This window comes from Limanda limanda, chromosome 21 (genome assembly GCF_963576545.1).
Source record: "Limanda limanda chromosome 21, fLimLim1.1, whole genome shotgun sequence".
NCBI classification, from domain to species: Eukaryota; Metazoa; Chordata; class Actinopteri; order Pleuronectiformes; family Pleuronectidae; genus Limanda; species Limanda limanda.
The window spans coordinates 13736994-13797941 of record NC_083656.1 but is presented as its reverse complement, the minus strand read 5'-3'; the positions used below and the strand labels follow the sequence as shown (position 1 = coordinate 13797941).

The 60948-nt window shown below is 44.3% G+C and overlaps 1 protein-coding gene across 1 annotated transcript; it reads right to left on the bottom strand.

Annotated features, from left to right (window-relative positions):
• Positions 1-1096: 1096 nt before the first annotated feature.
• On the bottom strand, positions 1097-52284 carry fam20cb (FAM20C golgi associated secretory pathway kinase b). The gene is made up of 11 exons (XM_061094586.1): positions 51051-52284; positions 50628-50803; positions 46928-47006; positions 9995-10087; positions 6469-6584; positions 5236-5416; positions 4540-4649; positions 4279-4360; positions 4028-4087; positions 3669-3819; positions 1097-2719 (listed from the first exon to the last, which is right to left on the bottom strand). The coding sequence occupies exons 1-11, from the start codon at positions 51569-51571 to the stop codon at positions 2603-2605; spliced, it is 1686 nt and encodes a 561-aa protein (XP_060950569.1). The 5' UTR covers positions 51572-52284; the 3' UTR covers positions 1097-2602.
• Between the last annotated feature and the right edge of the window lie 8664 nt (positions 52285-60948).

The following is a 60948-nucleotide window of genomic DNA, read 5'->3' as shown; positions in this document are numbered from 1 at the left end:
GATGCTTTACATCTAATGACTCCTCAAAAAAGATACATAAAGACTGGTAAAACAAAGAGGAAGGGAAATGATGAGAACATTGATCAAAACACCAGTTTACCGAATAGAACCTCGTCCTGTTCTGTCAACCCTCTGTAACCTGATCCTGCGGTTCAACCTAAATAATTCCTGTTTACATTCAGTGTCTTAATATGTTTCCTCGGATGTTCAGAAAGCTGATATGAAGGAAATAATTATAATAAATAGTCTTGTTATGATTAATTTAAACATGGTGGAGATATTATTCCCTTTTTTGTTTGTTAGTTACACAATAACTGCTGGAAAGATTAGGATGAAACTTGGTGGAAGGATGTGGGTCAGTGAATGAAATTCTGGCGTTGATCTGGATCAGGGCCAGATCCTCGAATTTCAATGTCAGATAAACTAATTGTGCCATTAGCGCTGTTTATCTCTATCCTGCTCTTGAAAGGCGCTATAACTATTCAAGCTATTATTATTTAACATATGTAAATCCCTGAAAGGTGTGTGAGCTGTGATCACTGGGAGCTTGTAACAGACTGGATTCCATTCGACTGGAGGAGAAGTTGAGCAGTTGAATGAAGGAGGAAGCTCAGGTCACCAGACGAGGTCAAACAGGGTCAAATATGAACTTAACTGGATAGGTTTACAGACAATTACAGATTAAAATAAATCTCAAATATCACATTGGCTTCTGGTTGTAAGATGTTGAAATCAATGGCCGTTATCATCTCTTAAATAACCTTAAAACATACACCACACACTCATGTAATTCTCCTGCTGAAGAAAACATAAGAGACACTATGATATTATGCTCATTTTTGTTTTATTGCACTTTTAACCATGATGCAAAGAAATGAACAATAAAATCCACAGAAACGATGAGTGTGATGAAAAGAAAAAGCAGATCATCTAAAGGTTCCCCCACACACACACACAAGTCCATACACGCTCACCTGACACAGGACGATGGAAACTTAGACTGTAGAATAAAACCCTCATGGAGACAGTTGAAGTCAGCACACACACACAGACACACACAGACACACAGACACACACACACACACACACACACACACACACACACACACACACACACACACACACACACACACAGAGATATACATGTAGACCTCAGGGTCTTATCTCGTACCTGGGAGAAGCTCGAACCTTTTCCACTGTGAAACCAGACATTCAAGTATTTCTATCATTGCACAGGCACTAGATTTTTCCTAATCTATATATTAACTTTCAGCTGAATCACTGAGGCCAACAGTTCGGCCGTCCGCTGTTGGCGATGAATGAAATTTACATCCTGAAAAATAATCTCTCCACAACAGTAACATCTGGACATCAAATATATTACAAAGAAAACAAAAATATAAAACTTTTCGGGTCACATTTGGCTCGTGGTACCAGAAACGTAACCTCCTGTCAGTTGAATGGAAAGAAATAGAAACAGAAAAGAACAGTAGTTTGGATTAAATGTTGTAAACAGAGGCACAGACTCGCTCTTCTGAATCCTTCTCATGGTGACTGGAAAACAATTTGAAATCAGGTTTGATATTTGGAAACGGGTTGAAATATGGAGAGGGGTCATTTTACTGACAGGCACAGACCTGGTCGCTACTTTTGCACATGCTCAGTTTGCCCTCTACTGGACAAATGAAGAAGTACACCTCTCTGATGTCAATTCAACAGCTCTTATTAACAGAAAACCCTCAAACAATAAATATGGATTTTTAATAAATACTCTCTCAAGGACATTTATGGGCAAAATTAATCAAATCCAGGAGTAAACCTGCACTCCAATCAAATATTTCCTTCTCCAATACCAATGGTAGGAGCTGAAACAGCTCAGCAGAAATAGAATATAAAAAAAAAAACAAAAAAAAAACCGCAACGCAATAAAACATTCTGCAGCGAAAATCAAAACGTCCTTTTGATAATTAAGACAACAGGAAGTTGACCTCCTCCTCCTCCTCCTCCATGAACTGAAACACTCGAAACACCGACGATACTTAGAAACACATGACTCAGCTTGTGTTGAGGGGGGGGGAGGGGTCAGGAGGTTCTGCACAAGTCCCTCAGAATTCACTGAATTCAAACGAAGGGTCCCGGACAAGACAGAGAGAAGGCGTCTCGTGGGAGACTGGTTTGGTAATGCTGCGGTGGGTCAGTGGGTGCGGGGGTCTGCCGTGGTGCGGTGATGCTCTCCTACACTACAGTCAGGGTTTGGACACTTTAAGGAGTCTGGGTGATGTGGAATGGTTTCTGTTCCGTGCGGAGCCCAGACTCTCCGCTTGCGTTCTTCACCTGCGTCTCGAGCTTGGTTCGTCAAAGTCCAAGTCCTTTCCAGCAGGCCTCTACTTCCACGCAGCGTCTTTTTTTTTGTTGATCTCAGGCAGGTGGGCTTCCTCTGTCAGTTCAGCACAAACCGAGCCCTCTGAGGAATTCAGCACAGATGGAGCTCATCCGTGTAGCAGGAAGCTAGTTCAGTTTCAAAACAAAGACTGGATCTGCTGCGTCCAGCCTCCTATCTCCAAGTAGTCAGTTCCATCCAGGGCGCCTCACCCCCGGACAGCTACCTCCGCCGCGGGCCAGCGTGAACGTGGTCTTTCCCCCTGTCCCCCTGGAGGTCGTCCTCCATCACGTAGCTGTAGCCCTCCTTCTCGATGCACTCTGACAGCACATTCAGCACCTGGTGACACGAGACAAGTCATTTTTTTATTGTTTTGTCCCCATTAGAGGTCAAACAGGCTCCTGGCACTTAACGGCCTCTTTAAAAGACACACACCGAGTGGCAAATTCAATGAGACGATTTATGCCGCTCTCTTGTCTGCACAGTGAGCAGCCGTTAAGTTCAGAGTGGAAACCGCTAGTTCAGCTCTGTCCACAGCGGAGAAAGAGTCACGTACCGGCACCTTTGGAGCTCATTTATTATCACATTATGTCATGTTTGTTAACTTTGTTGTGAAAGAGTCAGTTTGTTGTTTTTGGAGGTTTTGGTTGGTAAATTCTGTCACTTCTGGCTAGCTGTTTCCCCCTGTTTGCAGTGTTTGTGCTGAGCTTAGTTAAAAAAGGCTAAGCATATTCCCTAGTATGTAGAACAATTCCTTTAAAGTTCATCTAACAATCATTACGTCTGGAATTTTCACCCGTCTGTTGTTTGTCAGCAAGATTACAGAAAGTGAGAGAAGGGATTTCCACAACACTTGGTAGAAGGATACCGTATTGTTAAAGGAAGAAGTCATTACATTTTGGAGCAGATCTAGATTTTTAATCACTTTCTTTACTTTTTTGACATTTTCTCTGATTTCCCAGGGGATGATTCATGCACTTTGGGCCTCGTGGAGGTATGAGCTCTTCTGAGCGCCAATCTAGTTTGTTTGCCAACCTTTTTCTTGATTTCCTGATTAACTGATTGATTGTTTGGTCTTAAAATAAAATAAATACGTGAAACATGTCAAAAACTATTTCCCAGAAGTCTTCTTTAGAGACTCTTTTTTGTAGTTCTTAAAAAAAAAGTAGATTAAGTTACTGTAAATCAATTAATCAGTGGACTCATTATTTCAGCTCTAATTTATTGATCAAAATAATAAAAAAAAACATTGTACAGGCACATCACAGAAGGAGTATGACGCACTGACCTGGCGTATTCGCCGGTCCATGGCCTCCAGATGCGGCCGGATGAGGATGGGACTGAGCCGGTCCCTCACCAGGGATTCTGCCATGAGCGTGGACAGCTTGTATTCTTCCTTAGCCAGCAGCTGCAGACGCAAGTGGGTCGACTTCCTGACCCTGCAGAAAGAGAGAGAGCAGCCGCCCGGGACGGCAGAGTCAGTGCTGCCTCATGCATGGCTTTATAGGCTCGGTAAAACTGATCATGTGCATACAACATATCACAAATCCTGCTTTTATTTTACTCTGGGGGGGAGGTAAAACAATTCACATTGAGCTCTCTCTTTTTTTCTCCTGTATGCTGCCACACTCCCTCAGAGGGCCTCACCTGCAGCACTGGGTCAACGGCACCAGGATGGAAATCTCATCGTGGGAGTGCTTCCCAAAGCTGGAATTAAAAATAGAAACATTTTATGTAACGTATAAAATCACACTAATGATTTGTTTCTGTCTATGAAAAGGAATAATAGAACCTTTATTATTGAAATAAGTGAAAATAAACTAAAGCTAAACGTAGAAGTAGAAGCAGGAAAGCTGCAGAGCTCTTAAGGACAAATCACATGACAGTTTGGGACGTACCCTCGCCCGTTGTCCAGATGGATGATGAAAGTCTCATTTCCAAACTTTTCAAATGTCTCATAATGGTGGCGGTCCATGTTTCCTGTATTAGAATATAGGTAAAACAACAAAGTGTGTTAATGTGTGAGTAATGTGGCTACTTATATGTTACGTTCTGCATATATTTACATATATATATATATACATATATACATTTTTCAGCACTAGAGGAAATTCACAGTTTGGATCTGTAGTTAAACCACCTAAGAAGTGCTGACTCACCCATGAGGAAGTCAAAGATGGTCATGTCCATGATGTCCAGCAGCCGCGTCCCGCTGTCGTACGGTGGCGTCTGTTTGACCTCCTCGCAGTAATCTGGGTCCACCTCCCACCTGAAGAAACAAACACAAACAAACACAATGTTAAGTGTTAACATTTTACATTTACAAGAATTCCAAGTGCTTTCTTGCATGAAAAGATGTGCAGTCTGTGTTCCTGTATTTTGATGTCAGTCCGCTTTATAATATACAGGAAAAAATTTGCCAAAATTTAAATAAATAAATTCAATAAACGCCTCAATAAAATATAAATATCCAAATAAATAATAAATACTTAAATAAATAAAGGCTGAAATAAATAATGAATACATACAAAATAAACAGCGCTGTAATGATAAATCTTTATGTTTCTACGTGTTTTTATTTATTTAGGTATTTATACAATTATTTCTTTATTTTCTTTCTTTCTTATTAATTCCTTTATCTCTTTATTTATTTATTTACATTTTTTAGCACTTTCAGCCCCTGGATATTGAAACCCAGAACTCTTGCTCAGCTCACTCCAATCAATCAATCTTGAGTTATTGCCGCCGGTAATCGTCAGTGAGTGTAATAAATACCCTCCGGTGCCACAGGACTCCGCTGCGCCTGCTTCTATTGAGTGTCAGTAAACGTCTAAAGTGCAGGGCGGATCTCTTACTCTGCCTTCTTGCGTTTGTGGTAGGAGCGTCTCCACGGGTTCCTCCAGGTCTTGCGTTTGGCGAGGGCCAGGTCCGGGAGGAAGGCCGCCAGGGATCCCTCGATCTGGTCCGGCTTCCCGCACAGAGCGTGCTCGGTGGAGCAGTAGTACGAACACTCTCCGTAGAAACACACGTTGTTGGCTGAGAACCGAAGAGGAAACACACAGCGACACCCTTTGAATCAAATCTGTTATTCTACTGAGAGTTAAACATTCAAAATGGGACTACTCTCTTTCTGTCCCCGAGGGATTTATGCTGAACACCCGCTTTGAACACGATTCAAACCCCCGGGGGACATTCAGGGACTTGCATTAATTGCTGAAATTGTCTGTAATTTGAATCCTCTGAGAATTCTCCCCGTGTATAATATGCAAGGTAAAAAGTTGCATCCCTAATTAACTGTAGCACTCTGGTGCAAGCTAAAGACCCCTGATAATACTAATCCCATGCAAATGGATATCCCGGGAACTCAGGGCCCTGAAGAAGCTCTGCTCGACATAATGAGCAGGAAACCATTATTTTTGCTGGACTGTAGTGTCTGCAAGAAACAAAAAAGACTGAGCTGAGATCATTTTATTATTGTTTAAGATCATCACAGTGTGGAGTGTGGCTCTATCTATTTCTTGTAAATGCCCATAGAGTCCAAAAACATAGAGCTGATGCGTGCTGCAACAAAACTCTGTCGTCAAGGACCTTAAAAGTTTCCTCCTCAAATACTAAATGAAAAACTTTGAAAAGGTACTTCAAACATAGTACACAGACATAACCATAGATAAGAATATAACCACAGTCAAAGACTAGTGTGCCCTCTAACTATCTAACAAGCACAGGCAGCATATTATAGTATTTAACAAATTGGAAACCAGCGCTGACTGCAAATAACATAAATATCGAGCTGTAATTTAACTATGAAAGGAAAGCAAACGTATATTTACAGTTGTTTTGCAAGTGTTTCAGAATCAGAATCAGAATTCTTTTATTTGCCAGGTATGTTTGCACATATAGGAAATTGACTTGGTGTCGTTGGTGCACTGAACATAAAAACAACAATATAAGAAATAGAATAATATAAAATAAAATAGAATAAAGTTTCCCACTGTTTTGTGTCACACATAATTAAAAGGTTGTATAACTGATTTGAATTAGTGCTTTTTTATCCGCACTGTGGGTTTGTCTCTGAAAGCCATCATTACCTGGCGAGATGAAGAAGGTCCTCCAGAGTTTCTTGTCCCGCGTGACGTCTCTGATCTCCTTGGTCATGTTCATCAGCCTGCCGGCCACAGGGGGCACACGGCGGAAGTCCAGGATCCTGCAGGACGGAGACAAACACTGAGGGGTTACCTTCAATGCCAATTTGATGCCAATTGCACAATTGCTGCAATTGGCATCAAACCTCCCCTCCTCTGTGGAGTCTCAGCTAAATATGAACTAATCAGAAATGATAACACGTCTTTTTGTTCAGTGTGACTTACACCTTCACAGGCGATCAATATCTCTGTTATCACAAATAAATATAGACCGCAGCAGCTCGAGGAACTCCCACGACACACAGAGAACTTCTCTCTTCTCCTCATACATATATACAGTAGATCACACCACTACAACAACCTGTGCTGACACTCTGGTGTCTCCTCTCAGTCTAACAGGGCAGACTGCCTCCCACTCTCAGTCTGGAATCTGTCAGAGGTTTGAAAGGAGTTTATCTCGTTGTGGGCACTGCTGAGTTTCTCTCTGTAATATTGTAAGGGCTCGACCTGAACAATCTGTGAAGTGCTTTGAGACGATGTGTGTTGTGAGTTGGACTGATGTAAATAAAACTACAAGAAACAGAATGGAATACATGTATAGAAAAGTACTTAAACTTCCAGAATGTCCGTGGAAATCTTTTTGTGATACATTTGTGGTCAGTATCAAAGTAACTCCCCTGAGTACAATTCAAACCGGATTTTCTAAGAGCTGACTAGGCTTTCTGTTAATGATGAAATGAGTCAGTCAGTGAGGTTTGCCTCAAATGTGACATTAGTAACATAATCACAGTATATCTAAAAATATCAGGATAATTAAGCATCTGTTTTTTTTAATCATTGGCTCTAACCCTGAGTGTTGTTTTGTTTCATGTATCTTCTTTAAAGTAAAAATAGTTTTTTAATGTTCTGAACAACAGCTACAAGGATAATTCCTTCGATAATGTTTGAAAACTAAATTTCACCCGAGATGGAAGTCCCTGTCGCTGACAGCAGGGGGCACTGTGACACAAGTAATGACATGCTGGCATAAGCTCCCAGTGGTTTGTATTCGGCTGTGATTTTACACCAGACACATTTTTAACTTCCACACAGGTTCCTGCTTTAAGTTCCTTCCTGGTATAAAGTTTCGTTGGGAATTTATATCTATGTTCTACTTCTGGAGCATATTGTCATATTGTGTTTGAGTTATTTGAATATTTATGTGCATGGAGATGGAGGGAGGGAAAAGAGGTGAAGAAAAGTAATGAAAGATAGCGTGGCTGTCATCCTGTGTGCGTGCCACATGCCTATTTTATGCATGTGTAGCCCCCTGTCGTCAATCCCGTGCAGCTACAACTCCAGCTCGGCCTCTTAAAAAATTGATGCCCCTGACAACACCTAATGGCCAGGGCCCGAGAGCAGAGAGACACAGGAAGAGAGGCTGAGATTAAAGATGGAGGCGGGGGGAGTGAGAAGTGAGAGAGCAAGACGTGGGGAAAAACAAGGTGGGGAAAGGGAGAAATGGTGGAAAAGAGGAGCCCATTAATCCAGAGCCCGGGGTACAAATGATCCCATCGAGTATGGTGGCGACGGGCGAAGTGAGACAGACGCACAGAGTCGTGTGTCTTTCTTCCTAGCTGTCAAACAGATAGAAGGACGGAGGATGGAGCAGCGTCGGGCCTGCTGCCGTATAAAGGAAGTCTTTAATAAACCTTATTCCCACACTGGCCGTTATAAACTTGTGTTTCATTCATGGTGGGACAGAGAGGCCGGCTAAGACTGAGCATCAAACCCTGTGAAAAGTGTATTAGACCCCAGTGGGTGTCTTGAATTTGGAGCGATATGATTTACTATTTTAAGGTGATACTGTGCCTTGTATTGTCTGTACATTTGCTGGCTACCTAATGCAGCCGAGTGCACTTCCCATTCGAATCTAATCATTTAATTAATGAAGCCTAAAGCTGTGCAGCCTGTATAATAAAAGACAGTGTGTCTCTATGGGTATTTGTGCACACGTCTGTGCGAGTGCTGCTTTTAAAAGAGCCTGTGTGTGTCTGTGGGCCCCCTGGGAGGCAGTGCAGCCTCAGCCTCTGCACCAGCAGCTCTGGAGCCAGGCTCTAATTTAGAACAGACAAAATAAGGGGGGAAAAAATAAAGCGCTGCTTTTGGCAAACCCTGCCTGGCTTATATTTAGAATGGGCACAGGGCCTTTCATGCCTTTGGTTTCCTCCTCTTCGCCTTAACCCACACATATGCCTGGAGTGTGTGAGCGCGTTTTCATGTGTGTGTGTGTGTGTACAGAGGAGGACCAGATGTGTAGCAGACTGGTGTATAGAAAGCTGCTGCTAATGCAATTGCTGGTGAACTGTGTCATTTTGCCTCAAGCGAGAGCAGATTCAACATCCCTATCCTCTGTTGGCCCTTTGTGTGTGTGTGTGTGTGTGTGTGTGTGTGTGTGTGTGTGTGTGTGTGTGTGTGTGTGTGTGTGTGTGTGTGTGTGTGTGTGACCTCAGTATCATCTTGGGTCACCGGCATTCACTACAACACAACCCGTCTGCTCACAATTACACAGAGCCACGCTGGCGTCACCTTGACTTTAACAGCGCCGCCGCCGCCGCTGAGACTCATTGCTTTCTGTCGTCGATCACGGAGCCTCACGAGCTTTTCTCTTTCCATTAAGGTCTCTCCAGCAGGCAGGCGGGCGGACAGGCCCCGGCCGTAAAGGGTTAGCCTCGCAAAGGCAGTGAAGTCAGAGAGGGTGGCGGTTAGCAAAGCACGGAGGCTGCAGCAGTCATTGTTCAGTCAGATGCAAGCTGCGGGAGGGAGGCATTTATTCTCTCTGACTCACGGCCTCGCAGCCTCTACTGTACCGGACCCGACTCACAGTGCTCGCTGCGTTTTGAAAGAGAGACGAGCTTCTGAGGGAGGGCCGCGGAGGAGAGGAGACGAGAATCCACAAGTAAGCGCGGAGAAAAATCTAAAGCACTCCGACGGCGTTCATGCAGAGAAGAGAAATGGGTCTGCTCTCAGTCGTGCCTGCACACACATACTGGATCAGTGTTACTACAATGGAGGGGACACATATCATAAAGCTTTACTGTCGCACACAGGTACCGAGCTGTGGCTCTGCAGCTCTGCTCAACTCCCCAGGGCCCGTGCCCCCCTACCACCCCCCTAGGAGGTTAATGAGCTGACACAGAGAGAAGCACATTTGCAATCAGAGAGGAACAGAAACCTGCAGGAGACCGGCCCTCCAGGATGGAGGGAGAAGAATTATTTGATTATTACATCTATTTTTTTTTATTAATAATTGGATTATTTAATTTTTTACATTAAGGACTAGTTCATTAATGTAAAATGATTCTACATTGTTTGACTATTTAACAGCAATTGCTCTTTTTGTTAAGTTTACCTTAATTTAGGTTCTTGTGCCAAACCCCTATCATTAACACAGACACACCCATATCCACTGAACAGGCTTATTTTCACCTACTTGTCCAGATGGAAGGCAGCGATCTCAGCGTTGTGTCTCTCAAAGTCAGAGAAGTAGAAGAAGTCTGGCGGCGTCTCCTGCTCCCGGGTCTGCCTGCGTGAGCAACAAAAGGAAAAAAAAAAAGGCTTAGAGGTTTGATATAACTGCAGCGCAAAGCCGACAGTCAGCAGTATGCTAAAGGAACAGTGTTAACCTCACAGCGCGACATGAGAACATAGAGCAGCTCCCACCCTTTATCCTCCTCATGGATTGATGTTCCAATTATATCCTCAATTGAATGATAAGGCTTTGGAACATCAGGAAACAGCAGAAAACCCAAAGCGATGTCTTCAAATTACATGTATTTGTCAGACTAGCAGTCCAAAAGCCAAATATATTCAAGAAATAAAGTAAAACCAGAGGGAAAAAAAATAGTTTATTCGTCAGTTTTGCTTTAAATATGAACTCAATATCAAAGGTGGCATAATTTTCTTTGAATAAACCAGTAATTGACCAATCATTTTATAATAAACTGATTTATTTGAGGTGTGTGGGTCTTAATTTCCAGCAACGCTTGGAGCAACAGATCTCACACTAACAAGAATTCATTACCTCCGCCAAAGAGGTTATGTTCTCACCCCCTGTCTGTCTGTGTGTTTGTTTGTTTGTTTGTAAGCAGGATTTCACTGAAACTACTGGACGGATTACCACCAAACTTGACAGAAGGATTGCAGCACGTGTCAGTAGAGAACCCATTACATTTTGGTGCACGTCAGGATAAGAGAGCCAATGTAAGAAATGTTGTGAGATACAGTGTTTTCCAACCGCTTCCCAGGGAGTAAATCATTGATCTTGACGAAACAAATCATCCATTTGTTGGCATTTGATACAGCTTGATTCAATTTATAGGACTGTTGGTCCTTGGTGGAGGAATTCTAGTTATTCCTGTATATAAAATAGAAAATCTGTATTGTCCACTTATAACAGAGCAGAGAAGGCACCTGACAGAGACAGTTCAAACTCCCACGAGTGTAAAAAATACAATAAACACAATAAAACAAGCCTGAAATAGCAAACTAGAATATACACAGCTCACAATATACACATTGACATTGGCACAACGTGAGATCTTCACATTTCCAGTGTCACTCAAACAGCAGCCGGGCTCTACACCTGCGTACCTGATACTGCCAACAGCATTCGTGAGCAATAACCGAGACCCGATAAGGTGAAGTGTCCTTGCCTCACAGGGAAAAAAGCCCTCGACTGAGCTGTTTTGTGGGACAACAAAGACAGAGAGGGGGACGAGTCAAGGTCAAAGACCTCCTCCTGAAGCGTCCACTCCTGTTCTCGATCTGTACCTATTTCTGTCCGGCTCTGATCCCACCCTCCCCTCCCACCCCACCCCAACCCAAAAAACTGCTTTTCTCACACATTCTGCCTTAAAGCTCTTACTGGAGGGAAAAGAGGCTCTTAAAGGCTTAAATTCCAGAGCTGGTGGAACACGGGCCAGGATGGTGCAGCGCAGACAGGGCGGCTGGGGTAAGAAAAAAAGAGAGAAAAGGCAAAGTCAAAAGAAGTGGAGGTGAAAAGACGCCCTGAATAGGTGCCGGGTATTTAAAATATGTAAATGTCTTTGAAGGGGACAAGAGAAGCAGAGCGGTCCATCATCAGCTGGCAATCGTTCTCCAGAGGAGCTGCATATTTGTAGTCATTCTTCCTTTTATCCACACTGGCTCCTTTGCTTCTTTTTTTTTATTGACAACAGTAAATACTTTCCAGGAAGGCAGTGTGTAATGATTTGGACCGCAGCCTCTGCCATTTCTGTTACAGCGAGGGAGGATGAGAAGAATGGAAACTATCTTGGCAACTTCTCCGTCTCTCCTCCTCTCTCTCTCTCTCTCTCTCTCTCTCTCTCTCTCTCTCTCTCTATTCCCTCCGGATGCCTCTCACTGTTTATTTCACTCAAAGTCCTCTATCTCACCTCCTCTGCTTCTCCCTCTTCCCTCATGCAGAACTGTTTTCTCTGCTTTTCTTCCGTGCATCCACGGCCTTAATACTTTATATCTGTCTGCCTCACTCCTTTTCTCTTTCTTTCTTTCTCTCTCTCTCTCTCTCGCTCCTTTCCATCCTCCGATCCCTTCCTCAGCTGGCTGGCTGATTGCGCCTCCACAGCTGTGTGGCTGACATTTGCACCAGTCATTAACTAACCCAACACGGAGCCCAGAAACACACTCATCCACTGAAAACTCCTCAATTTCCTCCTCTCCTTATCACTCGCATTGTGTCTTTGGCTGAATCTCGCTGTGTGACAGACAGCCGCTTACTGTACAAATGGGGAGAGCCGTTTGACTAAAGTAAGCAGAAAAGTACGATAAGGGTGATAAATTGTGGATTCAAATAGTTTTGAATATTGAATTGAGCAGGGGTGGACCCAGGGGGCGGGGCCAGGGGGGCACTGGGCCCAGCTGAAGTCTGATTGGCCCCTGAAGTGCCCCTGTCCTGTCAGTAGTGTGTTTTTTTTGTATAAAACAGTCACTATATAATACTAGTATTAGCAAAAGTATTATAATACTATCATATTAGAAAAAGTGAGTAAATAAGAAGTGAAAAGTGATTAAATATATATTGTTTTTTATTATTATCATTGTTTTTCTTATGTGTGGTGTATTTATTGTGTTTTTATGTTTCTATGTTCATTGTATGCACCAATAACCAGAGCAAATTCCAGGTAGGTGTAAACCTACTTGGCAATAAGTACCTTCTGATTCTGATTCTGATTCTAACAATTCTATTTTATGAAATACAGATTGGGATTGAAAACTGAATAAAAAAAAATATGGCTTTCCTCAAATCTATAGAGCTAACAGTAAACAAGGAGTGACTTAAATGTTCACCTTAATGACCCTGATTTACAGAAATCCTATATACGTTATCAGCTCATTAGAAAGGTTCTTAGCTCCAATTTTCTCCGCCGACAACCATGATCAACATCAAAATTGAACACAAACTGTACGTGAGGGTAACCTCGTCCTATTTTTATGTTCCCCTTTTACCCGCTCTCTCTCCCCCTGGCCCCGGCTCATCCCTCACTCCTCCCGAGCGGCCGTGACGTCTCTCTGCCAGCAAAGGCCGAGCGCTGTCTGCTGATTGTATCGCGGCTCCTCTCCTGGACGTAGCCTTGCTTCAGGGACGCGGGTCCCGCTCCACTTCAAGGAAAAATGACGCTGACCTTGAAAGCGGAGAGCTGTGTCTATTTACACCAACAGGACAATATCGTTGAGTGCGGAATATGAAGTGACTACAACTGTTTTATTGATGGGGACATTTGTGCAAAGTCAGGGCCTGAATTTATTTACCGCCAAATGTGGGAATAATTAGTCTTGGATGGATGAATCATTGGTGTATCAGTAAGGCCGTAAAACTTTTGGAAGTAAAGTGAGTGTGAGGTGAAGGATTTAAGTGAAGTTCACGGATAATTCACTAAAACAACTTATTTAGGCAGAGCTTTTTTCTGCGGTACAAATCTCATTTTCCCATTTACAGACATTCTTTCAACTTATATATGCAGCGCTTAATCTATTATTCACCTTTCCTTACTGTTGGTACAGTTGTCTTTGGGAATTTAGGTCTCAGTATCTTGCACAAGGACACTTCAGAATACAGACTTGAGGTGCTAGGGATCGAACCACCGAATTTCTGGTTCGTGGACGACCCTCTCTACCTCCTAACGGGGTGAACAGACAACCAATGGAGAACTCGTGTTAAGTGAAGGTGTCTTAGTCACTGAGCTTAAGAGGTGCTGGTTAACAGATTTCATTGTTTATTCATTCATCCTTGGGGCAGAGCAAAGCTAACAGTTTCCCCCTGTCTCCAGTGTTTATGCTAAGCTACGGTAGTTGCCTGCGAGCTATAGCTTCATGATTAGACTGAGACTAAGACTGAGAGTGGTATCAATCTTCTCATTTAACTCCCAGCAAGGGAGTGAATAAGTGTGTTTCGCAAAATGTCTATTTATACCATAAGATTATAGTGCTTCGCTATATGCATATATCTATAAATAATTGTGTTAAAACCTGCAGGATACTGTAAAAGATAAACGCCATCAAGCAAATACTGTAAGTTCTTTTATTAAATCAAGAGTTAGGATGTTCTTATGAAACCCATCCTTGGACATCTGGATTCCAGCACTTTCTGAGATAATATTTAACATTAAAATAAAGATAATCTTTTCTCAGGAGGAGAAAACTGCCGAGACAAATTGTCTGATATTGGAGTCTTTCAGTATTTCGTGACCACACTGACCTTACAGGAGCGTAGTCATGGAGATTCCTTGAAGGATAAGTACGAGCAAACACTGGTGCAATGATTGACGGCCATTCAGCCTTATAGAAATCCACAAGCATACTTCACGCAGTCCTGCTACCTCGCTGTCTCCATATGGGGAAAACAGCACAATACACTGCTTTGTCTGCGTTTCGATCCCAAAGCTCTGATATGATCCAAAAAACACGTCTCAGGGAAAAGTGTTTGGTCTTCATGTTTTGTGTCTTTAAGTTACAGTCATATAAGTGGTTTGAGAGAGAGGTTCCTGTGCGTGTGGGCCCGGTCGAGACGTGGCTGCACCGATGCTCTCCTCTCAATGAATGCCAGCCAGGAAGCAGGAAGCCCGGATAATTACCATGATCCACATCCAATTGAAATGTCAATAAAGTTATTTAGAGCATGGCATGACGCCCCCCCTCCCACGTCCTGTCCGGGGACGGAGGACAAGTGGAAGAAAGGGAAGTGAGGGAGGAGAGGAGAGGAGAGGAGAGGAAGGGAGATCAATGTGACAAAGGTGCTGCTGTTGAACAGGGAGAATAACCAGAGACAAACTACGGTCAATGTCTATTAGTGTTCTTTGAACTAACAAACACGCGGCTGTTAGAGACGTTACGTAACAGCGTGTCCGAGGCCTCCAACAGCAGCACCTGTGTCCAGGCAAATCAGAGCATGTTCCCATGAAGGAAACCATTAGAGGCGTGTTGTTTAACAAGGAAGCTGCTCCATCGACGAGAGGTTTATTTACATACATAAATGCAAAAACCACACGGCCTCTTGAATGTTTGAGTAGACAGTGTGCACTAAGATCAGAGGAAACAGAGAGGAGGGCAGAGAGAGACGTTGGTTGCTCCAGAGCTCACTCCTTCTTTTCGCTTTGGACTGCCTGGTCGAGCTTAACTTTTAAAATATTTACAAATCCACAGCGGATTTATGCTGAATGATAAGTAGAGATCACGCGGCAAGCTGCCAGGAGGAGCACACGGTTCCTCTGCTCCTCTGTGAGGAACAGGAGAACTGACAAAAGTTGTTTCCCGCGACTAAGGAGAGAAACTGTATATTTTTTAAGGCGCTTCGGTGGCGCCACCGTGGCCTTCTGACATCAGATCCTTTATCATCGGCTGCAGGTGAGATGTGCTGGGCCGAGCGCGCCCACAGTGACCCTGGCCCCCCCGCTGTAAACAGATAGTTTACACTGGGTGGGCCAGACAGTTTGTTGGCTCGGCTCCCTGCTCCAAAGGGGCCCCAGCAGCCACCGGGGCAGCAGAGGTCTCGAGCAGCAAACACACAGCAGTGTGAGAATATAAAGGTGAATTAGAGCAGTGCATCTGGAAAAATCTACCTGTGCAAACCGCCACACAGCTGACCTCTGCATCAGCAGCGGGAGAGAGGGAGGGAGACAGGAGGGAAAACAACATAAGAGGCATTTCCTCTTGCCCTGGTATTGACATCAGATCGATGTTGTTTTTTTTGCCTCGAGCTGCAAAAACTATACAAAACTCTTTTCAGATTTATGTTTGTTCAAAAAGATTCTGGTGACTTTCTCGCATTCAGTGATCGGCTGCAATGGAAACGCACACTCCCACGCAGCAGCAAGAGTTCAGCACAGTGAAGGCGAAACAGCGTTATATCTCTCGTCCCTTCGGCATTCAAAATCATCACAGACCGACCAGGATGGTGAAACATGTAAATGTTTGCAGCGTGCACTTTGCCGATACACTTGCAGGATTTCTGGGTAAATTCTGACATTTCACAGTGAGAGGAGAGCTGCTTTTTTCCACATAGTTGAGAGACATGCAAGGGTGAGATTTTAAGAAGAGAGCTCCAAATTGAAGCCGCAGAGACTAAAACATTACGAGTTTAAGTTGCTTTTAAACCTTCAAACATGCTGGGTCCTACTTCCCCCATAATGCAGTTGGTTAGCATATTTTATTAGAGTTCCACTGCCTGGTAAATGCCTGCAAACTCCTTGCCCCAGTTTTGTGACTTTATTTTTCTATAATTTAGTCTTCAAGCCCAAACTTTTGTTTTCACAGATTTAAATAGGCTCTCTCCCAAGTCACAGAAAATAATAATTGTATTAATAGAATGAGAAGCACTCCTATGAAGAGTGAACGGCATGAACACCTTTACCTCTCTTTTCTTCCCATAATTAAAGCTACTAACAAAATAATGTATATGGCATAGTGTCTCGTTAAATGTGTTAGCTGTGGCTGATGTATATTTAACAAAATTGTAAACATGAGCAAGATGTCTTTTCGCTTTGCATCTTTGTATCTAAAATCTCTCCTCCTGCCTCATCCTGCCTGAGATATAGAAAATCCTTCCAGCATTTCTGGGAGCTCACACCACAAATCCTTGTTTCCCTTTTGTAAGACAGCAATGTTGCATCTCAGTGACTACAAGTCATTCATTATGAAGACAGCGCCACATTATGCACAAAGCATTTAACTGTGACTTCCTTCCACACAAATGAATCCCGAGTACAGTGTGGGTTTGATTTACTCTCGCTTGGCATGTTTTTCACTCTCCAACCTGCTCTCGCTTGAATGGCGCCCGCTCACGGCTCTTGTAGCCTCGCTCCGCAATTCTGTTTCGTTTGAATTATGGAAACGAAACATCGTCAAAATGTTGTTGCCTTTGACTTTATAATAAGAGGGACTATCTAATCCGACGTGATGGTTAACAACCCGGGTGTCCCCGTGCCACGGAGCATCTGGGCGTAGCGAGGGAGAGGATGTTTAATGTAGTTTCAAAGTCAAACTGCCAATCGATCACCGCGAGCCTATAACTATGGTCGTAGGCCACGGAGCGGGGGGGTGGGGAAGCAGAGCAGAGCGGAGGAGTAAAAAAGATATGCTGTAAAATATAAAAGGACAAGGGCATCTTCCAGCCCCAGCGGGTTCCCACCAAAGGGCTGACTCCACACACTTGTCACACATCATCTGTCAAACCCATGGGCACGGCAAAGCGCGTGTACGCTCACACACACACACACACACACAGACACACAAACCCATAGTACCAAATTGTACTGTACACGCACACGTACACACACGCACAGAGAACAGCTTGAAAGAGATTTTTAAACGTCCTCTAACTAGAAGGTCGGCGGTTCGATCCCTGTCTTCCCCATCCGCATGCCGAAGTGTCCTTGGGCAAGATACTAAACCGCAAATTGCCCCTCATTGAAAAAAGTGCTTCCTGTATGAATGTGTGTGTATAAAAAAACTAACAACTGTACTGTAAAGCGCCTTGAGCGGGGGTCAAGACTGGGAAAGCGCTATATAAATCCAGACCATTTACCACAAACCTCAAGAGGGGGCTGCTGAGCTGCGGTGAAGCAGGTGAGCCTTAAATGCATGAGAGCGTATGATAGCGATTCCCACCTAGGGGTCAAATTGGAAAGAAATCCCCCCCCCCATCACCGCCACAGGGAGACTGGGGATGAGCGGAGGCGGTGCATTGTTTTATCTCAAGCATAACGTGTGTGAAGGTCGACCTTTGGAGCGATGACATTTGATAAATCGAGGGAAAAAAAGGCCGTTCACAAGCATATGAGAGCGAGCGTACCTGCACGTTTGCACCTGACAACGCGTGTTAGCGTTTACTGGTCGTTCGCTGTCATCTCCTGCACGCGATGAGGATCTGGCACGCAAATGGCAATGCGTGAGAGGGTATTTTGTAACTGTATAAGCAGGTGTGTATTGAGATGACATTTTGAGTGTGTGTGAAAGGATATGAAGAATATTTGTTTATTACAGGGGAGAATTTGCCTATTAAGGAGGTTTCTCCCCGACCACAAACAAATTAAAAGACAATATGAAAACCTGTCATATAAATGTAAATAAAAATGGTTTTCTTTAATAATTTAAAGGCTCAGTTATAGACTGTATATAAATATGACCGATGCGTCCCCACTTCCTACCACTATCCAGAAATGAAGCCAAAATATTTAGACCCAGAGTCTGCGCAGCAGCGATCAAGGGATGGAGCCAGAGCAAGGTATACATGAACTCGACCAATCGTGAGTCAGTCTCAGCTGCCAATCATATCATTTCACCCCATTTTTGTATTAAATATCTATTTAAAACAAACTTAGTGGAAAAAATGAGCACTTAGACATACATCAGCATCATTTCCCCAAGAATACATTCAATCCATGGTGGAGCCAGGGCTGCACATACACACAAATTGCTCTCATGCACACAGGATTCTGAGTAACAGGTACACCGACCAAAGAGTGAAAGACAAGATCTTGTGTGAAAGAGAGAACTGCAACCATGAGGTCTTACTGTCTGCATGGACAGTAAAAACTTCTACTTCTGCATCTGCCGCTATAGCTACATATTTAATAAGAAATACAGTATGATAAGGACTACCTAAAATGACAGAAACCATCTTAGAAAACCAAAGAAAAGCCTGAAGATTTTTAAACAAAAACAGACAAACATAAAACAGAGTCCAAATCAAAAAAAATATCAGCATAGGCTTTCAAAAGCCCCATCAGGTCAAACTGTAATTGTGTGCAGGCATAATGAGTCAGGTAGTAAAAATTTCACTCAGGATTTTTAACTAGCTCACCACAAACACCCAGAGGCTGTCGAAGTAACCTTCACACTGTGATCCAGGTGTGTGTGTGTGTGTGTGTGTGTGTCGTCACGCTGCGTGTGGCTTGGGTTGTGTGAGTTGCAGTTTCTAAGTGGGATGGCTGTCATAGTTCCCCAGGCACTGGCAGTGCTCGTCCTCCTCCTCTTTTTACTCCCCTAACTCTTCAGATCCTAGGCCTGACATACAGAGAGACAGCTGTTTCCTCCCAGCAAAGCTCTCTCTCTCTCTCTCTCTCTCTCTCTCTCTCTCTCTCTCTCTCTAACTCACACACACACACACACAACAGGGAGAGACAGATCATGATGAACACAGAATAAAAAGGAGAAAGCCACAAAGCTGCAAACATAGTCCACACACGAGGAGACACAGATACACGATGGCAAGTGATGAAAGTATGAGCTGGAAAGTAGAGTAAAACACACGCACACAGATGGTCACACACACACAGACACACACACCACACACAATGCAAGACCCATTTAACAGCCTGATTCTAATCTACATGAAAAACGACATGTACGTTCATGTTATGTTCATGTTATACGCTGCTTCCCTCTGAGACCAATTCATAAACACAACCATGATTCACATACATCACAATGTGTATGAATAAAAACAATGTCAATATAATGAATTATGCATCAGAGAAGATTTTTCTTTCCACTTCATCCTTTTTTAAGTCCAGCCTCTGTGTCCTCGGGGCCAGCACCATGTAAATGTGTCCGTCCTGAATAAATAGCCAATGCCTTTGGAACACAGCAGACAATTTTATTTATTCTATCTGGAGCCACTTCAAAGAGGCCTGTGCTTAAGCAAAGAAAAGTCCTAAATGAAAATCACTGAGCAAAACACAGCTATTAGAGCGTGTGGCAATACCCCATGACGAGTGTGAGCTGTTACAGGAGGAGGAGGAGGGAGACGCTGGAAGAGGGATGTTCTAGATTATCACTGAGAGGGTTTGAGATGATGGCAAGAGACAAGGGACCGAAAGGTGAAATGTGTGGACAATTAGTTTAAGTCAGAAAGGATTTGCATTGTCGTTTTCTTTGTGTTAATCCCGGAGAGGCAGGATTGTGTAAATACACACACACACACGCGATAAGGCAGAGTGCACAGTAACATCCCAGCAGCTACAATGCCCAATCCTCTTCCTCTCCTCTTGCCTGAGCTGTTGTCATGTCATCCTGTAAATGTCCTGTGCAGATAAACAGGCCGTAAAGATGAAGCCGTCATCTGAACATAATCTGAGACAGATATACTGCCGCCTCTGACAGCCAGTTCGATCCTCTTATCTCTGAACGGGATGCCTCTTTCCAACAGTACATGTTCTGATACCGCACCACCTCCCATCTCAGCACCTCTATCTTCCTCACTGTCTCAATAAGTCTTTCTTTATTAGAGAAAAAAACTGCCCTTCCTAACTCTGTCTGTCGCTCCCTCTTTCCAACTCTCTCTACATCCGGATCTCCCGCTCAAAAAAAGTCATTCAAGGCTTGAATTTTCTTTTTTCCCCCCAATATGTTTCTTTTGAATTTGAATAGACCAGAAAACAAGCAGTGAGTCATCCTTCCAGTGCTGGGAAATATGTCTTGGAAATATCCAATCATTTCTTGTTTAGTTCCAAAGGCATCAAAGCCGGCAAGAATTCAGGGAGGGCTCCAAGTTAATTAAATTGCCTTTGATTAAAAGCTGAGTTTGGGAACGCAATTAAGCATTGCAAAACGCCTAATGCCGTTTCTTCCGTCTTGGACTGGAAAGGATGGACAGAACGAGGAGAGGATAGACGGACGGATGGATGGAGCCTTCAGAGTCGAGTGCGAAGCGGCAAAAATCGATGGAAGAAAGGTTTAAGGAGGGGATGAAAGAAATACATAAATGCAATTCATGCAAATAGATGGATAGATGAAAACCTCTCTGCTTAGCAATTCAAATATTTCCGAGTTTCCCACGAGGAAGGGAAATCCAATTTCCATGCAGCAAACCAGGAAATAAAACATGAAGTCACGATAAAAACATGCAGAAGATTGAACCTAAATCTCGTCGGCCAACAGAAGCGTAAACATGCATAGTTGAATTCCCATATAACTGTTTTCTAATCTCCATTTCTAAAGAAGAGGTGGATTACACATGTGTGCGTCTCGCTGAGTGGGAAGAGGAGATGATGAATTTTACCATACAGCATAAAAGAGGACGCTTAATCTGCAGAATTCATTCAGCTTTCAAACGGACGACATCAGTGAAGCGGTGCCACCGTCGGTCGGCTCACACGAGCTGCCTCACAGTGTTAGATGCACGGCCATGTTCTGACCAAATAATCGCATTACATGTATGCAACACAACTTCATGCTTTGGTTTGATCGTGGAGGTTTTGCCCATAGGCTGTACATAGAGATGGACGACACATGTCACCACTATGCAGAAATGAAGCCAGAATAAACCTTATACAAACAATGCCATATTGGGGATTTGGTGCCAGAGTCTACACAGTCCCGATAGGTGAATAGTAGAAAGGTCCTGCTGATTTACACACTGTCCAAAATTATGTGTCAACCCCATTTTGTAGCATTAAATAACTAATTAGAACCAAACTTACCTGAAAAACAATTCAATGTGATAAGAACTACATGAAAGAGTGTACAACCTTTATTATACGCGTATTATATATATTTTTTGTTCCATGTCCCATTCACTTTGGAGGTGGTGGCATTATTGACCTATACTGCAGTGAGCCAACAGGTGGCGATGAAGATGTTTATTCTTTTTGCTACATACGTAAGGTTTTGCCAAGGAGGTGCATGTAATAACACTGAAAATAAGTTTAACCACCAATTTCTATTTAGTTAACAGTAACTACTTAGTTTAAAGTAGTTTAAAAACAAAATCAAATTTCACTATTGTATCTTAATGCAAAAAACACAAATGTTGTGAGCCCTTCTGTTTATCAAAACAGTGCTAGCAGCTATGCAACAAATGATGTTAAGGATAATGTTTCATCGTTTTTTTCAATAACACCGATAATGAAACGTTTTACAGTGTGGATTAAACTGGACTAAACAGACTAAGGTATCGAGCTTTGCATTGAGCTTGAAATAAAATTGAAATATCACGAGACTGTAATCACACAAAGTCATCTTGATGTGATTCATTGTATTTTTCAGCAATTTGTGACAATAAACACAATCAAACCATAGAATTAAAGCTGCGATGATAACTAATGCAGATGAAGAAATGCAGTAAGTAATGCTTTGCTTTGGTTGAACAAACATTTGCTCTGAGGCAGAATGGGGGAGAGAACGTAGCTCCAATATTATCATGAAGCCCCACTGGCTCGACGACTGCTAGCCATTTGTGATCAGAGTTATTTATTTGCCAGTCGGCCTTGGCAGCTCGTGATCTGTGGTTTTGGCTCTGCCTCTTTGGGTTCAAGTCAAGCACTGAGATTATATCTGCTGCCCTCTGTCTCTGATTGCTGTCAGAGTGACTTTGAGTCCGACCTGCTGCGGCAACATACATGTCCCACACTCCACCATCCAGCAGGGACACACAATAAACAATCAGCCATTTAAGACAGACACCAAATGCATCATCATATTCAATTATCCATGTCCGCGATTGCTCCATATTCGACTTCATTGGAATCAATTCAAGTGTCATTTCATAAAAATAGCCTCCATTCACAATGAGAATCTCGACTGGATGATTAGGGGACAGGCTCGCCGGAGACTGATTGCTGTGGCCTTTTCAGAGCTATTCTTGCTCTGCTGAGTGTGTGCCTTCCACTCAACATTGATCTATCGACCCACAGTCCAGTAAAACCTCGCTCGGACCAAAAGGTGAATCTCATTTCTGAACACACACACACACACACACAGTCACACACACAACCCGAACGCACACTCAGGACCAACCGAGCTTACACACACAAACACAGAGACACAGACTAACAAGCATGTTGATTTTTGATGACAAGATTGATGTAGCCTCTCTGAATTCTCCTTGCATCAACAATAGCCAGCCACTCTTTCTCTCCATTGTGTGTGTGCGTGTGTGTGTGTGTCTGCGGTCGTGCCCCACTGAGCAGCCTTTGTAGGCCTTTGTGACACCATTGCAATCACTGCAGTATAATTGGAATTGAGCAGCTCCTCCATGTAACTGCGGCTCCGTAGGTGGGGTTAGAAAAACGATTGCTATTGTTGGCTATAATGAGATGCAGGTGGATGCCTGGGGGTCAAAGGTTAGCTGTGGAAGGCAATAACCCATTCATCAAAAAATACATGCAGGCCATAGTCTGGTCCACTGCAAAAAAAAACATTTTCTATCCTTATATGCAAAATGTAAAATATGACTGACTACAAGATGTTTATGATCTTTGATGCTTGACATCTGATTAAAGGGTTCTTCTAAATGATTCCTTTCAAATACATGTATCATGACATAGCTGAGCATTTTTTGGGATGAATAATTAAAGACGGATTCCCATTGCTGTGGGAAGTGTAATCCTAAGAGGGGAGGAATTTGTCTCTTAAGTTTCTGAGCGTGTGTAATTGGCCTTTTCTTGCTCAACACTCAACTGCAATTTTCCCCATCGCCTGTGAGCTCAGTCACCTCCACTGAGCTTTCCTCTCCAGCGTGCAGCCACAAGAGCTTACAGCCCCGGCCTTCATGTAACTACATCCAGGGCTGTTCTTTTACAGCACCGTCATGGCCGCTCGTTCTCTTGCTTTTTTGTCTGTTTCACCTTCTCTTTTGCTCTCTCTCTCTCTCTCTCTCTCGTCCTCTCTCATTCCCCAAGGCAGTCAAGTGTGCGGAGGGAAGCCTGCTTTTACAGCTCTGTATTTACAGTGCAGACGTGTCAGGTCCTCACTGGATGTTTTTCTCATTCAGTCCATGCAGCCCACGATTCAGATGCAAATTAATATTCAAACCTTCACAGGATCATGATCCTTCATTAGCTGGATATTGTGCAAAAACGTTCAAAGTTCACTTCAGTGCAGTTTGGCTGCAATCAGACAAACTGTGTGTAAATGCTACATCTGAGACGATGTCGGTTTTTCACAAAATGTTTTAATTCTGTTTTACTGCATTTATATTCGTTCATTTTAAACTAAAATCCATCTCTTTTCTTTTTTTTATCAAGCAAAACTAAATCTTTCAGATGACTCATCTTGGAATCAGGGACGTGTGCACAACTTTATTCAATGCAATTTGACTTTGAGGGACAGGATGACCCCACCTATTCCAATATACCCAACATCATGGGTCAGAGGTGTATATTTGGATCTCTGTCGGCGAAAGACCTTTATTAAAAAAAGTTGTCCTATTACTAATGTGGCTGAGGTCTAATATATTCATTTCTCTTCTGACCTTCCTCCCCGGATCTGACAAAGCGGTTGGTGGAGGCCAAGTCCTCGACAGCTCGGTTTTCAGGTAATTTGCTGAACTCACTGAAGTTTTGTGACTAACCAGTTTCCTTTGGCATAACTGGCACTCGGATTTTAGGGCTTCCTCTCCTCAATTATACTCCAGACACTTGACTTTTATGAAATCTTGCTAGCCTTGTTGAAACTTGTGAGCCTGTCGTGTGGTCATATTTGAAAGTTGCAACCAGCATTACCACAGACCAAGCCAAACAGCCCATTAAGAACTCAATTACCTTGGCAACAGTCAAAGCAGAAGCATTTCCTCCATCCCTATCTGCATGTTTAATTTTCATTTCTTTCACATTACAGCAAAGGACACAGTGTCTTCATCTACCACAGTTTGGATAGAATTGGATGGGTGAAAATATGATACAAAATAAATAAGAAATTAAATGATTCTGCAATTATTAAAAGGCCAAAACAAATTAATCACTTGACTTCCCCAGCAAAGAGGACAAACATTTGTTGATTCATAAACATCAGACTTGGTTTATTAAAATAAACCTTATATTTTCGGGGGAAGATGTGAGGATCTTTTTAAACATTTTTTGCCAGATATCTATAATGAATATAACAACTAGTTATAATAGACATGTGCTGTGTTAATGTAAAATGTAATATACAGTGTTAACACAGGGGTGAATAGGAGAAGCTCTCCAATTTAAATACACCAGAACATAAAATCAAACTCCAACCAAGTGGCCTTTCTTTCTCCTGACTGAACAACAATTACTGCTAATTATCAGCTGCTCCACTCTCCTCAGCTTCTGCCCTCAGCTCTCAGATCACGTAGCGCACTTCCATCCGCTCACCTCTCGGGCCATTCTGCTCCGCCTCTATCTCCCTCACCCTCTCCCTCCGAGCCTTCGTCTGCCTGTTACCAAAACAGCACAGGAGGATGCCCGTGTGTTGCCGGGCCTGATGGGACGGCGTGAGTCCTGTGTGCTTTTTCATTATACATGCCCGCCCACCGCCTTGTCACGGTTTCCCTTCTTTCTCCCCTCAATCCCTCCATCCGCCCTTTTGCTCCCGTAGCGTGCAGTGGATTCATTAGACGGTATTACAGACAAGGCACATCTTACATCCTGATGGACCAGATGCAGAGGGGAGAGAGGTGAGAGTGGGAGGGGAGGAATGATGAGAGGAATTCATGGAGAGGAGGAGGAACAGAGCAGGGAGGAGTAAACACAAACAGGACTCATGAGAGATGACAGGGGAAAAGTGTGCTCTTAAAAATACACTTCCTTCATACTCTGCAACAAGACGGGTGCGATGAAGCAGTTTGTTTTGTTGTAACACGAGTCGTGTCCTGAGTTCTTTGTAGTGAACTGGCCGGAAATCAGCCTTCTCCTTTCGCTCTAAGATTCGATTCATCATTCAAACCTTCACTGCATCTTTACTGTTTATACAAAGTGACCAGGCGTCGCTCACATAAACCACCGAACCTCAGGAGAGGAGAGGAGTGAAGGCTGGGCCGGGGATGATGAGCAAGTCAGAAAATCTTGATGCCAGATACTGTCCAGCCCAGATTATCTCTCTCTGTTAGACACAGCTTAATGGTACAAACACACAGTGCAGACAGACATGGGCCATATTAATCTTCCTTTGAGAGGCCCACTCACACACACACACACGCACAAAAGCACAGACACACATATTCCCCGAGGCAGCAGAGACGAGTCAGTGTGATTAAGTGTGTCACCGAGCGTGCGTGTGCTATTGCATTTGCATACGTGTCACTAGGTTTGCTCAATTATGTGTCTGCAAATGCATTTTACTGACAAAAACAAACACAAGATGCCACGTCGTGCCATTTTGTGGCATCAAACACGGGCGCGTGAAAGCCCCGGAAAAAAGACACGGGCCTTTCCTAAGCTCATCAAGCTGCTCTCAGAGCTGATAGACCGCAGCTTACTGTACCAGCAGCAGCCGCCGCTATAGAAGCTGCACTGGCGAGAACAAAGACAGGGGCCCTGTGGAACACCACACAGGCCAGCGCCGTCCAAACCCCACAAGAGCCTCTCCATCGCGCCGCTCATTGTGTCGCCGACTTATCGGGGCCGTTCCTGAATAGGATGCGCTAATAGAATTATGAGCAGGGCATGAAAGGAGCAGAGAATGGCAGCGATGTTTCTGTCAAGAGCCGATTCACTTCCAGAGGAGCACGGCAGTCGCCCGGACATATGTTGTAGGCATTGTGCAGCCTCCCGGTCAATAGGGCCAAGGCTGACACTGAATGAACTGCCAGGCACGGGGGGGGTAAGAGCAACCACAGGAGTCACATCCACATCTGTGATTAGGGAGCAGGCAAGAGTGAGAAAGGGAGAGACGGAGGGAGATGTCTGTATCCAGTTTGACGCTGAGTGAGCAGGTGGAAAAGTGGAGTTTCAAATCATTTACACACACAAAAGCTACCAGCATTGAGACACACACACACACACACACACACACACACACAAACACACACACACACACACACACACACACACACAAACAGGTCTCTTTGATGTGTGTGTTCCACCAGAAGAACGTCTGAGGCTGAGCAGTCAGGAAACAGCTGGACAGGGTCGATCAGCACTGGTGCACAGCAGCAGAAAGCCTCACACTGGTTTGCTTTAATAGTTTATAATGCACTGGTGTCCTGTCTCCCTTTATTAACTCTGTCATTAAGTTATTAAAATGATTTAAAATGCATTCACAGAGCGTTTATCGCTTGAGGAGCATTGGTTTCTTAAATGTGCTTCAGTTCAGAGCAGTCAAATTAAAATATGGTCCCACGTGCAAAGCAGTTGCTTGAATGTTATTGTGTCTTTTGAGTGTGTCAAATAAGAATTCACAAACACACTTCCTCACAAAATGACGACTGGTTAAGAAATGACACTCCACAGGAAAGAGTCTGGTCGCAGCAGGTGTGCTGAGTCCAGTTTCCTCCCTGCAAAGTGCGAGTTTGCTGCTGTTTAGAAGACAGCTTTGTGTTTTGCTCTTGACTTTCCATTCATCAACCCCCCCCGTGCTGGGAAGACTTCCTGCATGTGTGGGCAAATAAGGCAAATCCCAGCATCTCAATTGAGAGAGGACAGTGGGTTCTTCCCTACTGAAGCCATTATTTGTGACTGATACGACAGGTATTTTTTCACATCAAATTTCATCGTATTTTATCTACAAAATGGACGGAGCAAAGCCATTTGAATTTAAATTTAGTTTGAATCTAATAGTAGACTACCACGCTGCTATTTTATGACTCTCAGGTTCACAGACAAATAACTCCACTGGGCACAGACTCCTGCTCTGAACTGGGAGGAGAACATGTCGGCACATGATCCGTTTTTTTATGACAAACCACTGTGCTTGGGGACATGCATATGGCAAATTGGAAATGTAATTATCCAAACATTTCAAGGAGCCAGAGCCTTGATAAAGGCAGAGCTAATCTCATTGGCTGAGATTAGCATCGGTGGGCAGAGCTGCTGCACCACAGCTGTCGAGCTGATAAATTACATCCTGAACCGAAACCAAGAAAAAACAATAATCAAAGAAATTTAAAAAATGTTAATGGGTTTACATCAGAGCATTGCATGGTAGTTGTGAAGGCGATGTTCTTCACAATTATCAGAGTCAAGGAGGTTATGTTTTTGCCCCATCCGTACGTTTGTTTGTTTATTGGTTGGTCTGTGTTTGTAAACAGGATTACGCAAAAAAAAAAAAAAAAAAAAAAAACGTATTTCCACAAAACTTAGTATAAGGAAGGGAAGTTTGCAAGGAAATAATCCATGACATTTTGGCACGGATTTGGACAAAGGGGCGGAGCTAGGAATTACTTTCACTTTCTTCAACATCACAAGATTTTTGACATTATCATCACCAATTTCCCTGTGAAAACGCATAAAACGAAAAATGCCTACCACAATATTGTAGAGCTCATGGTGACATTGGTGTCCTGTTTTGTCCGGTTGAAATAAAAAAACAATACTCAATATACTATCAGATAAAGCTTAAAACAAGCAAATTGGAAAACCTGTAAAGTTGCTAGTTTGGTTCACATAGCCTTATGAGCTGGCCTTAGAAAACCTACTTTTTACTTTTTACAATCCTCTCTCTTAACGAACAGTCAAATATTTGATTTCTACAAGGCATTATGGAGACAGCAGACACATGAGTTCAGAAGAAACATGTCTTGTCTCGTCCATTAAATTCATATGCACACAGGTATGCCATGGAAACTCCTTCAAAACCGGGCACACACTTTCACAAAAACAAACTGCTGTCCAGGCTCAACACAATGTGAGCATTCATTTTACTCCACATCCAGTTCCTCCAGCTTTTAAAGCAAGTTGTACCACTGGCCGTCACACCTACGTGAGCCTTTACGTCAATATGGAGTTTCACGCGATACATCTCCACTGCTCCACACAGCAGACGACACTAACAACCTCCAGCAAACAGCAGCCCAGCGAGACATCTGACTTAGACGGCAGATCAAGGACAGAGATGAGAGCCAAGATTGTGTAATCTCCACAGCAAATAATCATTATCCAGACATACGGATGAGAGTTCTGTGCTTGGAGGTATGCAGTGACTGAATATTAGATCTCCCCGGAGCCTTTGTCTGTGTGTGTGTGTGTGTGTGCTCCAAGTGGCACAGGAAGTATGACCTGGCTGCATGTAGATGCCATCAGATTGCCTCTGATTGAGGCTGAAGTCATCCCTCTCCTCTTCTTGTGTTTCATGTCGGCTACATTAGTGACAGGAGAGTAATCAAAGCCGCCATTAATGCCCGGCCATTTCCTCTGCCCTTGTCATGCGGGCCCACGGGGCAGGGCCACGCTAAAGTACAGAGTGGAGGGGGCTAAAACCACCCAGCTAATGGATTCTCCTCATTTCCTGTGGCTTTGGACTTGAAAGAGAGTTAAAAAAAATTGCAAAGATGCCGGTGAGGGTGAGAGTACTGATTTGTAAAGAGAGATAATATGGAGACAAAAAAGTTGCTATCTTTTAATCAGCATAAGCTGGAGTTGGAAATGATTAATGCAGCAGATCGGGCCATCTCAGATCATGGCTGACTGGTTTTTGAATGTGGCAGCCTGAGTTAAGAACCACAGAGGTTGTAATGTGGGGCTGCTAAATAATTAAATCTTCTCTCGACACGTTTCTCTCACGGATGGATGGTAAATGTACAGCACCACAGGTAAAACTCACTTTCTCGTTTTTATCGCAACAAATTACTAACTAAACTCAAACGTACCCGCAAAAATAAACAGTTGAACAACATCAGTATGTTAAGAACTAACAAACGACAACAAAATATTATATATTTTTTCAGCTTTTCAAGATTGGGGTTTGGCCCTTGTCCCATCTTCTAACATGGAGGAGGTGGACTTTCTGACCTTTACTGAAACCAGCCACTAGATGGCGATCAAGATGCTTTCGCTTTACTTTTGAGGAGCCATCATGTCGTCCATCTTTCCCTATAGTCTCTAGAGGTCTTCCTATACAGTAGGTTCAGTCCCCATCCCCCATCCAGTGTGGTGGAAATTCATTACTATATAATATTGTCTGCTCTGTATCAAGAAAAACAGAACTAAATCAGTCATCAAAAGCTTTCCCTGTGACAACGTGTCTAAACCCACAATGGTAACATCTTGTAGCCTCTTATCCTCCCAGATAGTTTGTTGTGTGTTACCTCTAAACCAAACCAGGCCCTGAGCATCTTTATACTCTGCTAAGTTAATTGTATTCTGGCTGTAGCTTGAGATTTATGACAGAGTTGGGGAAGAGTTGGGTGGCCTGGATGTTGGGCGCATGAGTCGAACCACAAAGGCGTCAATCCCCATGTGGTTCGTCTCATGTTCTTCCCCTCCTGTCTTTCCCGACACATCCTGTCTGTCTGCACTGTTCTGATATAGATATTCGTGTCTAGAGACCTGATGATTATATTTCCCAAATGAACAATTCCTATTCTTACAGAAACTGTTGTATTGTGCTAAAATAAAACATCCCCAAAATACAAAGTCATGCATTTTTTTTTATGATATAGTCACTAACCTGATTAGGGGAAGCATACTATGTCAAACAAGTGGGGATATGTCATTAGGAGGAAAGAGCTTGTTACCCCTCATATTCACCTGTAGTGCCTCGCCTCATTCACAATGTCTGACAATGAGAACGGAGCGGAGCTGAATTAGACACGAGAAGATAAACCATTCATACCATTCGTATAACACCCCATTAAATCCAGTAGAAGTGTCCCATTCTGCCAGGCAGCGCTTCATCCGTCCGCCCACTCTGTCGCTCTCTGTCTGTCTGTCTCTCTCTCTCTCTCTCTCTCTCTCTCTGCGTCACACGGCTCACTACAAAACACCCAAGGTGCTTTTTTTTTTTCAATCCTGTGGCTGCTGTGCACAATTTCATTTAACTGGGCCTCAACTTGAGAGCTACTTTAATCGGCTCTAACTTAAAATTACCCCTCACCACTGCACATAAAGCCTGTGTCTTGTCTCTGAGCATGGGCTTGCGAACTATGAGAGAAATTAGCAATGTAACCCCCCCCCCCTAAATTCTTTCATGTCTGGATTGAAATTTATTGCTGAGACAATTAGTATAATTATGCTGTTTGCCGCCTGGCTTAGAAGGCAGTTGCATGCCACTGAAACAGGACCCAACTTGTGTGCTTCTGTGTGACTTCAGTCTAGACTCACATGTTGTTGCAAATGATGAAACACAGAGATTGTGGGTAAAATGGGCCCCGGATGGGATTTGGCAACGTGGTGACCGGCCAGCATGGATGATTCATGACACTCAAATCTCCGCGGATTACAGTTCACGGCTCACAGCTAAAGTAATACACACGTGACGAAGAGCAAAGGCGAGGAGTGGTACAGGAGGTTTGTCTACTGGTGCTGCTGGAAGGAAACCAGTGAGTGGCAGCGGATGAGCACTCGCTCTATAGCTGCTTCCACACACGCACTGAACTCGGGATATTCTCCTGTAATTATCCAGAGGGATCTGTATGTGAGAACGCAAATGTCCGAGTCAGTTGCTCTGGACTTTCTCTGGAGTTTTTCTGAACATGTGAGAATACAGCAGGATAATATCTGGATAATTCACTGTGCGTGAGGGGGCGTGTAAATTACAGTTTATACACTTGACTGATATACTGAATACAAATATCTCTGAATGAAAAAGAGGTGTCACACACATAGATGCTGCCGAAGATATCAAATTGGAGAGACACCGAGATTCAAGAGTTTTTGACAAACGTGTGGAAGGCAAAGGAGTTCATGTCTAAAAACTGCTCATGTCAGACCAGTAACTGATTAGAGTCAAACAAGTGGGTTAGAGGAGAGAGAGGGTAAGAGACAGAGAAAATAATAAAAACCGTGCGGTGAAAAGACCAAAAAGGAATCAGCACAGACACAAATCGAGTGATTTCAGGACACTTTTATGAAAAGCAGCAGAAGAGAGAAAGGGGAGGACGAACACCAAGGTCTAGTGAGCTGTGAGTGACGGCAGCCACGGCCTGTGGCGTCCTGAAATCCCAGGGCAGAGTCTGGCAAATTGGTGGGTGGGGTACATGGTGGCTGTTGATAAGCAGATAGAAAATAAGGCTGTGTGCCTATAAATACACTATAAATACACACGTGGAAACCCTGTAGCCATGGGGCGCAGCGGGACTGAGGTAAAGCTCCACACTGGAAACCCAGTGAAAAAGAGGCCGATGGGTGGATAGCGGTAGAAAGAGGAAAAGAGGAACAAACTTTGAGGTGGCCAGGAAAAATTTAAAAGCAAAACATTCACCAGCACACGTGATCAGATATCAGTAACAGAATGAGTCACTTCTGTTACATAAGAGCAGTAAATGAAGGTAAAGGGTGTATCTTTCCCCTCCAACCTCAGAGGAGCCATCTTCTTTTTTTTATTGCACCACCATTATAACCTCACAAATATAGGTGGAGGCCAAATGGATGGACGCTGCTGGAAAGTACAATACAAAGCTGACCTTGTTAAGCTTTTATGTGGCCTGTCTGAGCGGCTTTATGAGCAGGGAAAAACAAGTTTTGCGAGAAGAGGAACAATAAATGACAGATTCAGATTTTCCAGGGATGTGAGGGAAGAAAGAGAGTCACAGGAGAGGAGCGGAGAGGAGAGGAGAGGAGAGGAGAGGAGAGGAGAGGAGAGGAGAGGAGAGGAGAGGAGAGGAGAGGAGAGGAGAGGAGAGGAGAGGAGAGGAGAGGAGAGGAGAGGAGAGGAGAGGAGAGGAGAGGAGAGGAGAGGAGAGGAGAGGAGAGGAGAGGAGGGACAGTGGGTTGCACAGCGAGCCTGCATCTCTCGGCTGAATTCCTCATATCATATCCGGAGAAAATGAGAAGATGAGGGTCTTGTAAGGAGCGAGTGAGTGCAGCGCTCTCCTCTCGCTTTCTATTCTCACAAGACCCAGAGACTGAGATGTGTGGCTTTGGGTAAGACGGGGTAAGATGGTGAAAAGGAGTGACGAAGGGTAGAGAAAAGGGACAGAGGGAAACAGGAAATGGCCAACGGAGGGTTACAAAGGAGGTGAGCAAGGAAATAAAACAGAAGGGAGAAAGATGAAGAATGAGGGGGAGAAGAAAGGAGAGATACAAGGTGCTGATAAAAGGAGCTGAGGTGGGATACTTTATATGGGCTCATACTCGCAGATTTATCCTACCAAAGATATGGAAGCGCTAATTAGCCTGTGAACATGGAAATTCTATTAGTGAGGGATCTATTCACTATCAGTAAGGTCAGGAGGAGTAATTACACTGATCAAATGCCTAATCAAGTAGGGCTAGGTGAAAAATTATAGCAAATATTTCACATGAATTTCACATGAATCATTATTTTAAGTTTAAAGCCTGATTCTTGCCAGGGGAAGGTTCTGGTTATAAACTCTTCTTTAAGAGCTGAGAGTGACAAAAACAACAAAACATTGTACAAATCAATTATGTGTGTTTCCTCCTCACACAATGCATGAGGAATAAATCCCATTATTTGACCTTTTTTAAAATTGATATTGATAAAAAATTATGTTGTGATTATTATTGACCTTGCTGTATTGCCAAGTCCTATAAGCTAGGGCTGGTAACTTAATTTGGATTGAATGTTTATTACAATCCTTCTAGGGGCCACACACACGTTTTTTTTTCTTTGTATTGATGGCGATCACATGCAGTAAAATGTCTTTGCCGAGAAACTGCAAGTAAAGAGGGAGAAAGACGCAGGAGAGAACTGGCCATCGGGACACAAACTGTCACAAGTCGCTGTTTTCCATCAAGAGAACGAAGCAGCAAATCCAGCTGTAACATTCCAGCTTCTCTTCTCCTCCCCCAACATCAGTATGTTAAGAACTAACAAACGACAACAAAATAATAATTTTTTCAGCTTTTCAAGATTGGGGTTTCGCCCTTGTCCCATCTTCTAACATGGAGGAGGTGGACTGTCTGACCTTTACTGAAACCAGCCACTAGATGGCGATCAAGAGGCTTCCGCTTTACTTTTGAGGAGCCATCACGTCGTCCATGTTTACCTATAGTCTAGAGGTCTTCCTATAAAGTAGGTTCTGTCCCCATCCCCCATCCAGTGTGGTGGAAATTCATTACTATATAATATCGTCTGCTCTGTATCAAGAAACCCCCCCCCCCATGAAAGACTTGTGCAGATTTATTAAGGAGGTTAAAAAAAAGAGGTAAAACACGGGGCGTAAAGAAGATCTGTGCAATATTTAATGTGTTTTTTTATTCAGAAGTCTGTTGCACTTAACTGCAGCTCCTCCATTTTTGCTCTGCAGAATGAAGGGAAGGGGGGGGGGGGTATATTGGCCGAGAGCTCAAACAAACTGCTTTTAATGTCTCCTTAAATGGTACGACAGATGTGAGAGCCCCTCTTCAGTCTGTCTGATAAATTATGAGGTGCGCTCTTCTGTTCGGGGACGCTGCGTGCTGCATGTTCAAGCAGCGCCGCGTGCTCGAGTTGTTCCTGAGCGTGGGATTAGGGGAGGACGGGGGGGGGAAATAGAGGTGTATCGCACTCGGCGGATCATTACCCTGAATGACGAGGCAGCCACGCCCCCACCACCACCCACTCTGGAGATAGCTCGTGCTTGGACAAGAACTGAGACTCCAAAGCTCATATTTGAATAAGCCGCTGGACAAACAGCCCAAATGCCCCCCCGCTCTCCTCCCTCCCTCCCTCCCTCCCTCCCCACCCACCCCATGCTGACTTAACTGAACACACAGGACAGCATCACAGTTGGTAAGGGAAGTGCGTTCTCCCAGCACACTAATCCGAGCCATTTTGCCAAGCTGCTTTCTCCCAACAATAGCTGAAGTCACTTCTCCTCCCTCTCTCTTTTTTTATTTTTTTTTTTGTGCAAACAACAACAAATCATAATCCCTGGTGAGCCCCACCGTATGGTCGTTTCTTTATCCTTTCTTTATCCACCCTCCACTGACATTAATAATCTGTGGGGCTGGGGAGATGCTATGTGACGGCCAAAACACACACACACACACACACACAAAAACCATTCAAATAATATCGGTGTCACTTTGTATTTTTGTTTGTTAAGCTGCAACTGGCTCTGATGTTGAACGAGTGTTTTGCAAGTTTATGTGACGATATCTTTGTAAAAATAATGAGGAAATCTTTATTATACTGGATAGTCCTAGATGATTAATTGCGCAACATTTAAAGCTGCACTAATCTATTTTGATTTTGTTCTAATAATTTCATAAATAATGATTAGACAGGTCTCGCTTGCTGTTACAAATCAATAATTATTATCTAATATATTTGTCTCGTGTTGGGGAGCAAAAAAAGACGCTGCTCATTTTAAAACAAACTTCAAAGTAGTACAGAGATAAATGACGCATACTTTTTAGCATTGCCTCTGTCCCATCCACTAACATGAATGCGGTGGGACCTATACTGCGGTCTGCCAGCAGGGGGTGCTCGAGAGGCTTCAGGCTTCAAGCTGTCATGTCGTCTATCGTGATACACAGCCCGCAGGTTACAGATTGTCGTGCTGCCCCCCAGTGGCCAGACTTCAGCGAAAAACAACTTTAATGAAAATTCCCTCAGAATACGTAAATTTTCACCACTTTCTAACTTTCTGCAAATTTTGGTAAGAATTTGAGCATGTTAAAGCCCTCAAAAAGCCAATTCATTTGCCTAAATAATAGTAAAAATAATAATAATCCTTACAATTTCAATAAGGCCTCACCTGACCTTTGATGTCAGTGCTCGGGCCCTAATTGTACACACGAAAAATATCTTAAGAATAATCTCTCTTAGAACCGGCGACAATGTAAAACAAATGAGTGATTTACATTGAAATAATATGTTTATTATACACTCTTGAGTAATATATTTTGAGAACAAACACAGCATCACTGTATTTGATGTCATTTCTGTCACACTCCATAACAGTTGCTCTTTAAGTCAATTATAATCTGTTACCTAATGTTTTTTGGTTCCAGCAGTGATCACATTTGCATTCCGTGCCGATAGAGCACATTAAAATGCTGCGATAAGAAAATAGCCAACTCGCTCTGAGTATATTATTGTGCCACTTACGCAGCACAACCCCGGTGAAACAAATTACATGCTGTCGTCGTTTTAAAAATTATGTTAATTTTCGAAGACAACCGGTGCAGTTTAAGTGCAGAGCCTCACTCTGGTGCAGCACATCCAACCTTCTTCCATTCACTTGAGGCGGCAGTTCATGTTGAGACTTGGGCGTTATGGAAGGCTTTTTAATCTCCCCATCTGAGGCTGGTTGCATCAGTTATTTTGACTATTCTCCTTTTCCAGCGATGAGGAAGTCACTGGTCAGGCTGAGAATTGTAAGAGCAGAGCTTTCTACTTTAATCAAGCTCGTGACGCGTTTGCCAGTTTTGAACAGATGCTGTTTAATCCTGCATCTATACCATAACCAGAGTGCTGACAGCTGTGGTTCACACAACCTCTTCCCCCCCCCTGTAACCCCAGTCGCCTCTCTGCTGTTTGCTAATTACATATCACAACATGCCCTCGTAACGCCACGTTCCAGAATGCCTCCCTGAGCGGCCGGCTCTTCGGGGGGGGAAGAGGGAGCCTAATTAGACCGAGTGTCCGTCTGTTGGAAAGGGAGAGGTGCAGGGTGAGTTGAAGAAATGAGATAAACGCCCAAAGACCTCGCAGTGCTATAATTAAACCTGACAATCAGGAATGTTGGAGAGCGACGGGTGAACATGGTGTTTTACCTCCTGCTTCATTGCGGTCTAATGATCCCCCCAAGGTGTTTTCCCTGACACTAACTGCAGCTTATAAAAGGGATCACTTTCTGCCGTGGGGACAGTCGAGAAGAGAGCAGGGGGCTTTAATGGTGAGTGAAGGTAAAGACAGAAAGAAAGGAGGAGGATCACAGGAGGAAATCTTCGGCTCCGCAGACCGAACTATAAAAGCTATTGATACTTCAGTAAAACTAAAGCTGCGTCTCTTTGTGGCAGCAAAACTTTTTCAGTGTCTTTTACATGAACATCAGAGCACAGCTGTCTCTCCAGGACTTCACTCATACTTGAAAAAGCACTGAAGGATTATGTTTGCACCATGCAGTGCACTTCTGCCTCACTGCTAAATCAAATCACATTGTCCCTATGAACTCGGGACATTTTCCTGAAAAATTTCTAGAGCGACTGTATATGAGAATGCAAAATTTCCAGGGCTTTTCCCACAGGCCCTCGAGCTAAATGTCAGGAAAGTGTCAGCGAGAGGTCACGATAGAATATAGCAGCGTGTCGATGAAGTTTCAAACAAACGACGGATGCAAAACTGGAGGGATATTTCAAGATGAAAAAGCGGTGCCATACCAGAAGAAGAGGCTGGCAAGGATGTCAACTTAGGAAGACAACAAGTTTTGACGAGGTTTTGACTATAAAAGCTGATGCCAATCTTCTGTAAAACAGAAAAACCTACAACAACAACCAATACATGATCTACCCGGGGTGCGTCCTGAAAGTTCGGTAAATGTCCCTGTCCCCAGGTCTGACCCAGACCCATCTCCTGCTGTGTTGTTCAAATGTGATTGGACTCAAATCTCTGGACATTTTCTGTTGAGTTCATGTCTGAAAACAGTGGGACTTTCACCCCGAACCTGTTGGGAAGTTTTTTTGGCCTGAACTTTAAGACTCAAATAACCAAACCTAGACCAGTGAAAATGGTTCTTCCAAGAGAAATGCTGCTGTTTTTTAAGATGTGAAAATGTAGGCCAGCTGCAGGGAGCAACCCAGAAAACGCGAGGTTTGAATGGTACACGAAGACGGATGTTGACATCTGATAGCCGACAGCTGAGCAAAACAAACAGCCGTCAGGCCTCTGTTATTTCTTCACATGCTCCTAAAACTGGTATAAACAGCGCCGAAAGTAAATGATCATGAGTCCATGCTTTTTGGCCAAAAGTAAAAGAGTCTGCGGTTAGATTTATTTAGATTCACCCTGCTGCCAAAAATGTCCAACCTCGTAAGATGACAGGTTTCCAAAACGCCGTCCAGCAAACCGGAGCATTGTGAGTCAGTGTGAATTTTGCTTCCTAAGACCTGGTTTGTTTGTGTTATGCATCGTGAGAGTGAATGAACGACAAGTAAGAATGTAATGAAGATGCCAAAAGAAAGGATAGCGCACGGTGTGATCACACAGCGAAAGTGAAAAGCTCCGTGTGTTTCCCGTAATGCAAATTTTGAGCCTCCTGAATATTTCGCATGTAGAGCAGCTGGTGATTCCTCTTAACTGGAGTGTGTGATAATAAACAAGGGGACACATGACACCGTCCCACTCTCCCTTTGTTCATTAACGCTCAGAAGACATAAAAGGCTCATTTCCAGTTATCAAACACCCTCTGCGCCTCTTCTCCTCCCCCCCGACGAGGACGACAGCCCCGATGATTCAATGTCTGCGGTGATTGTCACATCATCTGTCGAGGTGCACTGTGTCCGGGCAGAGACTAGAGCCTGCCTCTGACTGACGGCTCCTTCCAGGCAAAGAGACAAGATGACAGATGGTATCAAAGCCCACGTTCCCAAAGAAACACGGAGCTGGATCAGGTTTGTTCTGAAACGTTGACGGGCGAGTAATTAAACGTCTTTTTTATTATTTCCGAGAAACAATGAAGGAGTCTATCCACGATGAACTGCAGTGGTGACGACCCGGGAACGACTTGCCTCTGAGACTGCAGAGGAAATCGCCGCACAGCACGCACATCTGAATTGCACGCATGTGTGTGTAAGTGTGTGTGCAGCTCTGGCATTCGCTCGGGTGTCCACACACACACTAACACACACACACACACACACACACAGATGGCAGAGGAATTTCGCCGAGGCTTTGATATGCAGATTGGATGCTGGCTCTGTCATTTCTGCTGGCTGCAACACTGTGTTATCGTTCCTCCAACACAACATTAGAGCTGATAACACATACCTGAAGGGGGCAGTTGACTGATAATATCGCCGAGACATTTCTGCTCCTGGAAAGGCCTGAGCGAGCGTGCTGTATGGAATTTACCACAACAGTATCACATGCACGGGCACATGAGCACAAACACACACACATAGAGATACAAATACACATATATCATCGTGCAAAAACCCAAAATATCACCACTTTCTGTCTCCTAGGCAACTGCAGTAGGAATGCCGTGACAGTTTGGAGTGCCGCGTGTCGAAAGTGGTGAGAGGTTGCTCTCGCACACTCGCACACACACACGCACGCTGAGATCTCACTTGCAGCGACAGCAGTGCAGCGCGAGGAAGTCCTGAGATGAACGGATGCTGATGTGGAGTTTTTTTTTTTTTTTTTTAAAAGCAGTGAGGAAATAGAAAGGAGAGAAGTTGATGCCGGCATCTTACAGACCTGTCAAACTTAATGATTATGCTAATCAACCACACTGATTAAAAATGGCAGCGAGCGTCAGAATCTATTCCTGAGGAAAACATCACTGGCTTACTAATATCTACATCCTACATAAATCATGATGGCTGATTACTGGGGATGGCAGAACGCCAACAATACATTAACAGATTATTACAGTGAGCTATCTCCTTATGTGGAGCTTTTTTTTCTTTCCTGTTCCCACCGGACCATAGATTAGTTGCATAAGCTTCTGTCGCTAAGTGCTCATAGCATGTTTTCCTATAGCATAGCACCGCTTGCTGTCCATTACCACGACAACTTCAGACCCATGTTTAAGGGATTATAATCAGGGTGAGTCAGTTTAGCCTTTATTTTCAATTACTAAATATTCCATCTGCATTTAAAAAAAAGATATTTTCATCCTGTAAGACCATGGATGAGAGAATCATGTTTTTCATCTATAATGTGTTTTGTTATGTAGCGATGTAAGAGCCCATCAGCAATCATCTGAATTAGCCTCTGGGGGCAATGGCCAATATTTTGGGGCTTAGTGGAGATCTGGGAAAAGTCTTGAGTTTGCCGCACACTGGTTGCGTTACTTTCTTTTATCAGAGTTTTAGGTCCAGATGACATTTTTGGCAGCTACCTGCATATGAATGCAGTTAAACATGAACTGAAGCTGAAACGCAAACCAGGAAGCTCTGAAACCAGGAGTCTGCGTATTCACATGTATAATCTGTTTATAGAAATGTAATAACCATTGATGTGAACTAGCAGTGCAATACAAATGCAAGCGCGATTCATCAATAATATGACTCTGTCTTTTCATAGGAGCTGTATAAAACCATGTTCAGGGCATCAACCCTCTTGGTAGCAGACAACCTTTAACAATATAGATCATCTCAAGAGGGATTAACAGTTTTCCATTATGTGAGTCCAGCCCAATGGAAATCTGTCTACGTCTCCAAACGCCATCCCTGACATGGCTGTCATTTCAGCTTGCCCTAGCAACAGTGCTCTGCAAGTGCACCCCCTCTCTTCTTTTCACCTATTTATCCGGCGGTGTTCTTAGCTTGGTATCCAGCCTCAGTCAAAGTGCTGATAGTATTATTATGATGGAGGTTCGGTAGCATGTGGGTGGATTTCACCACTTTTGTGTCGTCTTTTTTTTAAATCTTCATCTCTCTGTACATGCTGGGAACAGCCAGGCTAGCACACAGTGTATTGGGTGAAAACAGTGCAGATGTGCTCTACATGATCCTGGTGCACCAGCAGTGTGTCACACTCTCTGCAGGGAAGACGGTAAGGGGGTCAGATTACCAGGCCTGAGGGCTCCATTTTATTATATGTATCCCTCTGCTGCACACGGAAATATATGTTCAGCTATTGCAAAATCTCGTCTTTACATGTGATGACTGATGTGTGTTTGCGTACCCGCTGAACTCATGCGCTTGTGTGAGCACTTTACTTTAAACTTAGCACTTGAACACAAAATATGCCGTAAACACTTTAATTTCTGCGTCGGCACAAACTGTTGGGCAGACAATAATACCCCGGTGAAACAATTATAGCGCGGGGGAAACAGCCAGAACATTAAGCAGAGAGCTACGCGGCTAAATCACACGTCTCACAGTGGCTGTAATTTTAGATTAATTATTCAACTGGTTCCTCAAGCCGAGCAGAGCCAGGTGGCGGCGCAGAAAAGAACCGAACAGAGACGTTTCCTCAGGTCAGTAAATGCTTTTTTGCAAGCGATTATAATATTCTGCTATTATACACAGCTCTTGAGTTTAAGAAGCGGAGCACGCGCACGCTGTGTTGTATTATGAAGTCAACTTAAACACGCCTTTTGATTAAGAGAAACTGGACTGTGATAGTCGGAGGATTGCTGAGAGTTGACAGTTCTTTTTCAATACATTCTGAATGTTACGTGAATTTGTGCACATAGGGGTGTAATGTGAGCACGTACAAAAACAGCTTATAATAGATGTAAACTTTCCTTGAATTAAAAAAGCATGTAATCCATGCAAATGCTACTGTGGATTTCACTGATGTGCTACCTGCTTTAATGCCGCAAGCGTGTACAGTACAGATTGTAATTACTATACGTGCTGCATATGTCCACGTGATTGTGTTTGAATGCTTCATGCCACGGTTCACTGCGGCGGCTGATGTGTGTGTTGCATTATTTCCAGGTACCTGGGCTGGCAGCGTGCGGGTTAACGTGGCGCCGCGGCCCCTCGGCTCTGCCACTGTGCTGCTGTGAATGTCCTGTATTTTCCAAAGAGAGACACACTCATCATCTGCGCTCTCTGAATGACTTGTCCTGAGGCGGCTCATCCCTTTATTTTCTGACTCAAAGTCGCAGCACAGGCACAGAAGACCTTGCGAGTGCAGCATCACACAGTAAACAAGCACACATGCAGACAAGCTGACAACCGACATACCAACCCAGCAAAAATATATATAAAGAATGACAGGGGGAAAACAGAGGCCCGTCCATATAGAGGTTAGTATTTTTGACGTCCATTTTGCCCGGCGACATACAGGAACAAGGGCTGGATTGTCCTTGTCTCATCAGTCTCCCAGTGTTTACTGTTTGCCTTGTTCAAAGGCAAATTTAGACAGGATAATAAGGCTTTTTGTTAAAACTTGCCCAACCTGGCTCCACACAAAGCTCCGTCAATCTTATTCTTTCACCTCCCACAGCTGAGGCCGCTTAATGAAACAGCATCAACACTTGCATGCGGCCAATTTCCCACTCATATTTCTCATTTAATACAGACATTTTCTCCAGGCTGTTATTTGTGCTCCCGTCAATATGTTATTGACACAAACGATGTGACATCATGTGCCTCCCGTCTCTCGTCTCCCCGATGTGTCAATCAAAAATTACTCAGGGACCCGACGCGGCGCCCGATATGGATCGCTCGGAGGGGGAGGGGCGGCGGAAAGAGCAGATATCTAATTTGCGAAACGCTCCCATGTGACTGAACCCGAGAGTCTTTGGATTGACAAGCGATACAATTAAGCAGAGGCAAGAAGAAACGGAAGACCATCATTATATCAATCATCGCGCCTTCCTTCGTCGATCATCCGCGCTCGTCAGCTAATGGGCTTTGTGAGCTCGGAGACTAATTTCACTGCAAAATGTTGCAATCATGCTTCTCCAGCTCAGAGCCATAACGGCAGGAGGAGACGAAGACGGACGTAAAATAAAAGATTGTTTTCACAACCGAGACACTCAGGTTCAAACTGCTCAGAAAGTACAACACTACAGCTGGGACTCAAACCCACCGTACAGCGGCTCTATATCTGCAGGTGATATTGTAAAAAAGGTCCCTAGATGTCCTTAAGTTTTTATATGTGCACCTCTTTATTTGCACTAAAAGGAACATGGACCTTTCTGACAGAAATAGGTGCACTATATATATATATATATACTGTATATTATTTGAACTTGAGGGTACGCTTTTGAAGGTACAAAATGTCTTGCTGCTGGAGTGGTCCTCCCAGAGGGACTGTACCTTTTCAAAGGGAAACACTTTCTTTCTTCAGGGCTACAGAGCGCTGCTATGGGCTACCACTCCACCTTGTAGTGCTTCCATTTTAATTGGTGATGGCCACAGTTGTGACCCGTTTTTTGCTACATGGCATCCAGTTATCCAATGGGAGTTAAAACTAAGGGGGGACTTACAGCGTGATCAATCGAAGATCAAACATTGTGCACTGGCAGTAATGTTTAGCTTCATTAGCAGGACACAAGGCTTTAGAGTTTCACCTTTCAGGCAACACTGGATTCTGCCTTATCTCTGTCTCATACATAACCACACAGGGACAACTAGGGGCACTACTCGGCTCACACTGAACTACATTTACAAGAACAACCAGTAAGTAACAAGAGTATTTCTTGACTACTTATTCCTGTTTTATGCCTCAAAGTCGGCAAGAGCTGTGGCCGGAAGCATCACGCTTTTAAGTTGCCCGTCCATACGTCTATTGGTCCCATTCTCTTAAGGTAGTATCTTAATGTTTGGCATAAACATTCACTTGGCATGACAGATGAACTGATTCGATTTGTTCCTTCTTTTTAAGGCTTCACTACAGATATAAAATGAGTTTGGACAGACATGGATTTAAACTGCGACTTGACTGATAGAGAATTGGTGGAGACATACATCCAAATAATCATGAGGCAGTTATTCTAGTTCAGTATTTAAAGAGTTAATCTATCTTCTGCCTGTTAATATCCAAATGCATGCAGATGACGTGGTCATTTCATTACACGCTGATTCAGAATAGAAAGCCACATCTCCACAAGCACAGCCCCTGTACCTTGACTTCCACAGGCGTATATATTTGAAGACCATGTTTTTAAACAAACACACATGTTTAGAAAATGCCCCAAACTTGACAGTGCAAAGCGTTTGTTTATTATGGGAATAAAATAATAAATTATGGAAATGCTGCCATTCAGTCCCGGCCATAAGCATAACAGGATGCAGAGGATGACGAAGATGGTTATTGTGCTTAGTCATCAAACTGGGTATTATTCAGGATATAAAATGTTTTTCAACTGTCTGCTGATGCAACACAGGGCTGGGACTCAACTGGGATTTTTGGGTCCATCCCATTAAGTCTCTCTGATCTCACCAGGACTGTAGTCTTCACAAATGTTGCCCAACAGGCCTTGAGTTAGATTAGACCTGTTAAGACTGGGTTTATTCCACGTCTGGAAAAGTGAACCGCAGACAGCAGTTCAATGGGCTGATTCATCCAGGTTTCATCATAGTGGACAGGTATTGTGAGCCATTTTTGTGGTGTCTCAATAGAGCAGACTCTGATTAAATCTCCCATACATCATGCTAAGGTGTGTGAGGCTTTACAGACACATAAAGAGGAACCATCACTGAACAACATCACTCACTGTAGTATCAGAGTATCACTCTCTCTTCTTCTCTCTCTCTCTCTCTCTGAGAGGTATAGAGGAACAGAAAGAAGAGAGAATACCTGTAGAATCAATAGGGCAAGCCTGTTAATGGATTTCTTCATCTGTGCTCTTCAGTAAAGACCTTGCACGAGAGAAAAACAAACAGACCGAGTTGCAGAGAGAGCGAGGTTGAATGATGGAGAATACCTAGAACGTGAAAGAGACGATAAGCAGAGAGAGAGAGAGAGCGGAGGAGCGAGAGTCCAGGTTTCCACAGATATGGAAGGTTGGAGGGTCGATGGCTATACCCAGACGCTGCGTGCATGCCTTTCCTGCCCGCCCCCCCCCCCCCCCCCGCCCCCACTGCCTGACTGCCTGGCACACATTTGCATTAGGAGTGGAGAGGAGCCGAGCAGAAGAGCACAGCCGAAGAAGCCTTTGATCTCTCAGCCTCTGTCTCTTTGATGCACCATGCAGAAACACACCAGCAGATTTGGCAACGAAGGGGATGACGTTGGGTGTTAAGTGTGTGTGTGTGTGGTGTGTGTGTGTGTGTGTGTGCGTGTGTGTGATCTCTGCAATGATGTATATAGCTGGAATGACAATGAATGTGCAAATCTGTCAAGACCTTGATTAGTGTCCAATTTAGCACACACACACACTCTCACACACTATCACACACTCTCTCTCACACACACACACACACACACACACTCTCACACACACACACACACACACACTCTCACACACACACACACACACACACACACTCTCACACACACACACACACACATACACACACACTCTCACACACTCTCTCTCACACACACACACACACTCTCACACACTCTCTCACACACACACACACTCATTCACACACACACACACACACACACACTCTCTCACACACACACACACACACACACTCTCTCACACCCACACACGCACTCTCTCATACACACACACACACTCTCTCACACACACACACAAACACACACACTCTCTCTCACACACACACACACACACACTCTCTCACACAAACACACCAGACACACACACACACACACACACACACACACACACACACACACACACACACACGCGCATGCCAGCATGGGTTGCCCTATTTTGTTAAAGTCAAGTGCATTCAAGCAACAGGGAATGAAAAAAGCCCCCCCACTCGCTCTTGCTGTTTTGGGGGATTATCAAACATCACGGCGGCTCCGACAACCCCGACTGTCAAGCAACAGATTTACATCCAAACCCATCACCCCATGCTTTTCTCGGAAAATGTCATTTCACATTTTCCGTCTGGGTTCAAATTCGAGGCAGTGCACCGAGATAATCGGAGGATTTCCACTCGGTGCGTGTGTATCGACAACACTCTCTGCCTGAGTCTCCTCATCTGTCTCTCTTCCTTCCCCTCGCCGTCTCCACCGGTCCTTGGCCTCTCACCTCTCCTCTCTCCTCCCTCACACCCTCTTCTTTCCGATCTTTAACCCTCCTCTCACCTCGTTCTCATCTCTCCTCTACCTCGGCCTGTCAGCATGATTTCAGGCTTGTTGCGTCTGGCCTGACTTAGTGTGTGGTACGATTGAAGCAGTAATTACACCAGTCCCTAAATAGCCTTTCCTCCCACTGAAAACCTTACTACCTATCATCCACAGGCTTAACCCCGCTCTCCGTGCCTACATGCAGGGGCCAGACAACAGCCTGCGTAGAAAACCATTAACCCACAATTAAATCACAATCACCATAACAAAGGACGGGTGACATTTAAATCCACCAATCGAGAAGGGATTAGAAGCAAAGAGCACTTCTCCCGGGATGTCTTATCTGCTAAATATGACAGCGTGGATAAAGAACAAGTGAATTAATCAAATATTTCACAGTATCTACCGGGTATTTTTTACCACTGGGGAGACTTATCTCCTCTACCAGTTAAGCCAATGTGTATTACAAAGTGTGCAGAGGAAGGCTTTGGTAGAACAGGAACATGTTGTTTTCACCTCTTTATGTGAGATATTAATGATATGCTTTAGTTCACAGGTTGAAATTTGGAGGTAACCCATCCATTGAAAAAGTTCCATTCAGAACCACAAACTCATTTGTTTGGACTGCGTTGTGTTCAGAGCATCACAGGATGTAGGATAAGTCCACTTGTGTTTGCAAACAACCCAAATCAGGTGCTGACTACAAGGCGGTGACATTTAGCTGACAAGAAGTTCTAACCTCAAAACACTGAAAATTGATCAGATGAATCAGTCATAAAAGGAAAGTCGCTGTAGCCCGAGGGCCGGCGACCTCCAACGTGGCGACTGAAGGATGTGCTGTGTCACCTGAAAGCCCCGGGAGGTGAAATGCCTGTTTAACGTTTGGCTCTGACACAGCAGAACACTGTCGGGCCGTCTGTCTGATATCATGATTGTGCTGAAATGAAAGGCAATTTGATATATGGCCAGAGAGGAGAATGAGGAAATGAGATTGATGTTGTGAGGAGAATGAGTAGTTGGTGGGATGGGAGAAAGGAAGTCAGTCGAAGGCTGCATGGTTGGAGTTTTATGCTGAAATGGCACTCAAGGTTTAACGCGATGCAGAAGAGATTGCCTTTTGTCAAAGAGGGTGAACCCGACACAGGCCACCCTGCCTGGTGGAGCAGGCAAGAAGTGAGGGCAGTTTAACCCGAGGAAAACGCTGCTCGAGGAAACTTTCATTTAACACATGTGGAGCATAAAATGCATTTTTTGCTGAAGAGCAAAAATAACTTACTTCATAGGTTTGAACAGAGCCTGGCCGTAGTTCTGGAAGGTCATGATGAGCTTCAGCTGAGTGCCTCCAGACTTCATCGCTGTCGGAGTCAAATAGATAAGACTGCTATTAACAATATATACAATGCATTTACTGTTAGTGCAAAACTTCACATAGCTCACTGTTGAAGGAAATAAATGAGCCGTGCTAATGTAAACCAACAGTGACTGATAAAAGTAGACCCACTGGAGTTGAGTTTTAGTTTCTCAAAGGGTTGGCCGCTAGGTATTACCTAATAGCTGGTTAGCCATTCTGACCTTCGACATTCATAACAATCATACGCCATTTTATCTCAGTAATTAAAAAACACTTACTGAATTCTATCAATAAATTAATAAATAAAACACGCATCTGCCTTGCCTTTTTTAAACGAGTGATTATTTTGTCCGCTCAAGTTTAGAGTTCAGTTAATCTGGAACTGTAGCTCTGACTAACACAAAAAATCTAACGCAACTTCAGTCGACAACAAATTAACAAGATACACAGAAATTACACAGAAATTAATAGCTATAAAATATCAGAAAATATAAAGAAACCTGCAAAAAGTCTCAAAACCCAATGTGAATGTGTTCTGAAGCTGTGTGTTGATTCTAACCAGCAAGCCGAGACGGGCCACCGATTTCTCCCAGTGCTGCTACTGGTCAGTGGGACTGTAATGTCAATGTGTTTGTGTGTGAGAGCGAGTGAGCAACAAAGAGCAATGCACACAGCTCTGAAATGAATCAACGGCTCAAAATGCAATGTTAGTGTAAAAAAAAAAGTATCATTATGAAAGCGCAGCAGGGCAATTATAGAATGTGTATTCATAGTATTTACAATGCGCACGCAGGGTATGCATCGACCCCCCATTGATTCTTTTCATAACAACTTAATGATTAAACATTAGTGTGGCTCCATCTATTTCTATGAAACACCCATTAAGCCGGAATCAAAGCAAAGCAAACCCGGTGAGCCTGCTTACACTAATCTGCTCACAGGCTTCCATAGTTTCGTTGAATGAGATATTGACTGACACTGACATGTCAAGGCACACCTGATGCCTCCACAATCGATTTCCCTTTGCCCGGCTAAGTGAAGCGCACTGTTGCGTGTGTGCATAGATGCGTGTTTGTCCGTGTGTCTGTATTTGTGTGTGCTCGCAGTCTGAAAAGACCGAGGACTGATGTCACAGTGTTTGTTTGATGGGAAGAGAAACAGAGAGGGTGAAGGACAGTGAGTGCCCGACCGCCGCTCTCTGTTCCTATGCTGTTTACTCTCTCTGTGTGAATTCTCTGGGGCGCCGATGTCTCGCTCGCTTTCGCTCTCTTTCGTCTCTCTGTCTTTTTGTGTTTCTAATCATCCCTCTGTCCTTCATGTTTCGTCCCTTTTTGAACATGCTAATGCCGTCTAAAGGCTCTCGAGGACTGGGCTCGGCGAGGACTACACAGAGCTAAAACAATCTGCTGCCTGTTATTTCTTCAACTGATTGGAAACGGCGTTTCGGTGGCCTTTTGCCAAAGAACAACCCTCTCGATCAATTCTCTTATTTATTTCTACATATGGGAATCATGAAGACAAGCCAAATGTTTACAGAGAGAAAATGACAAGCGGATGGATCGATGTCCGCCTGACCTCACCTGCTGCGGACTGTGTTGAGAGACGTTTCAAATAAAGGGTCGTTTAGATTTACTCGATAGGAACTCATGCATGTGGAGCGGCAGTTCAAAGATCATGAAAATTAATGTTTCATTTTAACCTCCACTCACGGTAAGCAAAACCTTTGTTAAAATCATACGTATTATCATATCTGATTCCGCGGCTGCTGCACGCTATGTCTCCACTGATGAACATTGGTCATAAGAGGTTATAGTACAAAATACATCCAAGCAGTCCTATCCTTAAGTTGAGATAATAACTGAGTGCTGTTGGCTTCTATTGGTATTCTGCCCCAGGCCTGTGTTATAAGGCTCTGTAATTACTGAGCCACCATGTATTTAGCCGGCTAGAGACGCTGCAAACTCGTTCCTCTATCCACCGACAGACGAGGGAGCAGATCTGGGAAAAACAAAGACGTTCTTGAGCAGAAAGGACAGAAAAAGAAAGGGAAGAAAGTCTTTGTGGAGTGACCAAGGCAGCACAGGTAGTTCTACAAACAGTTAATCCTGCCTGCCGATAAGTATTTAATCTTAGCTACAGGCCAGCAACAGTTTTGTCATTGGCAGATAAATCTGAAATCTGCAATCACTTTTTACGGTGAGTGCCAGATGCGAGACCTTGAGTCGACAAGCACTCTTGGAATGTGGGAGCTGGACGGAGCCAAAAAGGAAGACAATCTCCCCAGAGGGAGAGAAAAAAAAGCAGGAATAGATTCCATAGAACCGCCCCGGGGTGGATTATTGCCGTCGTCAGGTATCCACCTGCACTTGCAGCAAAGGCTTTGTGGCGTTTTCGGTCGAAAGCTAGATTTGATTTGCGCTTGTCAATTCAAATAAAAAGTCCCAGAATTTGATATGAATCAAACCCCAATGTACAGTAGCTGTGTGATTGGCATTGAGAGCCAGGTGTTATCTACAGCTTGATGCATTCTGCTGCGGCACCTCTTATTCCTGCAGACTCGGGCGGCAGGAGTGTGCAGGCTGATCAGAGTCAGCGCTGTCGTACGATAGATAGCCTGCAGCGGACTTCCTTCTTCATGCATTCTTGCGTGTCGTGGTTAGGCGAGTGTTTATATCATCTGTGTCTGTGATAGCGAGGAAAACACTTGTCCATCACTGAGCAGGCTTTCCTGTCCCTCTGGACTCGTAGACTCTGTTCCTGCATGTTAGGTGCAAATATTCCTCTTTGGCTTACTCTTAAACTGACGCTCAGCGCTGCCAAATTGGACTGTTTTCCACCGACCTGGGCTGCGTCTTATTCGAATGAGCAGGCAAAGTTTTCCGCCTCCTTCTCCTCTCTAGGTATTACAACTGAGGCTAACAGGGCACTTAGTTAAATAGCTGCAATTCCTTTTTACATAGTTATTCGATTACAAAGTCTTTGCTGTGGAACAGAAACCTTTTAAAAGTCTTAGCCCTGCTCTCGCAGACGATTTACAGATACTATTTTATCCCTGTAACCATGGTTTTGGTTACTTCTATTCAGCCTCATACTGTAACAGGATGTGAAGGACTAAATTCCTTATTTAGCACCACAGAACAAACCTAACAAAGTCTGTTTATTGATGTCTAAATACAGGTATTTGTGACCCACTTAAGATGTTTAAAAACATGCAGTTGAATGTTTTTTTTCCTTTAGAAATATTTAAGATTGTTCTACTCTGAGATCTGGGCAACTTGGCATCAAGTCAATTCTGGCAACATTGCTGACGCCCCTTTCTCTTACTTTGACCTCTCATCTGTCATCTAATGACTGTACAGCCAATATGGCCCGGGTTCAATGCATGAGAAAAACTACTGTCTGTGTGCGTCTGCAGGGAAGTGATCTGTCCGAGTGTCATTAAAGTATCTAAGATCATCTCTAAAGCTCAACACACCTTAAGGTTAGGTTTGATTTGAGTGTGACCAAAAGACGTGTGTAAGCTTGACCCTCCATCTGTGCACCCAAACTCTCCTGTCGGCTGTGGCTGCTGCTGCTGCCATTGAGTCACCCCATCTGTTGTTTGTTTCTTTTGCTCATGACTCACCCACACTGGTGATCCTCTGGGTGACCAGGTCCTTCAGGAGGGCATCGATGACCGGGTTGTGTCTGGAGTACAGCTCGTATCGATTAATCCCAATGTGGAAGCGGAGCCAGTTGGGGTAGGACTCTGCTGTCAGCTCCCCTGTGGGGCTGAACTCATCTAAGTTGCCTTCAGTATTCCTGGATGACAAGAGGAGGAGTGAGAGAAGAAAGAATGAGAGTGGGGGGAGAGAACAAGAAAGAGAGGATTTTCAGGTTTTTGTGTAAAGAGTGACAGGTGTTGTGCAACAGCACATGAGCACAGACTAATGTGATTGGGCCGAGCTGTAAGCCCCTGCATGTGATGTTTGGCTTTTTAGACAAATTATAAAAATGTTTAATCAGGGGTGAGAGGCTGGCTGGGACATGCTTCAGGTTTTTTTTTTACCATGCCTGATCCTCTGCTGCCTTGGGGTCAAATCGGATGTCCGTGTTGACGTTGAACAGCGTGTCCTCGTCCGTCAGAGGTGGCAGGGCTCTCTTATACAAGGGGTGCTCGTAGAGAGCCAGCAACCTTGAACCCTTCACCGGCATGTTCTTGGCCCCCGCGGCGTCCTGTATGAACTGTCTCTTCCTGTCCCCGCGCAGCCCGTGGAGCTCCAGCCTGCGGAGAGCCTGCGTTTTGTCCCCGGCCGCCGGGCTCCTCTCCAGGGAGTGGGAGGACACGTTGGAGCTGGGCTCGTTGCTGAAGTCCTGGAGGATCCGCAGGGTGTGCTTGTTGGGCCAGCCCTGCTGCTGCTGCTTGCCCCAGCTCTGGGGCTCCTCGCTCGGCGTGTGGGAGCAGGAGCAGCCGCTGTTGCCGTGCCTCTCCAGCTTCGGCAGCAGGTCGATCATGATGTGCATGGAGCAGGCGATGAGGAACACCATGAGGATCAGAACCCGGAATTTGCGCAGGAGGATCATCTTCATGGTCTCCCGCTTGAGCAGATGGGAGTATTTACTGCAAATGATCACCACGCAGATGAACAGGCTGACTACATCGCTGATGATGTTGATCAGACTGGACGCCAATCGAATGAGATACACATTGAACACGTAGGAGCCATCGTCACTGGCCGTCTTGAGGGAAGGATTCAGTGTTCAGCCTTCGAATCTTCAGCATCAGAGTTCCGCTCCGTGCGCGCTGGTGTCCAGGTGCAGCAGGTCGAGTGGGTTCACGCCGGCGCTGGATTGGCGCAAACCACATTCTCTGCACACAGTCGACCCCCGGATACTGTGCAGAACCAGTGAGCACGGTCCCAAACCAGCTGAGGAAATGGATCCATTAAACGCGGAGGTGTCCGGGAGGTCCGAGTTGCGCGCAGAGGTCCCAGCGTCCAGCCTGGATCCCAGCAGCAGCAGCACCAGCTGGGACGTGGGGTAGAAACGTACTGGGAGTGCAGCTCTTAGCAATAAACTGTTTTGTTTTTTGTGGAAAGTCCCCGCAGAAGGAGCCGACGCGTGCGCTCTCATCCACCTCGGGCGATCCTCGGCGGGATGCGTAATTCTGTCACATCTGGAACCAGAACGCGCCCGTCGGGTAGCGGGAGACAGGAATCCTCCCCGCGGGGCCAGGCAGCCTCCAGGAGCGCAGCTAGTGTGAGAAGAGGACAGCAGCAGCCTCGTGTAGCATGTGTAGGATCTGGGTGGGTGTGTTAAATACGACGGCGCAGTCGGGACTAGATCCTGCCTTTGCGCAGCGTCACCGTGCGCACATTGGCTGAGGGGGGGGAGAGAGAGAGGGAGAGAGAGACACTGCGACCATGGGAAGAGTAGAACCGCTCGTCTGTGCTCATCTCGGGCTGAAATCCTCCTCCTGCACATCCCGGCTGCGCAAGAAGAGGGCGTCTTTTCACCGGCCAACATGGTTCCCCAGTCTGGCTCAACACGCAGCAGCATCCACGCCGTGTGATGTTGTTTTCCCCTTCATCTGCTGGCATCCCTCTGAAACGTCTCCTCCGAGACGACAGCCGATCCATCGATGATACATTAGACAGGCCTATTAGAGCGCTCATCAGTCTGAGGATCCAGTTCCGTCCTGCGCCGCTGCCACTCAGCAGCAATTACATCTTCGATAATGTTTAAAGGGCTGCATGAAATGAAAAAAAAACACAAAGCGCCTTTCAGCACCGAGCTCTTCGTGGAGCAGGGAAATCAGCTGACCTTTCATGCTGCTCTCCAGATGACCTCTAACCTATGTGGAGCTTGTCCAGCACACAGATTACCATGAAAGCCAAACACAGCCATCTCTCCAACATGCAGCCAGGGGATGAAGGCTTCTTTATGACGGCTAATTGGCACAGCATCATGCCTGCAGCCACACGTCTTATTGGCTGTAAATAGGCAGCAGATACAGGGAATACACTTATTATGTTTCACAGCATATAGGGGATATGCATGAGTGATCGTCATCCTGTCTGTGATTACAGTGGGGGCAGTTTCCAGTCAACGCTGGTCGAGATGCACAAATGAGCACAAGGAACGGGACATATCAGGTGTTTTATACCTGCTGGTTGGATCACATGGTATCAAACGCTGAGTTACATGCTCTCTTCACAGTGAGACATGTCTTCCAAGCCATCTTGTCCTGTCTTTGGACATTGACTGATGTTTTATAGCAACTTTATATCTGCATAAAGAAGTGGAAAGTCTGGTCACTGCGATACAGCCGGATACATGGGATCTAGAAATCCCCAGTTCACAATCGGCGGCTGTGGCTGAGGGGTAGAGTGGTCGTCCTCCAACCTGAAGGTCGGCAGTTCGATCCCCAGTCTGACCCATCTCCATGCCGAAGTTTCCTTGGGCAAGATGCTGAACTCCGAATTGCCATTAAAGTATAACAAAGTGCTGTGAATAGATGCACTGTATGATTGTGTGTATGAATGGGTGAATGTAAAACTGTACTGTAAAGCGCTTTGAGTGGTCATAAAGACTATAGAAAAGTGCTATATAAATACAAAACCAACCAACATTCAATGCTCTTAAAAAACAAAATTTTCCAATAATCTAAATTTCCTCTCATTACTACAGATTGTACTCCTATACTACCTACTAATAGCGCAATTAAAACATAGGTACAACTTCAAAAGCTAGCATGATCAGGAAAATAATATATCATCATCGCGCATTATTATAATCACTGTCATTAGAAGTATTGTTCTAATGGAAAATCAAAAATAATCTACTCAAACGTTGATTTCCTCGCACCACAGTGGGAACCACTCCTCTGGTGGGTAGGTGTTTTTCTCTGGTTGTTGCACAGACTGGCAGATTTCCACCCACATGCTGTCAACAGGTTCCACACCCCCCATCATCCCCTGGGAGTTGGAGACTCCTTGCTTTTGTCTTTGTGCAGCAGATCATTAGCCGGGAGAAAGCAGGTTAGCCAGTCATGGTATCTGGAATTTCCCGAGTGCACAGTATGCAGATGATGTGGCAGATTCCTTCTTGGGGCGGAGTCACCAGCGGCGATACTGTCCGGTTTCTCGTTTATATATCTGCATGGGGAAATAAACAGTCCCTGTTTGCCTTGTGAGATTTGCTGTCATGATGGGCCCTCAATTCTCCCGAGACACTCGGTGGGCTTGACCTCGCGGGCAGCGCGGTGCCAACTCCACGGGGGGGCTGTGTGCAAACACAACAGCTCACACTGGTCTCTTTCCTCACCACTGACAGCACAGCTGGGTGTCGTCTGTAGGTCAGGACCTCAGGCTGAGCATAAAATAGTTCTCTTGTTGTTCTAGTTTCGGGCTCTGAAGTGTTGCTGATGCTTAGGGTGTTGCAAGATATGTCTTATATAAAATTGAAGAGTTAGGATAATGATGACAGCAAGCAGGACGGAGCAGGTTTCTCTCCGTTGCCTGTCTACCTGGTGTCTGAGCTGGTGCCAAGGATGTCTCCTCAAATCTTCTTCTGCCATTCTCACAATGAGGTCATCTCTCTCCCACCCTCAAGCACCTAGGGCGGTCTCTCTACCCCTCCCCTACAAGCCAAGTTCCAAGCAGGTGGAAGTTCAGTGTCTCTTATTGTGTGTTGAACGCTTAGTCATTGGTGCCTCTCTGGTGAGATGACGTCTATTGGTTTGGGAACCCATTATTATTGTTGGCATAAATCCAAGTAGCTTCTATGGTGAACGGTGTCCGGAATGATCCTTCCCACCTGCATGCTCTTCAGTTCTTCCTCCCAAGGTCTCTCACCACAATGAAGTCACCTGGCTCCAAAGTGTGAATCCTCTTCTCTACAGCTCTCCGGTAAAGACAGGGTTTCAACAACAAAATGTCCTCTTCACACTAAGCTGCTGTGGGATGTTGTCTTTTCTGATGTCGAGCTTTCCGACAAGTGCAGTATAAGAGGGTTTAAAACCACTTGTGTTTGTTTTTTACCATTGCTCTCAATTTTATCAACACAATACGCAATGCTTGTATTCATATCAGCCTTGTTTCTTCACAAAATTTTAACCAATTTGTTAATTTTATGCTTAGCCTCTTGTGTGAGGGTGTTGTTATCAGAGTTGAGAGCAATGGTTGGAATTCTCCACTGATAGGCATATATGGAAGATGTTCAGCAGCTAGGGCGAGTACAGCTGTGTCCTGCCTAAAGATGGTGCCATGTTCCTGGTGGTCTTGCCGCTGTAGCATCAGAGATGACGAACAGTGGGGGGTCTGCTCTCCTGCTTGATCCCTCATGCCTCTCCTTTCATGCTGCTGAGACTCGGATGGAGCTGAGGTGAATCTGGCTGCACCATTTGGGCAGATGATGATGATGGTGCTGGCTGTGGTCGTCCAGATCAGCTTCTAATTTGTGGATTCTGTCCCTCAGATGTTCTTCTTGCAACCAGCATGCATATTCCTTCCAGCTTCATTCAAATTCTATCTTTTCAATAACTTTCTTTTTTTTTAAATTTCTTTGGTTTTCTTGATGTCTTGCCAGTGCTTGGGAAACAGGGTGGAGATCTTGGCTAATCTGAGGCTCTAACAAGTGGGTGTCGGTACAGCGAGCAGGAAGTGATCGGTTTATTCCAGAAAGAAGCATCAGCTGTCAAACTTGTCTTTTGCGTCACACGTACAAGAAAGCATTGTTGTATTTCTTCTGAAGGGAGTACCCGACCCACCCACAGACTTTCCCCTCTGAATCACTGCGTAATCGAGGGTTTACACACAGTAGATACACTGGCCATTGACATTTTGGGGCCTTTTAACAGTGACTAATTCCCAACAAAGCTAAATGTCCAGGGGGCCGCCTCCTCTGGTGTTAGATGTCAGTGATAGCGTGGGTGTGGAAGACAAAGTGATGCTTGTTGCCTGTCCAGATCTCATGCCAGCCACTGTACCCCGTGGCCTACTGGCCTGGGGTGAAACAAGCAGGGATGAATGTGTATTGATGTCAGTCAGACATGGATCACAGCAGTCGATGGGTCAATGGCTCCTCACAAGGCCTGTCTTGTGCAATCCTAGCTGAGCCTTTCAGGAGGAATTTCTCGGGCTGCTCGATTGTGTCTCTCTCTCTCTCTCTCTCTCTTTCTCTCACTCTCTCTCTCGCTCTCGCTGGGTTGTCACATCAACGCACATTTTTTGAACTCTCATTTTACATGCTGTCAAATGACATTAGCATTTCAGATGTGCTAATGGAAGCGGACTGTAGTGAGATGACAATTTGTGACTCCAAATTAATAATCTCGTTCTGTTACTGGGCAGGAAAAACCGGCCATCATGACATTGCAAAAGAAAACAAAAGAGCCACAGACAAAAAAGGATCCGTCTCTGGGATTTCCTGTGTCAAATTTCACCCTTTGTCTGCAGCTTGCATATCCTCCATGACCCATGTTTTTTGTCTTTCAAAAGAGTGACATAACCGGGCTGATTGAGAAACACCATCCTCCGATATCCCACCTGAACACAGCGTTCAAAGCACCTAGACCTTGCACAGACAAGATCAGAAGGAGGAGGGGGGGCAGGGCAAAATAACAGATAGCTGACTACAGCACAGGTCATAAATACATAAGATTCATGTCCTCTACACTTCCCTGTGTCTCCCGGTGAGATATCACAGGGCGATAGCAAGATAGCACCATATCCGTGTTCCCATCTGCACTCACACTGTGACAGGTGAGGTCCACAACTGCTCAAAGTCTCAGAGCCACATGTGATTTGAGTTGTAATGAAAAAAAAAAAAACACGATATTTTACATCATAACACACTCTACTCTGTGATAAGAAGTGTAGTACAGTTATTCCCTTATGATTCTACAACAAAACACCATTATCTCTTCCTGTAGCTATCATTTTTTAATACCAGGAAAACGCCAAACAGGTTTGCTTGCTTTTTTTACTGGCTGGGGTTTTTCACTTTTTGAGGAATGAAGAAGGTATGACAGCTCAGTGCAAGCTTGTGAAACTCTTTTGAAAAGGTCATTGAACTTTGAGCTTCACAGACGAAGAATGCAAAGGGAGAATGTTTTGGTGAGGCGCGTTCACAACATCAGGAAAATCTCAGCGTTCAGGTGAGGAGTGACATCTGATTATTTTCACAAAAACTCCTGAGAATGTCAAAAACAACTGACTCAGACTTTTGCGTCCTCACATGATCATTGCAGGAGAATATCTGGAGTTCATGTCTGACAGCAGCTTCTCTCTAACTTCCAGTCTCAAATAGGACTGCATCAAGCTCCATTAGAAGAAGGAGGGAAATGTACGACAATTACAATACACAGCTCATTAACAATCATTATCATGTGAGATTCAGCTATGATTTCAGCATCAGTTGTAACCATGGCTGCAGTGGGTAGAGCCTAAATGGCTTTAGAAATGACCATGTTGAAATGTGAAAGTCACCCTGAAGCTGCACAGAAATAAAATGCTGACAGTTGTTCAGCATTTCAAGAAAAAGAAGAGAGCCAGAGCAGGTCGGAAGCTGAACTGAGGGGTGGACCTCTCTGCTCCACATCCTCCCGCTCTCTCCGCAGTTCATACATCCCTCCGTATTGTCAGCGTTCCGTATGTATTGTCTGAGTAAATTCATTTGTCTGAATTTGCCCTTGGCGTGACCAGGGCTGAGTGGGGAACAAGACTAATTTCCATCCCTGAGCAGCGCCACACTCGCTGCATCTGATACGGCACATTTGAATGGATATTACAGATAACAATGCCCTCTGTTGGCCCCAATAAGCCTCACGCTGCACTCACTGCTCCTCCATCTCCTTGACCCTCCTCCTCCTCCTCCTCCTCTTTCAGCCCCTCCTCGCCACCCATCGACGGTTGCTCAGTTCAGGAACCCCAACATATTTATACTGTCATGAAAATCACTTTCCACAGTTGCAGGAGACCAAGTGACGTTTTCAAATCCCCAGACTTGCCTCTGAATCGCTCGCACGCAAAGCTGTTCTGCTTTTGTCGTTCTTAATACTGTTTGTATTCTTCTGTCATCCCCTTTGTTCGTCCCTTCTCATCTATTTTCCTATAATGTCTGAATGAATGATGCGATTTTTGTTTGCACAATTATCACTTGAGGGTGCCGGCACAAAGCAACGCTGACATTCTATTTGATTGGATTTTAGGGGTGCGTGAGAGAGATACATGTTTTCTTTGTGATATGCACGTTGTTTCCACTTGCAGAGGGATGGAAGTTCTTTATAAAAATAATTGCAATCTCATTTAGATAAAAAGCAATATTCACTCAGAGTTCATTGTTTTGTGTGATAATGCCTGGAGGCTTAAAAAAAACATCTTTTCATCTCTTCACAGATCAGTGGTTCTAAGTTATTATTAGTTTATCTACAACATGGGACAAACTGTGAATCAAATGGGCCTTTTTTTCTCATTAGGAAAAATCACAGTGAGTTGATTATTAAAAATATCCATCACCCATATTTTCTGCTAGTTTGATGATTTTACGAAATCCATTCATCCATTATCTATACTGCTTATCCTTTTGAAGGTCACAGGTAACCAATCCCAGCTGACATTGGGCTAGAGCCTACAGCTAAGGGATTTATGAGAATTCATCTTCAGCGGGATGTGAACATTTTTATCAAATTTAATATCAATCCATTCAGACGTTTCTAGCGGAGCCATCAACTCATGGTGCCACCAAAGACATTATCCTCTGGGGACCATGGATATCTGTATCAAATTCCTTGGAAATATAGAACTCCGCTCAATAGTTGTTGAGACATTGCACAAAAAATCTTGGAACCATGACTATCTTAATGAAAATGTTTGCGCCAATTTGTCCAGCAGGGGAAAATAGTAACATTGTGATCTGTTAGTGGCATTAGGGAGAAAGAAATGGGATCAACAAAGTCAGTCTGATTCATTATCTGGAAACCACAACATTTCCAAATAAAATAAAAACACGGCAATCCATTGGACAGTTGTCGAGATTTTTCAGTCTGGACCGTGGACTTACCAAAGCCAACTGCCGTCCCTGGAGCCGTGCTGCTGGCAAAGCTGAAAACAATACACAAACAGTCAAATGATGGAAAACAGTTGCTCAGAGTTGGCTTTCTAGTCCTGCAGACCAAAACCATTACTTATCTACTTTTCTAACCCCAAAGGGAATGAAATGACTGAATGAGCATAAAGAATTAACTAAACTAAAAGGAGGTTGTGTGCGCTTAAACTGGCAACAGAATATCTACAGGGGAGGAAAGGAAAGAGAGGACACATGTTCCTCCTTGAATCCGTACTCGACTAAGTGGTGATACAGATTCCCCATGGGTCATCTCTTAAAACATCTTAAAAGCCCAGACTGTCTGTGGCTCTAATAAGATGTTATTGAGAAAACCTCTCCTGACCTCGTATGCCTCCTACTATCACACCGTGGAGCTGACTCTCCCTGCTTCTCCACCTTGGGGTTATTTTAAGGTCTATTTGGGAGGTGCTCGGTCTGCACTATACTTATCCAGGATGTGCTTGTTTGGCTTGTGTGTGTTTGTGTGCGTGTGTGTTGGTGTTTGAGTTCAAACAGTGAGAAGTGTGAGAAAGTCCAGCGCTGTGCAAATGAGTGTTTGGGGTTAGTGCTGGAGTGTGCGTGTGCTTGTGGGCGGACCCCGGGGTCACTAGGTACAGTGATCAGTGTGTTTTGGGGCTGATGCATCCAACCATAGGCCCTTGCTGTGTTTGTCCCGCCGGCTGCCCTGTAATCCTATAATTAGAGCCCTGGCCGGACCACTTTAATGAAGGCTGGCTTGGATGGATGAGTGTTTCTGTTTGGATCATTCAGTCCGAGCGTGTGTTTATTTTGGAGTGAGACTCCATTGACCTGCAGGCCTCCCCAGCATGGCGCTCTCTCTGCTCAGCCACAGATATAGCAGCGACCCTCCACACTCGCTGCCCGAGAGCAATCATCTGTGGTTAGTTTGTCTGTGCACTTTTCCTCTGATTGCCTGAGATGCTCTTTGACCTGTGGGTTCACCTCCGAAAGCTATGAGCTCTCATGAAGGGACCAGAGCATTTTAAAGCAATGATACAACTGTTGTGTTTTTTGGCAGGGTAAACACCAGTTTGTTTTCTTGCTGAGAGTTATATGGTGTTATGTACCAATGTCAAGTCCCAAGACTAAATATGAGGCTAAATTTAGTGTTGAACTCAGTTTCCCTCACTCGGCCCTCCCCCCAAAAATCCCCACCTTTAAAGCTCATCAATGAACAAATAAATAAACAGTAAGTTGAGGTTTTACACGTGGTTATGAGCTGGACATTTTTTGAAGTTTTTGTGTTTGTTGAGCACCACATAACATGTTTTAATGAGCTTCAATGGCACTAGTAGCCAGGCTTTATTTAAAGAGAGAGGCTAGATGTTTACCCATTTTTATCTCAGGCTACTTTGGCCAACTGCTGGCTATAACTTCATAATTTGCAACTTCTGCCAAAAAGCAGAAGTAAAGCACAAACTAAGTAATGAGTTTAGCACATGTTTCAAATGATTACAATTTAAGTTGGTTCTAAAACAATTTGTTGATCAAGCAATGTATTAATCGACAGCAAATAAAAGACGATATTGATAATTAATAAATAGTTTAAACAGACATGCAATGGTTTTTATTTACTTTATATGAACTAAATACCTAATAAGCAATTTGTATGTTTTTATGATAAACAATCAATCAGTAATTAAAAAAAATCATCAGCTGCAGCCGGCTTTAAGCAATCAGTTTTCCAGAAGACTAAACTGCCTAAAACGTATAATTTGTAGCTTCTGCCACTAGGGGTCTATTAATCGACAACAATAGGAAAATACCTCTTTTGATGAAGCTGTGAAGAATCGTGGAATCATGGGAGTTGTTGCCTTCACCACCTTTGCTGATGAAAA

Bases quoted from the DNA above. Each gene is read 5' to 3' on its own strand.
- fam20cb (XM_061094586.1), bottom strand. From the start codon at position 51,571: ATGAAGATGATCCTCCTGCGCAAATTCCGGGTTCTGATCCTCATGGTG. The intron at 10,088-46,927 runs GTAAGTTATTTT...TTGCTCACGCAG, and splicing joins GCTCTGTTCAAACCTATGAA to GCAGACCCGGGAGCAGGAGA. The intron at 4,650-5,235 runs GTAAGAGATCCG...TTGTTTCTTCAG, and splicing joins CACAAACGCAAGAAGGCAGA to GTGGGAGGTGGACCCAGATT.